The sequence below is a fragment of the Rattus norvegicus genome, chromosome 1, assembly GCF_036323735.1.
Source record: "Rattus norvegicus strain BN/NHsdMcwi chromosome 1, GRCr8, whole genome shotgun sequence".
NCBI lineage: Eukaryota > Metazoa > Chordata > Mammalia > Rodentia > Muridae > Rattus > Rattus norvegicus.
This window is the reverse complement of record NC_086019.1, coordinates 170,461,561-170,533,649: the sequence shown is the minus strand read 5'-3', so window position 1 is coordinate 170,533,649 and position 72,089 is coordinate 170,461,561. Positions and strand designations below refer to the sequence as shown.

General features: G+C 41.8%; 2 protein-coding genes and 1 long non-coding RNA gene across 3 annotated transcripts; 1 reads left to right on the top strand and 2 right to left on the bottom strand.

Moving 5' to 3' along the window:
• Window positions 1-3,598: 3,598 nt before the first annotated feature.
• On the bottom strand, window positions 3,599-5,080 carry Rbmxl2 (Rbmx like 2). Its single transcript, NM_001402566.1, has one exon. The coding sequence runs from the start codon at window positions 5,013-5,015 to the stop codon at window positions 3,855-3,857; it is 1,161 nt and encodes a 386-aa protein (NP_001389495.1). The 5' UTR covers window positions 5,016-5,080; the 3' UTR covers window positions 3,599-3,854.
• Window positions 5,081-32,687: 27,607 nt separating this feature from the next.
• Nlrp14 (NLR family, pyrin domain containing 14) lies at window positions 32,688-60,694 on the bottom strand. The gene is made up of 11 exons (XM_063280975.1): window positions 60,596-60,694; window positions 51,348-51,434; window positions 49,341-50,913; window positions 47,763-47,936; window positions 45,910-46,074; window positions 43,607-43,777; window positions 42,545-42,715; window positions 41,171-41,341; window positions 37,922-38,092; window positions 33,483-33,653; window positions 32,688-33,008 (listed from the first exon to the last, which is right to left on the bottom strand). Exons 2-11 carry the CDS (start codon window positions 51,418-51,420, stop codon window positions 32,876-32,878), a joined length of 2,973 nt encoding a protein of 990 aa, XP_063137045.1. The 5' UTR covers window positions 51,421-51,434; window positions 60,596-60,694; the 3' UTR covers window positions 32,688-32,875.
• Window positions 42,664-53,192, top strand: LOC120099903 (uncharacterized). Its single transcript, XR_005499361.2, has 3 exons — window positions 42,664-43,037; window positions 46,173-46,383; window positions 48,323-53,192. It is a non-coding gene; the product is annotated as an uncharacterized LOC120099903 (long non-coding RNA).
• Window positions 60,695-72,089: the final 11,395 nt, after the last annotated feature.

The following is a 72,089-nucleotide window of genomic DNA, read 5'->3' as shown; positions in this document are numbered from 1 at the left end:
AATAAGAGCAGAGTCACTGTCCCTGAAAAGGACTATTTTAAGAAAATGAAATCACGGGGTTGGGGATTTAGCTCAGCGGTAGAGCGCTTGCCTAGCGAGCGCAAGGCCCTGGGTTCGGTCCCCAGCTCCGAAAAAAAAAAAAAAAAAAAAAAAAAAAAAAAAAAAAAAAAAAAAAAAAAGAAAATGAAATCACATTGCTCTCAAAATATAAACTAAAAGGGAATTGGTGTGGAAAACACATATTTAAAGAAATATTATAGCAGCCTTAGTTGTAAATAGCTTCAACATTAAGATTACTACTCATGAAGTAATGTTAGTTGCAGAAGTTTTTCTTTGCTTCCCAAGTTAGTACGAATCTAGTGTGGAGAGAAATGCCTGCAGACTAAGCACCTGGGAGACAGTGACAGGCAGGATAAGGAATTCAGGATCTTCCTTGCCTACTTGTGACTTTAAGGCTAGAGGTCTAAAACTGTCTCAAAAAATCTGCAACTTCCTAAAATTTGGAATAAAGATATACAAATTATACCCAAGGTAGTAACCCAGTTCATGATAGGAAGGGTCTAGAAACTGAGTCAAATGTATCACCTGTACTCATGAGAACAAAAGAAAATTACAGTAAAAATAAGTGTTTCACTTTTTGGTTAAGCCATGTGCAAACCTTTAATTTTCATACTAAAATTTCTGTGAAATGTTTTAAATTTATAGATGTCAATGTGCAAACCACAGAAATGTTAATTGGGAAGTTTTTCATAAAATAGATTCTGACCATGATTGCCTGCCCCCTAACTTCTTACAGATCCTTTCCACCTCCCCATATATTGCAATTCTTTTTTTTTTTTTTCTTTTGGTTCTTTTTTTCGGAGCTGGGGACCGAACCCAGGGCCTTGCGCTTCCTAGGTAAGCGCTCTACCACTGAGCTAAATCCCCAGCCCCTATTGCAATTCTTAAAAAGGTATTTTTGAGATAAGACCTATGTAAAATTAGGGGGACTTCAACTCATAATCCTTTTTCCACCTCATGAGACACAAGTAAAATCCATCATTAAAAAAAAAGAGTAAAAAGCACAGGGCATTAGATTCAGCTAAAATCTCCTTTTTTCCCCCCAAATTAAATATCCTATTCAGTGTTATCACTCCAATGATGCTCTCTGGTTTTAGTATATTCATGCAATTTCCCCCTTCAACCATATTGTTTATACTTACCCATATTGATCACGTGGATCTGGTCAATTCACTTGAACTTTCTGGGTGGAACTTCATCCTCTGTTGAACCGTTCCTGATAGGCCGTTTACACCTTTTAAATACCCCAGAGGGCTCTAAATGACCAGTTTGTACATAACTCCATGTGTACTTGTACGTTACGTTTTTTAGGGCATTTTCTTGAAAGAAATTTCTGGATCATGAGTGTGCATAACTCCTTGTGTAGTTGTGCATATTTTAGGGCACTTTCTTGAAAGAAAATCTCTGGGTCATGAGATATATACCCTTCAGTTTTACTAGGCACTGCCAATTTACTTCCAAAGTGGCTGTATCCACTTCTACACTTAACCAGGAAAGCATGAGTCCTTTTGCTCATTTTTTCCTTGTCATTTTAAAAAATTGAATTGCAAAGCATTCTTTGGGAAGTTATTTCAATATAATAAAGTTCCAACTGATTTGACATTTCATTTTGTTAACAGTACCTTTATCACAAAATAAGAGTGTGGAAATTATATCAACATTTTCCTTTAGGTTTGGGCTTTTGTCTTTAAAAATGATTCTCTACCCAACTATGGTGAATGCAGTTTTCCTCTTCAGAATTGTTTTCAAACCATCTAGAATTTATTTCTGTGTATGATGTGAGTTAAAGAATCTGATTTTATCATTTGTAAATCAACAGTCATTTTTAAATTGTCCATTCGTTCACCATTGACTTTTAAAGCTACTTCTATCGTATGGCAGTGATTGTATCTGTAAGTGGGCCTGTTCCTAGGCTCATGATTTTGGTCTACTGGTCTATTCTTGTCTGTTGATAATATATATAGCTTAAATTGCTAGAGCTTTGTGATAAATCTTGGTAGCTGTAATAATACTTGGTATCTCCTAATACTTTCTCAATACTGTTTTGGCACTTCTTGCTCTTTATTCCATCATGTAAATTTTAGGATTAGCTATATCTTCCATTATCTTTAAAAAAAAACTTCTTTCATAATTTGTTGAGATAAAGCTAGTTTTGTTTTGGGTTTAGCTTACCAAATATTAACATTGCATTGCTGATCAACAATAAATGGTGTTATTAAGGAGGGAAGGGGAACTACGAGAAGAAATATGTTGTGACTTCACTTGAGTTGTACTGCTTTTTCAAATTAATTTGGTGAGACTGAGAAGTTATGGTAAGCCTTCTCAATCGTGAGCACACACAACTTTCCATTTGTTTAGTTCTTCTTTTGTCCTTTAATAAATATCTTTTCCCCATAAAGATCTTAGGAGTTTTGCTAGAGTAATAATTCCTGGATTTAAAATTTCTATTTGCTGTATTTCATCTTCTGGGCCACTATATGGTATATCCTTTAATTCATCTACTATATTGTTAAAAAAACACCCATGTTCTAGATCTGTGTGTGTTGCATTCAGAGCTCAAGACTTTTTTGTTGTTCAGGTGTCCATCAGTTTCCTTCATCAATATTACACTGAAAAATAAGTTCTATACCATTTTCTCACAAAAGCAGGGGGATTCCACAGGTATTTCTTGACCTAAGTTTGGGGTGGAAAGAACAGACATGTTTCTCCTGAAGTATCTTGAAAGAAGCCTTTCTGATTTTTCTCTGCCCAAACCTCCCTTTTCAGTGGGGAACACTCAAACCCTTTGCATTTTTCCGAAAGTTGACCCTGCCCCTTCACAGTAGTTTGAGATTCTCAGATGTTGAAATGCAATCTTTCAGGGATTCTCTGACCTTTCTTCCTGAGAAGCTTCACCCTGGGGAAGCAGCCCAATTTTCTCCACCAGAACCAGTATCTATATCTGGGTTAGGAATGGAAGTCATTATGATTCCCAAATCCACCATTGGCACATTTCTTAATAACTTATTAATGGCAAAAATAAATGCTATAAATAGGTAATTTTGGGTTGTTTTGTTTTTCAACTTTGTGGTTGGTCGGTCAAATTTTAAATTTAGTATTCCATCGCTGTTTCAATCATGTAAATGCTATCTTGGGGAAGGAAGAGACAGGAGATTCTGCAGATCTCCAAAGAAAAAAGCAAAATCGGCAAAGCAGTCAAAAAAAGTTAAGAGCCAGCATCCATTTGCTTTTGACTCATCGAGTGAATGGCACCTTCTTTACACAGCATCTGGTCTAAGTGGGTTTGGTTGCTCTTTGGCTGGTTTTTAGTACTGGAAACAGATTCAGTTTTGAAAGACACTTTGAAATCGAGTAGCAAACACCAATTCCCCCCAACTTTTTCTCCCCAATCCCCAGTTTGGTCTGAAGGGGCACAATCCTTTTTCTGCTTTAGGTGGGCAAGATTTCTGTGCAAAGACCTTAGAACCGTTTGCCTCATTTATCAGGCAAATTTGGAAAGGAACTACTTTGAACGATAAGGAAGACTACTACGCAGGTTCAAGTCATACTTTTAACACGAGCTTGTTGAAACGTTTAACAATTCCAAAATGAAATTAAACGAGTTTTAACTTTTTTTTTGCCTCTCAAATGCATAAAAATGCAGAGAAAGTTAACAAGGGGGAAAAAAATCTTAAAACGGTAAAAATAAGAAAAACAACTCTTCTTAGGACTAGTCCTTGGATGAGTTACCAGGAAACTGATTCTTCTTTTCTTGACTTCTCGGATGCCAGTCCTGAGGCTAGCGGCCAGCGGTCTCAGTACCTGCTCCGGCCTCCCCCTCGCTCCAGGCGGCTTCCCACGCGGCCTCCGCCCCTTGGGGGCGCCCGCCGGCCGGAGCGGCTGTAAGAATCGCGCGGTGTTGGGCAGCTTCGTTCTACAGACGGCGGCAGCCCGCGCTCCGGCCTACCCACGCGCTCGCGGCCACTCGAGTAGCGCTCGCTGCGGTAGCTGTCGCGGCCGCCGTAGCCGTCGGGAGAGCAGCCGCGGTACTCGTCGTAGCGGCCCCCACCATAAGATGGCGGCGGACCTCGGGCAGGGCCGGCGCCACGCGGGTCCCCGTAGCTGTCGAACGGGTCGCGGTAGGAGGCTCCGCTAGGATGCTCGGAGTAGTCGCGCTCGCGGCCCCCGTAGCCGTCGCGCTCGCAGTAGCCCCTGGAAGGGCATTCATCTCGCGCGCTCGAGTGGCCATAGTCGCGGTAGGTGTAGTCGCGGGGCGAGGGTGCAAAGTCGCGTGGGTCCCGGGCGCTCGGGTAGTCGCGGCTCGAGTAGCTCTCACGGGGCGAGTAGCCCTCGTCGCGCGGGCCCAGGTACGGGTCTCGGCGCGGCGGCGGCAGCTCACGGCGCGGCGGGCCCCCGTAGCCGTCTCGTCCCCGGGAACCCGCCGCTCGCCCGCGAATTCCCGCGCCGCTGCGCGCCGGGCCCGACGGCGCTGCTCTCTTGGGCGGAGGCCCGGCCCGGCGCGGCGGTGGTCCGCGCTTCAGTGGCATAGGGGCCCGCGAAGGTCGCAGGTCGAAATCCCCCGAGTAGCCGCCTTCGTCGGCCGACCCACCCCGGGAGGGAGGGCGCCTCGGGCCGCCGCCGCGGGTCCCGCGCAGGCCCCTCGGGCGGCCTCGGCTGCGGGGAGGCGGGGGCCCGCGCCGGCCGCTCTCGAACACCGGCTTGGTGGCCTGGGCCACCTTGATGGCCTTACCATCCAGGGACTTGCCGTTCATGTCTCGGGCGGCGGCCTTGGCGTCCGCGGGGTTCTCGAAGGTGACGAAGGCGAAGCCTCTGGACTTGGAGGTTTCCCGGTCCTTCATCAGGAGCACCTCGATGATGCGGCCATACTTGCCGAAAGCGGTTTCGAGGCCCTTCTCGTCGGTTTCGAGGTTGAGACCCCCGATGAAGAGCTTCCCTGGACGATCAGCTTCAACCATGTTGGCAGCAGCGACGGCAGCAGCGAGGACTGTGGTGGCGGAGAGCTGAGAGACGGCGCGACGCTGAACTCCCCTGCTGGTTGAGACCGCCTCCTACCGGTCGGGGGCGCTGTGCGCAGGCGGGAGGGCGGAAGGCAGGGCCGGGCGGCCCCTGAGCCACGGGCAACTCCTGGCTGTGATTGGTCGGCAGGTCCGCACCTCAAGCGGGTGTCTCGGGGAGGCGGAAACTGGTTTTGTGACTTCGGTGGTCTCCTCAGCCTCACTCAGCTGGCCCTGGCTTCAGGTGTGGGGCCGGTCCCAGAAGCGCCGCTGAGTTAAAAAGCCGTTAGGGGAAGGAGAAATAAAGTTCCATTGCTCTTAATGAAAAGAATTCCAAGACATTCCAAACCTAGTTACCCAAACGATTTTTAAAACAAACAAACAAACAAACAAACAACCCACCCTCTGGAAAATGAAATTAGTAGTCGTTTAAAAGATTTAGAACGGAGTTTGTATAAAGCTTAGTAATGAGATGCAAGGGTTTATCCCCCTCGCTCCCGCCAAGGGAAGGAGAAGGTGAAACAACAGTGAGAGTCTTATGGATTCATTCCTTTTATTTTTATTTTTATTTTTTGACCTTTTTCTGTTTGGTCTCTCATGTATACGAAAATGGTTTTCACATTTCTTCTGGCCAGTTTGTAAGGTTTAATAGTAACCATGATTATCTCATCTATTTTTCCTCCATTTTCTCACTACTCTTACAGATTGATGTGTCATATTTTTCCTCAGCTGTGGAAGAAGTTTCTTATTCTATGTTCTCTAAGTTTATAAATGTCTTTAATTTGATGCTAAATCTTGGATGTGTGTGTATCCATGTAACCATGACCCACACACATCAAGATGCCTAACATTCCCCTGGCTGGAACTCTCCCACTATATTTTCATCAGAATAGTGCCTTCCTTCCTCACAATTGAGGTCACTGTTTTCTCATCTACCACAAATGGAGTTTGCCTGTCCTTCAGCTTAATATAAATTTACTTTGATAATCATAATGAACTCTTGTGATTTTGCTGATTCACCCAGCATATTTTTGTGGTTCGTCTATGTGGCTAGTCAGATATTGTTAATATTTCTTAAATAGTTCTTTCACATCCTTTCCCCCTCTCTTTGGTGAACATTGGAACATTCATCACTCTGGAGAGTGCCTCTTTCCCAACCCAATCATTTAGGAAACCTGACCCCAAAATATATTTGGATTCCATCTAATTCCATTTGCATTGTTAACATCTCCATACAAGCTGCCACATCTCTGGCAAAAGACACAAACATAGTCTTTGCCTAGGCTTCTTGGTAAAGGGCTTCTAAAGCCCTTAGCATTTCAGGGAAAGAATGCCTTTTGTTATTTCTAGAGGATACTTGATGCCTAAAGATGATGTGATGGTTTGAATGAGAATGAGAATGGCCCTATAGAATGATATTTGAATGCTTACTCACCCGGGGATGGATACTGTTTGAGAAGGATTAGAAGGAGTGGCCTTGTTGGAGCAGTTGTGTCACTGGGTGTGGACTTTAAGGTTTTGAAAACTCAAGCCAGTCCCAGTGTCTTTCTCTCTTTGTCCACCTCCTCCTCCTTCTTCTCCTACCTCCCTCACCCTTTGGCGAAGGATCAGAATGTAGCTGTCACTACTCCAGTGCCATGCCTGTCTGCCTGCACTCTTCAACATTATGATAATGAACTAAACTTTGGAAGCTGTAATCAAATCCCAGTTAAATGCTTTCTTCTATAAGTTACCTTTGTTATAGTGTCTTTTCACAGTAAATGCTGTGTAAGTAAATCATGTAAATGCTGGTGGGGACCTAGATAACTAACCCAGTGATAAGAATCTGAGAACTCTTGTGCTCCTGAGGAGGAAGAAGGGACCAGGGATATACACATACATATATCATTAATGTGTTGCAGTAGAAATATGGACCTGAAAGAATACTTGTTTAGTAGGCTTACCAAGAAGTAAACTCTTTTCCCTTAGAAATAATTTTGGAATATTGTGAAATTATACTAGATTTATATTGTATTGATAGTGTCTTAGACACAGAACTCAACTGACCAATAAAGAGTTATATAGTTATGTTTAGGAGTTCTAAGGCTAGTGTTTTTCCTGCTTGGAAAACCACCACTGTACTTAAAAAGAGGAAAAAGAGCTCTGGGTGCTTGTGTGGAGGTTTGAATGAAAATGGCCCCCATAGATTCATAGGGAGTGGCAATATTGGGAGGTACGAACTTGTTGAAGTGTGTTTCTGAGAGTGGGCTTGGAAATTTTGAAGCTCCAGCCAGACCCAGTGACTCACACTCTCTCTTCCTGCTGCCTGCCCCTTCAGGTGTAAAACTGCAGCATCTCTGCCTATCTGCTACTGTGCTTCCCATAATGCTGACAGTGGACTAAACTCTTGAACTGCTAGCTAGCCCCCAATTAAATGCTTTCCTTTATAACAGTTGTGACCATGGTGTTTCATCACAACAATAAAACCCTAAGACAGGGAGTCTAAGTAAAATGCTGTTTTCCTAGCAGTTATGGAAGAATTTTAACAATGGTTACAGCTCTTATGTGTGGGTTGTTACTGACATCATGACACTCTAGCTAGTCAGTAGCCTAGGTATATGGTTAAGGAGAGGGATAATAAAAACCTGGCCTTTAAGGGGACACCTATATGAATATCTCTATGGGAATTTTGGAAAACTTCAGCACTAAAACAGAACATGTTGCTGTTCATAAGAGGAACTAATTTGGGAATAAGGTATAGTTGTACAGACCTGTGGTCTCTACTTGGGAGGTAGAGGCTGCAGAATTGTGTGTCCCTGGGCATCTGAAAGTGGTCTGGACAACCTTATTCCAAAGAAGGAAAATAAAAAAGGCAAAACTATTTGTAGCTTCAGAGGGTGGCTGGAATTTGCCAGTGGATAAAACTGTGTAGTTGTCCATCCAGTTTTTGAATTGACCCAAATGAGTTGAGGATTATGTTATAGGAAGCCTACTAGAGATGACCACATAGACACAGTTTATGGCCAATTGGAAGTCTTTATTCCAAGTGTCCAGGAATACACTCAGGTTATTTAGGACCTAAGTGTAGTCTTGAGCATTTAGAGCAAAGGCTTTTTAAAGACAAAAACTGCATTGTGGTATCTCACTCTTTGTTCCTGGGGGAGATTTGTGCAAACAGGCAGTTTAACAGAAGCTAAGATAAATTAGCTGGGGCATCATGAATTCAGGTTCCTGGAATAGAGTTTGGTAATTTTCCACTGGATTCTCCCTCAGGGAGATCAAATTGTAGTTAAACCTGAAAGGGTCTCATGTTTGTCTTGCCCTGTCACAATTACAGTAATGCCAAAAAAATGGAGAACACTATATCATTTGTATTGGCGAGATACAAACTACTGTTAAAGACAGTTCTGGGAGTAGAAGAGACAGATTGCCCATGGCTATATGCCATTCCCTGTTGCAGAACAGAGCTGGTAGATAGCACTGATTTGGATCAGAAGTGGTTTCCCCCGTTATTTTACTTATTTTCCTCATGTTTAAGGTTGAATCTAGAGCCTTGAGCATACTCAGAAAGCCCTCTACCACTCAACTATATTCCTGACCTCTACCAACTTGTCTTGACAGAAAGAGTGAACAGGGCTTTACTTACCCCATAATAGATGCAAATACTAAGAGTGCTAATAAAGAACTAGAATAGAAGACATTACAGCAATGAGGACTTCTAAATTGCATTTCTTCAAGCAAGGAACATTCTTGGATCCCACAGTTACAACAATGCACAGAAATGCTCCTTTAGGAGCAATACTTTCATAGAGATTAGAAACAGGCTCTTCAAAATATATATATATATTTATGCTTTAATGGCTTTATTGAGTCCTATCTCAGGAGTAGCAGGCAGTGTTTAGTAAGAGAAAGCTATATTTTTAAAGGAATTAAAAAACTAAATTTTTATTCCTTGTGTGTGTGTGTGTGTGTGTGTGTGTGTGTGTGTGTGTGTGTGTGTGTGTGTCCCTGAAGCTGGAGTTATTGGTGATTACAAGCCGCCTGATATGGGTGCTAGGAATTAAACTTGGTTCCCCTAGAGGAGCAGTATGTTCCCTTAACCACTGAGCCATTCTCCAGCCCACAGCTGTATTTATTGTGGGTAAAAATGGCCTGTGCTGCTTGCAGTGTGTAACCCTACTCTACTTTAACAGGGGTGGACTTGGACAGGGTGTTTGCTAGTCTAATATTCTGATTGAGATCTAGTCCTGCATAGGAGTTAAAAAGGGAGAGACTTTAGGTGTGACTAGTAGGATGAATAGTAAATAGGGATAAAGGAAGGAAGAAATGGATTCTGCATTTTTGATTGGGGCCTCCAGAAAAACTGAGATGGATTACTGGGCAGTGAGAACTTTATTAAAAGTCATTGAAGCCATGGACACACAGACAGAGAATACCCAGCCTACTGGGTGCTCTGATGAGACTTTAGGCCCAGTGCCAGAAATGGACACCATGACAGGGTCTCTGACGAGGATCAGGCTCCTGTGTCAGAAGAGAGAGCATCTTTTTATTTATACTCTTTAAGGATAGGGTAAGGGTTACAGTAGCAGCCTGCAGCCAAGTTCTACGGTTTCTATGCAGGATGAGGGTGGCATGATAATCGAACATCAATACCCTTAGGTGTTAACTCACGTCATGTTTGCAGTGTCTCAGTGGGATGCCTGCCCCTCAGTGAGCTGGGGAGAGCTGCTGTAAAGCAGACACTCACATTACTTTCTGTTAGGATTTAGGGTGGGGAAATCCTGTACCATCCTAACACCCTGAAAGAGGTGTGGAGCAAGATATTTCATCGAAAGACGACATGAAACCAGAGAGGAAGCCATGTGCTCTGGAGACCACGCACAGGGCCACATGTGAACTGGCAAACAGGAGTGGCTACAGATTTTCTAGACCTGTGAGCCTTATGGCTTTCTCTGTGCCCCAAGTTCACAGAGGATGAAGAGAGCAGCACTTCTTATGCTTGAAATTTAGTTCCGAAAGCCGTAAAACACCCACCACACAATTCTTCTTACCCATTTTAGGTATAAAGCCCAGTTGTGTTAAGTGCATCCACATTGTGTGTACTTTTGAGAACTCTACCTGACAAAACCAGTCTGTCAAACAACTTCTGACTCCTGACACCCCCTGCCTCTGGCAATTCCATTTTACTTTAATACATTTGACTACTGAGCACTAATTACTCGAACAATATAGAATAAAACTCTTTACATATTTCTCTTAGTCCACATATGTTTGGGTTCTATCAGGGAACAATACTCATTCAATGTTGAGATATCAAGTCTGCCTGCTTGTAGGGAAGTAGCTTACACCTTTTCCCTCCTTAATTTATTTATACATTTTACCTCCTCATCGAAGTCCTCCTCTTCCCAATCTTCCCCTCACAAACCTCTCCCCCATCCTCTCCTCTCCCTTTCTCCCCTGAGAAGGGAAACCCACATCCCAGGGGCCAACCAAGCCTGGCACATCAAGTCAGTGCAGGACTAGGCACATCCTCTCTAACTGAGGCCACACAAGGCAGCCCAGTAAGGGAAACAGGATCCACAGGCATGTAACAGAGCCAGCCCCTGCTCCAGTTGTTGGGAGACCTCTGTGAAGACCATATTTGTCTTCATGGCATATTTGTTACAGAGGGCCTGGGTCCAGCCCATATGCGCTCTTTGGTTAGTGGTTCATTCTCTGGGTGCCCAAAATGTCCATGTTAGTTGACTTTGTTGGTCTTCTTGTGGAGTTCCCATCCCCTTCAGGTCCCTCAGTTCCTCCCCTTACTTACTCTCCCACAAGAGTCCCTGAGCTCTTCTTATGTTTGACTTTGAGTCTCTGCATCCTTTCCTGTCAGCTTCTGGGTGGAGCCTCTCAAAGGACAGCTATGCTAGGCCCCTGTCTGCAAGCATAGCAGAGTATCATTGATAGTGTAAGGGTTTTGTTTTTGTAAGTAGGATGGGTCTCAAGTTGGGCCAACCATTGGTTAGCCATTCCCTCAGTCTCTGTTCTATCTTTGTCCCTGCATGTCTTGTAGGTGGACACATTTTGAGTCAAAAGTTTTGTAGGTGGGTTGCTGCCCTTATACCTCCACTGGGAGTCCTGCCTGGCTACAAGAGGTGGCTACTTCATACTCCATATCTTTCACTGCTAGGAGTCTCAGTGAGAAACTCCTTCATAGACTCCCTGGAGCACCCCTCCCGCCACAGCTGCTGCCAATTTCTGTTAACTAGGCCGGGCCTCTGTCCCTAGCTCTCCCTATGCCTGATCCCCCTTCCCCTCCTCATCCCCTCTCTTCTAGTTCCCTCCTTCCATCTGTCTGCAATGACCATTTTATTTCCCCGTTTGAGAGATTCAAGCCTTGGCCTCCTTGTTATGAGCATCTCTGTGAAGTGTAGCATGGGGTCCTGTACTTTATGAATATTATCCACTATAAACAAGTTCTACCATGCGTGTCCTTTTGGCCGGGTTACCTCACTCAGGCTGTTTTCTAGTTTCATCCACTTGTCTGCAAATTTCATGATGTTATTGATTTTAATAGCTGAATAGTATCCCATTGTGTAAATGAACCACATTTTCTTTTCCCCCCATTTTTATTGGTTATTTTACTTTTTGACATTTTAAATGTTATCCCCCTTCCCAGTTTCCCCTCCACAAACCTCCTATCCTCTCTCACTCCCCCTGCCTCTATGAGGGCGCTCCCCCACCTCCCACCCACTCCTGCTTCAGTGCCCTAGCATTCCCCTACTCTGGATCATCAAGCCCCCACAGGACCAAGGGCTCCCCTCCTCGTGATGCTCAGTAAGGCAATCCTCTGCTACATATCCAGCTGGAGCCATGGGTTCCCCCATGTGTACTCTTTGAACCACATTTTCTTTATTCAGTTGAGGGACATCTGGGTCGTTTCCAGTTTCTGGCTTCTATGAATAAAGCTGCTATGAACATAGTGGAGCAAGTATCCTTGTGGGATGATGGAGAGTATCTGTTGGGTATATGTTTAGAAGAGGTATAGGCGGGTTTTGAGACAGAACTATTCCCAGTTTTCTGAGAAGCCGGCAAATTGATTTCCAGAGTGGCTGTACAAGTTTGCATCCCCACCAGGAATGGGGAAGTGTTCTCCTTTAGTTATGATCTTAGCCACTCTCATGGGTAGAAGGCAGAATCTCAAGAGTTTTAATTTGCGTTTTCCTGATGAGTAAGGATGTTGAAACACTTAAATATTTCTCAGCGATTAGAGATTCCTTTGTTGAGAACAATTGGGTCATTTGGTTTGTTGGTGTCCACCTTCTTGAGTTCTTTATATATGTTGGATATTAGCCCTCTAGCAGATGTAGGGTTGTGGAAGAGCTTTTCCTATTCTGTAGGCTATTGTTTGGCCTATTGATGGTGGTTTCACACTTTTTTAAATTTTTTATTTTTTACAGTCTAGTAGTTACCCTCCTCCCAGTTCACCCTCCCACATTTCCTCATCCCATTCTTCCTCCCCCTGTCACCAAGAGGATATCCCACCCCTCCCACTCCTACCCTGCCAGGCCTCCCCACTGCCTGGGGTTAGGAACATTTTCTCTGAGGTCAGACTAGGCGGTCCTCTGTATATGTGTTGGGGGGATCGTACTGGCTGCTGGGTGCTACTTGTTTGGTGGCTCAGTGTCTGAGAGATAGATCTCAGGGGCCTGGGTTAATTAAGACTGCTGGTCTTCCTATGGGGTCACCCTCCTCCTCAGCTTCTTTCAGCCTTTCCGTAATTCAATCATAGGGGTCCCTAACTTCAGACCATTGGTTGGGTGTATCTATCTGCATCTGTCTTAGTCAGCTGCTTTGTTAGGCCTCTTGGACAGTCATGATAGGTTCCTGACTGTAAGTACATCATAGAATCTTCAATGGACTTCCTTTCCCTCAGGCTCTTCTCCATTTTTGTCCCTGCACTTCTTTTAGACAGGAACAATTCTGGGTCAGAGTTTTTGACTATGGGCAACCCCATCCTTCTACTTGATGCCCTGTTTTTTCTACTGGAGATGGACTCTGAATTCCCTCTCCCCATTGTTGGGCATTTCATCTAAGATCCTCTCCTTGGAGTCCTGAGAGTGTCTCACCTCCTAGGTCTCTGGTACATTTTAGAGGGTCTCTCCTCCCAACCCCCAAGGTTGCCTGTTTCCATTCTTCTGGCCCTCAGGGCTTCTCTCCTGTCCCTGGCCCTAATATCTGATTATGTTCCCCTTTTTCTCTCCCTCTCCCCTCTGGAAGCCAGGTCCTCTGCCTCCAGTGATTGTTTTCTTCTCCCTCCCAAGTGGGACTGAAGCATCCTCACTTCGGCCCTTTAGCTTTTGGGTCTGAGTTACTTCACTCAGGGTATTTTCTAGTTCCATAATTTGCCTGCAAAACTCATTATGTCCTTGTTCTTAATAGCTGAATAATATTCCATTGTGTAAATGAACCATGTTTTCTGTATCCATTCTTCTGTCATGGGACATCTGGGTTGTTTCCAGCTTCTGGAGATTCTAAGGCCACCATGAACACAGTGAAACATGTGCCCTTGTGGTATGGTGGAGCATCTTTTGAGTATATGCCCAGGAGTAGTATAGCTGTGTCTTCAGGTAGATCTATTTCCAGAGTGGTTGTAGCAGCTTGCAATCCTACCAGCAATGGAGGAGTGTTCCTCTTTCTCCATATTTCTGCCAAGTTTGATCTTAGCCATTCTGATTGGTGTAAAGTGGAACCTTAGGGTACTTCTGATTCACATTTTTTGCTCACTAAGGACTTTGAACAATTAAGTGCTTCCAGACCATTTGAGATTCCTGTTGTGAATTCTGTTTAACTCTATACCCCATTTTTAAAATTGGGTTGTTTGGTTTTTTTTTTTTTTGGAGGTTAGCTTCTATCCAACATATATGTCTCCAATATATATATATACCTCAGGATCTTTTTTCCCCATTTTTATTAAATTGAGTATTTTTTATTTACATTTCAAATGTTATTCCCTTTCCTAGTTTCCTGTCCATCAGCCCCCAGCCCCTCCCCCTCCCCTTCTGTATGGGAGTTCCCTTCCCCATCCACCCCCCATTACTGCCCCCCCCCCACAATCCCCTACACTGGGGGTTCAACCTTGGCAGGACAAAGGGCTTCCCCTTCCATTGGTGCCCCAACAAGGCCATTCACTGCTACATATGCAGTGGAGCCCAGGGTCAGTCCATGTATATAGTCTTTGGGTAGTGTTTTAGTCCCTGCAAGCTCTGATTGGTTGGCATTGTTGTTCTTGTGGGGTTGCAAACCCCTTCAGCTCTTTCAGTCCTTTCTCTAATTCTTCCAACGGGGGTCCTGTTCTCAGTTCAGTGGTTTGTTGCTAGCATTCACCTCTGTATTTGACATGGTCTGGCTGTGACTCTCAGGAGAGATCTACATCCGGTTCCTGTCAGCCTGCACTTCTTAGCTTCATCCATCTTATCTAGTTTGGGTGGCTGTATATGTATGGGCCCCATGTAGGGCAGGCTCTGAATGGGTTTTCCTTCAGTTTCTGCTCTAAACTTTGCCTCCCTATCCCCTACTATGGATATTTTTGTTCACCTTTTAAAGAAGGAGTAAAGCATCCGCATTTTGGTCATCCTTGAGTTTCATGTGGTCCGTGCATTGCATCTAGGGTAATTTGAGCATTTGGGCTAATATCCACTTATCAATGAGTGCATACCATGTGTGTTTTTCTGTGATTGGGTTACCACACTCAGGATGATATTTTCTAGTTCCATCCATTTGCCTATGAATTTCATGGGGTCATTGTTTTTAATAGCTGAGTAGTATTCCATTGTGTAGATGTACCACATTTTCTGTATCCATTCCTCTGTTGAAGGGCATCTAGGATCTTTCCAGCTTCTGACTATTATAAATAAAGCTGCTATGAACATAGTTCAGCATGTGTCTTTGTTGTATGTTAGAGCATCTTTTGGGTATATGCCCAGGAGAGGTATAGCTGGATCCTCAGGTAGTGCAATGTCCAATTTTTAAACCCAGGATCTTTTTTTTTTGTTTGTTTAAATTTTATTTCTTTTTATTGACACTCGCTCCACATTTTTAACACAGAGGTCATTTTGAAAGTCTATTCTATTTGGTAAATGGTTGTATATAGTCACATACCATTCAGCTGGATTACATTTGCTGATTGAGTCCATAATCTTAATTTTCTTTTTTAGTTAAAGTTAGCATCTAGAATAGTGGGTTTTCTTCATAGAAAACATCATACTTTTTCTCATTTCTTCCCCCCCTCAGAGGTGGTCTATCCCCCCCAAAGTAGACTTCCTTCCTTTTTTCACGTCACATGTATGTCCCCCTCCATTCTTCCCCTTGAGGTCTCTTCTGCCCTGTGTTGGCGTTTCCAGGCAGCTTAGCGTTAGCCAGAGTCACTTTGGAAGAGAGAACCTCTATTGAGAAAATGCCTCCTGGCCCCTCCAGAGTGGCCCTGTGGTTCATTTTCTTGATTGATGATTGATGTGGGAGAGTCTAGCTCACTGTGGGCAGTGCCAGTCCCTGACTGTAGTCCTGGGTATAAAAGAAAGCAGGCTGTGTAAGCCTGCAGGAGCAAAGCCATACACAGCACCCATTCATGACTTCTACATCAGTGCCTGCCTCCAGGGTCCTGCTCTACTTGATTTCCTGCCCTGACTTCCCTCAGTACTGAATGTCACCTGAGATTTGTAAGCTGAAATTTCTCATCTCATCTCACGTGTGCGTGCGCACACACACACACACAATTTTTATTTACTGTTTATTTATTAAACTTAGAAATTAGTAAATTTAGTATTTAGTATTTAGTTTTTACAGTTCTTCCTATAATCTAGATATTATTCCTCTCTCTGATATGTAGTTCATAAAACACTTTCTCTTACTCTGTGTTTTGTCTTTTTAGCCTGTTTCTTTGGCTGGTCAGAAGTTTTAAATTCCACTTGTCAATTCTTTGAGTTACTTCCTGTGCTACTGACATTTTTCAGGGTCTTCTCTCATGCTTATTTCTTGAAATATCTTTACCTATGTTTTCCTCTAGCAGTTTTAGAGTCATAGGTGTCATATTAACATCTTTGATCCATCGTGAATTTATGTTTTTGCAGGGTGTGTGTGTGTGTGTGTGTGTGTGTGTGTGTGTGTGAGAGAGAGAGAGAGAGAGAGAGAGAGAGAGAGAGAGAGAGAGAGAGAGATCTAGTTCCATTTTGTACGTGTGGAAAGTCACTTTTCTGAGTACCATTTGTTAAAGAGGTTGACTTTTCTCTAATGTAAGCATTTGACATCTTGGTTGACAAAGGTGACTTGAGCTGTGCAAGTCTACTTCTGGTCCTCCGCTGTGTTCCCTGGGTTTCTGTGTCTGCTTCTGTGCCGGTACAACGCTGCTGGTTTGTCTCTATTGCTCTGTAACTAACTTGAGCTCAGGCGCTGTGCTGCTTCCAGCTCTGCCTCTTCTGCTTTGGACAGCTTTGACTTTTCAGTGACTTCCGGATGAGTTCTCGGATTTTTTTTCTCGCTCTGTAAAGAATGCTATTGGTATTTTTATGGAGATTGCACCGAGCTTGTAGATCACTTTGGTAATTTCATCATTTTCACAATATTCTCTCTTCTCATCTGCGAGCATGGGAAGTCTTTTCTTTTTTTTTTTTTTATTAAATTAGGTATTTCTTATTTACATTTCGAGTGTTATTCCCTTTCCAGGTTTCCGGGCAAACATCCCCCTAATCCCTCCCCCTCCCCTTCTTTATGGGTGTTCCCCTCGCCATCATCCCCCCATTGCCGCCCTCCCCCCAACAGTCACGTTCACTGGGGGTTCAGTCTTAGCAGGACCAAGGGCTTCCCCTTCCCCTGGTGATCTTACTAGGATATTCATTGCTACCTATGGGGTCAGAGTCCAGGGTCAGTCCATGTATAATTAGTCCCTGGAAGTTCTGGTTGCTTGGCATTGTTGTTCATAAGAACCCCAGGATTTTTTTTTTTTGTACTCATTTCTTCTCAGATTTCCAACATTTTTTTTTTTATTAACTTGAGTATTTCTTATATACATTTCGAGTGTTATTCCCTTTCCCGGTTTCCGGGCAAACATCCCCCTCCCCCCTCCCCTTCTTTATGGGTGTTCCCCTCCCCATCCTCCCCCCCTTGCCACCCTCTCCCCAACAATCACGTTCACAGGGGGTTCAGTCTTAGCAGGACCCAGGGCTTCCCCTTCCACTGGTGCTCTTACTAGGATATTCATTGCTACCTATGAGGTCAGAGTCCAGGGTCAGTCCATGTATAGTCTTTGGGTAGTGGCTTAGTTCCTGGAAGCTCTGGTTGGTTGGCATTGTTGTTCATACAGGGTCTCGAGCCCCTTCAAGCTCTTCCAGTCCTTTCTCTGATTCCTTCAAGGGAGGGGTCCTATTCTCAGTTCAGTGAACCCCAGGATCTTTTTTTTTTTTAATGAATGAGAAATTTATTTCTTAATATATATACAGCAATGTTTTTATTTATGCATTGTAGATTTATTTATTTATTTTTATTTTTTTTATTTTTTTTATTAACTTGAGTATTTCTTATATACATTTCAAGTGTTATTCTCTTTCCCGGTTTCCAGGCAAACATCCCCCTCCCCCCTCCCCTTTCTTATGGGTGTTCCCCTCCCAACCCTCCCCCCATTGCCGCCCTCCCCCCATAGTCTAGTTCACTGGGGGTTCAGTCTTAGCAGGACCCAGGGCTTCCCCTTCCACTGGTGCTCTTACTAGGATATTCATTGCTACCTATGGGGTCAGAGTCCAGGGTCAGTCCATGTATAGTATTTAGGTAGTGGCTTAGTCCCTGGAAGCTCTGGTTGCTTGACATTGTTGTACTTTTGGGGTCTCGAGCCCCTTCAAGCTCTTCCAGTTCTTTCTCTGATTCCTTCAACGGGGGACCTATTCTCAGTTCAGTGGTTTGCTGCTGGCATTCGCCTCTGTATTTGCTGTATTCTGGCTGTGTCTCTCAGGAGCGATCTACATCCGGCTCCTGTCGGTCTGCACTTCTTTGCTTCATCCATCTTGTCTAATTGGGTGGCTGTATATGTATGGGCCACATGTGGGGCAGGCTCTGAATTGGTGTTCCTTCTGTGTCTGTTTTAATCTTTGCCTCTCCCTTCCCTGCCAAGGGTATTCTTTTTCCTCATTTAAAGAAGGAGTGAAGCATTCACATTTTGATCATCCGTCTTGAGTTTCGTTTGTTCTAGGGATCTAGGGTAATTCAAGCATTTGGGCTAAAAGCCACTTATCAATGAGTGCATACCATGTATGTCTTTCTGTGATTGGGTTAGCTCACTCAGGATGATATTTTCCAGTTCCAACCATTTGCCTACGAATTTCATAAAGACATTGTTTTTGATAGCTGAGTAATATTCCATTGTGTAGATGTACAACATTTTCTGTATCCATTCCTCTGTTGAAGGGCATCTGGGTTCTTTCCATTTTCTGGCTATTATAAATAAGGCTGCGATGAACATAGTGGAGCACGTGTCTCTTTTATATGTTGAGGCATCTTTTGGGTATATGTGCAAGAGAGGTATAGCTGGATCCTCAGGCAGTTCAATGTCCAATTTTCTGAGGAACCTCCAGACTGATTTCCAGAATGGTTTTACCAGTCTGCAATCCCACCAACAATGGAGGAGTGTTCCTCTTTCTCCACATCCTCGCCAGCATCTGCTGTCACCTGAGTTTTTGATCTTAGCCATTCTCACTGGTGTGAGGTGAAATCTCAGGGTTGTTTTGATTTGCATTTCCCTTATGACTAAAGATGTTGAACATTTCTTTAGATGTTTCTCAGCCATTCGGCATTCCTCAGCTGTGAATTCTTTGTTTAGCTCTGAGCCCCATTTTTTAATAGGGTTATTTGTCTCCCTGCGGTCTAACTTCTTGAGTTCTTTGTATATTTTGGATATAAGGCCTCTATCTGTTGTAGGATTGGTAAAGATCTTTTCCCAATCTGTTGGTTGCCGTTTTGTCCTAACCACCGTGTCCTTTGCCTTACAGAAGCTTTGCAGTTTTATGAGATCCCATTTGTCGATTCTTGATCTTAGCGCATAAGCCATTGGTGTTTTGTTCAGGAAATTTTTTCCAGTGCCCATGTGTTCCAGATGCTTCCCTAGTTTTTCTTCTATTAGTTTGAGTGTGTCTGGTTTGATGTGGAGGTCCTTGATCCACTTGGACTTAAGCTTTGTACAGGGTGATAAGGATGGATCGATCTGCATTCTTCTACATGTTGCCCTCCAGTTGAACCAGCACCATTTGCTGAAAATGCTATCTTTTTTCCATTGGATGGTTTTGGCTCCTTTGTCAAAAATCAAGTGACCATAGGTGTGTGGGTTCATTTCTGGGTCTTCAATTCTATTCCATTGGTCTATCTGTCTGTCTCTGTACCAATACCATGCAGTTTTTATCACTATTGCTCTGTAATACTGCTTGAGTTCAGGGATAGTGATTCCCCCTGAAGTACTTTTAGTGTTGAGGATAGCTTTGGCTATCCTGGGTTTTTTGTTATTCCAGATGAATTTGCAAATTGTTCTGTCTAACTCTTTGAAGAATTGGATTGGTATTTTGATGGGGATTGCATTGAATCTGTAGATTGCTTTTGGTAAAATGGCCATTTTTACTATATTAATCCTGCCAATCCATGAGCATGGGAGATCTTTCCATCTTCTGAGGTCTTCTTCAATTTCTTTCCTCAGTGTCTTGAAGTTCTTATTGTACAGATCTTTTACTTGCTTGGTTAAAGTCACACCGAGGTACTTTATATTATTTGGGTCTATTATGAAGGGTGTCGTTTCTCTAATTTCTTTCTCGGCTTGTTTCTCTTTTGTATAGAGGAAGGCAACTGATTTATTTGAGTTAATTTTATACCCAGCCACTTTGCTGAAGTTGTTTATCAGCTTTAGTAGTTCTCTGGTGGAACTTTTGGGATCACTTAAATATACTATCATATCATCTGCAAATAGTGATATTTTGACTTCTTCTTTTCCGATCTGTATCCCCTTGACCTCCTTTTGTTGTCTGATTGCTGTGGCTAGAACTTCAAGAACTATATTGAATAAGTAGGGAGAGAGTGGGCAGCCTTGTCTAGTCCCTGATTTTAGTGGGATTGCTTCAAGTTTCTCTCCCTTTAGTTTAATGTTAGCAACTGGTTTGCTGTATATGGCTTTTACTATGTTTAGGTATGGGCCTTGAATTCCTATTCTTTCCAGGACTTTTATCATGAAGGGGTGTTGAATTTTGTCAAATGTTTTCTCAGCATCTAATGAAATGATCATGTGGTTCTGTTCTTTCAGTTTGTTTATATAATGGATCACGTTGATGGTTTTCCGTATATTAAACCATCCCTGCATGCCTGGGATGAAGCCTACTTGATCATGGTGGATGATTGTTTTGATGTGCTCTTGAATTCGGTTTGCCAGAATTTTATTGAGTATTTTTGCGTCGATATTCATAAGGGAAATTGGTCTGAAGTTCTCTTTCTTTGTTGTGTCTTTGTGTGGTTTAGGTATAAGAGTAATTGTGGCTTCGAAGAAGGAATTCGGTAGGGCTCCATCTGTTTCAATTTTGTGGAATAGTTTGGATAATATTGGTATGAGGTCTTCTATGAAGGTTTGATAGAATTCTGCACTAAACCCGTCTGGACCTGGGCTCTTTTTGGTTGGGAGACCTTTAATGACTGCTTCTATTTCCTTAGGAGTTATGGGGTTGTTTAACTGGTTTATCTGTTCCTGATTTAACTTTGATACCTGGTATCTGTCTAGGAAATTGTCCATTTCCTGAAGATTTTCAAGTTTTGTTGAATATAGGTTTTTATAGTAAGATCTGATGATTTTTTGAATTTCCTCTGAATCTGTTGTTATGTCTCCCTTTTCATTTCTGATTTTGTTAATTTGGACGCACTCTCTGTGTCCTCTCGTTAGTCTGGCTAAGGGTTTATCTATCTTGTTGATTTTCTCAAAGAACCAACTTTTGGTTCTGTTGATTCTTTCTATGGTCCTTTTTGTTTCTACTTGGTTGATTTCAGCTCTGAGTTTGATTATTTCCTGCCTTCTACTCCTCCTGGGTGTATTTGCTTCTTTTTGTTCTAGAGCTTTTAGGTGTGCTGTCAAGCTGCTGACGTATGCTCTTTCCTGTTTCTTTCTGCAGGCACTTAGCGCTATAGTTTTCCTCTTAGCACAGCTTTCATTGTGTCCCATAAGTTTGGGTGTGTTGTACCTTCATTTTCATTAAATTCTAAAAAGTTTTTAATTTCTTTCTTTATTTCTTCCTTGACCAGGTTATCATTGAGTAGAGCATTGTTCAATTTCCACGTATATGTGGGCATTCTTCCCTTATTGTTATTGAAGACCAGTTTTAGGCCGTGGTGGTCCGATAGCACGCATGGGATTATTTCTATCTTTCTGTACCTGTTGAGGCCCGTTTTTTGACCAATTATATGGTCAATTTTGGAGAAACTACCATGAGGAGCTGAGAAGAAGGTATATCCTTTTGCTTTAGGATAGAATGTTCTATAAATATCCGTTAAGTCCATTTGGCTCATGACTTCTCTTAGTCTGTCGACATCACTGTTTAATTTCTGTTTCCATGATCTGTCCATTGATGAGAGTGGGGTGTTGAAATCTCCCACTATTATTGTGTGAGGTGCAATGTATGTTTTGAGCTTTAGTAAGGTTTCTTTTACGTATGTAGGTGCCCTTGTATTTGGGGCATAGATATTTAGGATTGAGACTTCATCTTGGTGGATTTTTCCTTTGATGAATATGAAGTGTCCTTCCTTATCTTTTTTGATGACTTTTAGTTGGAAATTGATTTTATTTGATATTAGAATGGCTACTCCAGCTTGCTTCTTCTGACCATTTGCTTGGAAAGTTGTTTTCCAGCCTTTCACTCTGAGGTAGTGTCTGTCTTTGTCTCTGAGGTGTGTTTCCTGTAGGCAGCAGAATGCAGGGTCCTCGTTGCGTATCCAGTTTGTTAATCTATGTCTTTTTATTGGGGAGTTGAGGCCATTGATATTGAGAGATATTAAGGAATAGTGATTATTGCTTCCCGTTATATTCATATTTGGATGTGAGGTTATGTTTGTGTGCTTTCATTCTCTTTGTTTTGTTGCCAAGACGATTAGTTTCTTGCTTCTTCTAGGGTATAGCTTGCCTCCTTATGTTGGGCTTTACCATTTATTATCCTTTGTAGTGGTGGATTTGTAGAAAGATATTGTGTAAATTTGGTTTTGTCATGGAATATCTTGGTTTCTCCATCAATGTTAATTGAGAGTTTTGCTGGATACAGTAACCTGGGCTGGCATTTGTGTTCTCTTAGGGTCTGTATGACATCAGTCCAGGATCTTCTGGCCTTCATAGTTTCTGGCGAGAAGTCTGGTGTGATTCTGATAGGTCTCCCTTTATATGTTACTTGACCTTTTTCCCTTACTGCTTTTAATATTCTTTCTTTATTTTGTGCGTTTGGTGTTTTGACAATTATGTGACAGGAGGTGTTTCTTTTCTGGTCCAATCTATTTGGAGTTCTGTAGGCTTCTTGTATGTCTATGGGTATCTCTTTTTTTAGGTTAGGGAAGTTTTCTTCTATGATTTTGTTGAAGATATTTACTGGTCCTTTGAGCTGGGAGTCTTCACTCTCTTCTATACCTATTATCCTTAGGTTTGATCTTCTCATTGAGTCCTGGATTTCCTGTATGTTTTGGACCAGTAGCTTTTTCCGCTTTACATTATCTTTGACAGTTGAGTCAATGATTTCTATGGAATCTTCTGCTCCTGAGATTCTCTCTTCCATCTCTTGTATTCTGTTGGTGAAGCTTGTATCTACAGCTCCTTGTCTCTTCTTTTGGTTTTCTATATCCAGGGTTGTTTCCATGTGTTCTTTCTTGATTGCTTCTATTTCCATTTTTAATTCCTTCAACTGTTTGATTGTGTCTTCCTGGAATTCTTTCAGGGATTTTTGTGTCTCCTCTCTATGGGCTTCTACTTGTTTATTTATGTTTTCCTGGAATTCTTTCAGGGATTTTTGTGTCTCCTCTCTATGGGCTTCTACTTGTTTATTTATGTTTTCCTTGAATTCTTTCAGGGATTTTTGCGATTCTTTCAGGCATTTTTGCGATTCCTCTCTGTAGGCTTCTACTTGTTCTCTAAGGGAGTTCTTCACGTCTTTTTTGAAGTCCTCCAGCATCATGATCAAAAATGATTTTGAAACTAGATCTTGCTTTTCTGGTGTGTTTGGCTATTCCATGTTTGTTTTGATGGGAGAATTGGGCTCCGATGGTGCCATGTAGTCTTGGTTTCTGTTGCTTGGGTTCCTGCGCTTGCCTCTCGCCATCAGATTATCTCTAGTGTTACTTTGTTCTGCTATTTCTGACAGTGGCTAGACTGTCCTATAAGCCTGTGTGTCAGGAGTGCTGTAGACCTGTTTTCCTCTCTTTCAGTCAGTTATGGGGACAGAGTGTTCTGCTTTCCGGCGTGTAGTTTTTCCTCTCTACAGGTCTTCAGCTGTTCCTGTGGGCCTGTGTCTTGAGTTCACCAGGCAGCTTTCTTGCAGCAGAAAAGTTAGTCTTACCTGTGGTCCCGAGGCTCAAGTTCGCTCGTGGGGTGCTGCTCACGGGCTCGCTGCAGTGGCAGCAACCAGGAAGACCTGTGCCGCCCCTTCCGGGAGCTTCAGTGCACCAGGGTTCCAGATGGTCTTTGGCTTTTTCCTCTGGCGTCCGAGATGTGCGTGCAGAGAGCAGTCTCTTCTGGTTTCCCAGGCTTGTCTGCCTCTCTGAAGGTTCAGCTCTCCCTCCCACGGGATTTGGGTGCAGAGAACTGTTTATCCGGTCTGTTTCCTTCAGGTTCTGGTGGTGTCTCAAGCAGGGGTCCTGCCGCTCCTGGGCCCTCCCCCACGGGAGCCCAGAGGCCTTATACAGTTTCCTCTTGGGCCAGGGATGTGGGCAGGGGTGAGCAGTGTTGGTGGTCTCTTCCGCTCTGCAGCCTCAGGAATGCCCACCTGACCAGGCGGTTGGGTCTCTCTCTCACAGGGTCTGGGGGCAGAGAGCTGCTGCGGGCCAGGATCCGGGGGTGTGGGACTTCCCGTAAACACAGAACGTGCCCGGTCCTAGAGGAATTCTGCTTCCCTGTTTCCCAAGCTCACCAGGCAGCTTTCTTGCAGCAGAAAAGTTGGTCTTACCTGTGGTCCCGGGGCTCAAGTTCGCTCGTGGGGTGCTGCCCACGGGCTCTCTGCAGCGGCAGCAACCAGGAAGACCTGTGCTGCCCCTTCCAGGAGCTTCAGTGCACCAGGGTTCCAGATGGTCTTTGGCTTTTTCCTCTGGCGTCCGAGATGTGTGTGCAGAGAGCAGTCTCTTCTGGTTTCCCAGGCTTGTCTGCCTCTCTGAAGGTTCAGCTCTCCCTCCCACGGGATTTGGGTGCAGAGAACTGTTTATCTGGTCCGTTTCCTTCAGGTTCTAATCCCAGGATCTTTAAATGGCAAGTTGCCCTTTAAAACTGAGGGAAACTACAAAAGTGCTGTCCAAGGTCCTGCTTGGTGGCAATGGAAACCTGGCTGGGGCTGCCTGCTCTGCTCCATTCTGAGTCTAGAGACTCAAGGCTGCAGCAAATCCATCAGTGGCTGGCTGTGCTCCTGTCTCAAGGAAGCAGTATGTGCCTCTTCCTCTGCAGACTTGCTCTTGGCTTCCTTCTGCTGTTTGCTCAAGGCTAACACTCTGTTCCCAGTACACTTACCACCTCCAACAGAGGTCCTGCCCCTCAGGTCTCAACCCTTCCCACTCGCTCTTAGTCACCCTGTCCCTACCCTTAACATCTCTCCTCCACTTCCATGAGTAGGCTTTCTTCTGAGTGCCCTCCCTGTAGCTACTCACTTCAATCTCATCCACAGAGCTTTGTTAGCACTCCTAGGGCAGAGCTTAATGTGTTCCAACTCACAGACACAGATGCCTTGCAGCACTTTAATATCAGGTTTCTAGCCATCCTCCCAACTGGCTTTCAGAGCATTCCCACTCAGTACCACCAATGAGCCACACATGATACCATGTAGAGGAAAATGCTTGGCTGAGCCCTTGCTGACTTCTCATTTGCCATATCAAGAATTAGTTTATTGAGTCACAGTCTCATGTAACATTGCTGGCCTGGAACTCACTCTGTAGATCAGGCTCAACTTGAACCCAGAGATTCCCATGCCCTTTCTTCCCAAGTGCTGAGTATTAAAGGCATGCACCCACCACACCTGGCTCCAAATCACTCCCCCCACCCCACCCCCCGCCACCACACAGTTCTGCAATGGTTTGTTCTACAGTTTTATTAAATAGCCCCTAACAATCTTTCACAGATAACTACTGTGCCATTCTATCAAATTAATCTTTTTAGTTTTATTTTCAAAATTCTATGTCCTCTTAAAATTAAGCAACTCTTTTGAACAGGAGGCTACAAAGTACTCATTGCAGAATAGTATTCTGACATCTACCTAAACCAGTGATTCTCAACTACTCAGAAGTTACTTAAAATCTCACTTATGGAGATTCACCCCATATTCTTGTTCATTGATTCTAGTATGGAGTCTATATAAATCTACATTTAAAGGCTCAAGTGACTTTGATGTTGGCAGTACTCAGCACACATATAGATGCCACTCTTTTTTGTTTGTTTTTTGTTTTGTTTGCTTTCTTTGCTGTGCTAAACACAGAAAACATGCCATCTGAGCTAACTGTATACGTCGATGAAGTCTCACTAATTTTATTCATTTAAAATGTGCAGCCATTGCCAAGATCCATTTCTAAAGCTCCCGAATCCCTATGAACTCCTCATTTCCCTGGCACTCAACCCTAGGATCCCAACCCTACTTTTTCTCTATGTATTTGCCTTATCTCACTTAAGTAGATACTTGTCCTTTATTCTTATTTTACTTAGGGTAATACTTCCATCCACATTATATGTCAGTTCTGTTCATTTAAATAAAATCACGAGTTGCACGAGTCACCCTTTTATCTGTTCATCCATTTATTGGCACTTGAGTTGCTCCCACCGTTTGTGGAATGTGCACTTTATGGTGAGTAATGCATTATGAGCATGGGCGAACAAGGAGCCTGTTTGAGTACCTGCTTTCAGTTGCTCTGAAAATATACTAAGCAAATAAACAAATACATACCTTTGCCACATGTGTGGGAATACAGCTTCATAAGATGGCCACCATCTGGGTAGTAACTGCCAGGTGACCTGGTACATCTTCCACCTTACAGGACTACGTTGTTAACATAGCTAAATGTGCTTTGCAGGCCTCTGATGCCCGGGCTGTTTCTTAATTGACATTGGATATATTATTGTTTTTTTTAGAAAGCCAAAGTATATTCTGGTTGGTCATGGCCCACCTTCATCTCAGTTATTTGCCTTGGGAAACGGGGATATAGCAATATCACTGTTGCTTAAAATCAATTTGCCTATGTGACCTCAGTAAGCTGTGTTTTGTACAATCCTGCCGGTTTGCCTCCTTTCTTTTTTGATCTCATAATACCTCCTACCGTTTGGTCCATTCTCATACACTGGAACTTGGCTTTTCTGAAACAATGTGGTGGTTCTGTGTATAACTTTTTCCCCCCATCTTTATTAACTTCGGTATTATTTATTTACATTTCAAATGTTATTCCCTTTCCTGGTTTCCAGGCCAATATCCCCCTAACCGCCCCCCTTCTATGTGGGTGTTCCCCTCACCATCCTCCCCACATTACCGCCCTTCCCCCAATAATCTCATTCACTGGGGGTCCAGCCTTGACAGGGCCAAGGGCTTCCCATTCCACTGGTGCCCCTACTAGTCTATTCATTGCTACCTATGAATTTGGAGCCCAGGGTCAGTCCATGTATAGACTTCGGGTATTGGATTAGTCCCTGGAACCTCTGGTTGCTTGGCCTTGTTGTTCACATGGGGTCTCAAGCCCCTTCAGCTCTTTCAGTCCTTTCTCTGATTCCTTCAACGGGGGTCCCATTCTCAGTTCAGTGGTTTGCTGCTGGCATTCGCCTATGTATTTGCTGTACTCTGGCTATGTCTCTCAGGAGAGATCTACATCCGGTTCCTGTCAGCCTGTACTTCTTTGCTTCATCCATCCTATCTAGTTTGATGGCTGTATATGTATGGACCACATGTGGGGCAGACTCTGAATGGGTGTTCCTTCTGCCTCTGTTCTAAACTTTGCCTCCCTATCCCCTGCTAAGGGTATTCTTGTTCCTCTTTTAAAGGAATGAAACATTTGCATTTTCATCATCCTTGAGTTTCATGTGTTCTGTGCATCTTGGGTAATTCGAGCATTTGGGCTAATATCCACTTATCAACGAGTGCATACCATGTGTGTTTCTCTGTGATTGGGTTAAGTCACTCAGGATGATATTTTCCAGTTCCATTCATTTGCCTATGAATCATTTGCCTATGAATTTCATAAAGTCATTATTTTTGATAGCTGAGTAGTATTCCATTGTGTAGATGTACCACATTTTCTGTATCCATTCCTCTGTTGAAGGGCATCTGGGTTCTTTCCAGCTTCTGGCTATTATAAATAAGGCTGCTATGAACATAGTGGAGCATGTGTCTTTGTTATATGTTGGAGCATCTTTTGGGTATATGCTCAAGAGAGGTATAGCTGGTCCTCAGGTAATGCAATGTCCAATTTTCTGAGGAACCTCCAGACTAATTTCCAGAATGGTTGTACCAGTCTGCAATCCCACCAACAATGGAGAGGTGTCCTCTTTCTCCACATCCTCGCCAGCATCTGCAGTTGCTGAAGTTTTTGATCTTAGCCATTCTGACTGGTGTGAAGTGGAATCTCAGGGTTGTTTTGATTTGCATTTCCCTTATGACTAAAGATGTTGAACATCTCTTTAGGTATTTCTCAGCCATTTGGCATTCCTCAGCTGTGAATTCTTTGTTTAGCTCTGAACCCCATTTTTTAATAGGGTTATTTGTCTCCCTGCAGTCTAACTTCGTGACTTTATATATTTTGGATATAAGCCCTCTATCAGTTATAGGATTGGTAAAGATCTTTTCCCAATCTGTTGGTTGCTGTTTTGTCCTTACAAGAGTGTCCTTTGCCTTACAGAAGCTTTGTAGTTTTATGAGATCCCATTTGTCGATTCTTGATCTTAGAGGATAAGCCATTAGTGTTTTGTTCAGGAAGTTTTCTCCAGTGCCCATGTGTTCGAGATTCTTCCCCACTTTTTCTTCTATTAGGTTGAGTGTATCTGGTTTGATGTGGAGGTCTTTGATCCACTTGCACTTAAGCTTTGTACAGGGTGATAAGCATGGATCGATCTGCATTCTTCTACATGCTGATCTCCAACTGAACCAGCACCATTTGCTGAAAATGTTATATTTTTTCCATTGGATGGTTGTGGCTCCTTTGTCAAAATCAAGTGACCACAGGTGTGTGGGTTCATTTCTGGGTCTTCAATTCTATTTCATTGGTCTATCTGCCTGTCTCTGTACCAATACCATACAGTTATTATCACTATTGCTCTGTAATATTCCTTGAGTTCAGGGATAGTGATTCCCCCGGAAGTCCTTTTATTGTTGAGAATAGTTTTAGCTATCCTGGGTTTTTTGTTATTCCAGATGAATTTGCAAATTGTTCTAACTCTCTGAAGATTTGGATTGAAATTTTGATGGGGATTGCATTGAATCTGTAGATTGCTTTTGGTAAAATGACCATTTTTACTATATTAATCCTGCCAATCCACGAGCACGGGAGATCTTTCCATCTTCTGAGATCTTCAATTTCTTTCTTCAGGGGCTTGAAGTTCTAATCATACAGATCTTTCATGTGCTTGGTTAAAGTCACACCAAGGTATTTTATATCGTTTGGGACTATTATGAAGGGTGTCGTTTCCCTCATTTCTTTCTCAGCTTGTTTCTCTTTTGTTTAATGTTAATGTTTAGTTTAATGTTAGCGACTGGTTTGCTGTATAATGGCTTTTATTATGTTTAGGTATGGGCCTTGAATTCCTGTTCTCTCCAGGAGTTTTATCATGAAGTGGTGTTGAATTTTGTCAAATGCTTTCTCAGCATCTAATGAAATGATCATGTGGTTGTTATCTTTTAGTTTATACAGTGGATTACATTGATGGGTTTCTATATATTAAACCATCCCTGCATACCTGGGATGAAGCCTACTTGATCATCATTGTTTTGAGGTGTTCTTGAATTTGGTTTGCAAGAATTTTATTATTTTTGCATCACTATTCATAAGGGAAATTGGTCTGAAGTTTTCTTTGTTGGGTCTTTGTGTGGTTTAGGTGTAAGAGTAATTGTGGCTTCATAGAAGGAATTTGGTAGCTCTGTTTCAATTTTGTGGAATACTTTGGATAGTATTGGTAGGTCTTCTAGGAAGGTGTGAAAGAGTTCTGCACTGAACCCATCTGGACCTGGGCTCTTTTTGGTTGGGAGACTTTTAATGACTGCTTCTATTTCTTTGGGAGTTATGGGTTTTTTTTTATTAACTTGAGTATTTCTTATATACATTTCGAGTGTTATTCCCTTTCCCGGTTTCCGGGCAGACATCCCCCTAATCCCTCCCCCTCCCCTTCTTTATGGGTGTTCCCCTCCCCATCCTCCCCCCATTGCCGCCCTCCCCCCAACAATCTAGTTCACTGGGGGTTCAGTCTTAGCAGAACCCAGGGCTTCCCCTTCCACTGGTGCTCTTAAGAGGATATTCATTGCTACCTATGAGGTCAGAGTCCAGGGTCAGTCCATGTATAGTCTTTAGGTAGTGGCTTTGTCCCTGGAAGCTCTGTTTGCTTGGCATTGTTGTACATATGGGGTCTCGAGCCCCTTCAAGCTCTTCCAGTCCTTTCTCTGATTCCTTCAACAGGGCTCCTATTCTCAGTTCAGTGGTTTGCTGCTGGCATTCGCCTCTGTATTTGCTGTATTCTGGCTGTGTCTCTCAGGAGCGATCTACATCCGGCTCCTGTCGGCCTGCACTTCTTTGCTTCATCCATCTTGTCTAATTGGATGGCTGTATATGTATGGGCCACATGTGGGGCAGGCTCTGAATGGGTGTTCCTTCTGTGTCTGTTTTAATCTTTGCCTCTCCCTTCCCTGCCAAGGGTATTCTTGTTCCCCTTTTAAAGAAGGAGTGAAGCATTCACATTTTGATCATCCGTCTTGAGTTTCATTTGTTCTAGGCATCTAGGGTAATTCAAGCATTTGGGCTAATAGCCACTTACAAATGAGTGCATACCATGTGTGTTTTTCTGTGATTGGGTTACCTCACTCAGGATGATATTTTCCAGTTCCAACCATTTGCCTACGAATTTCATAAAGACATTGTTTTTGATAGCTGAGTAATATTCCATTGTGTAGATGTACAACATTTTCTGTATCCATTCCTCTGTTGAAGGGCATCTGGGTTCTTTCCAGCTTCTGGCTATTATAAATAAGGCTGCGATGAACATAGTGGAGCATGTGTCTTTTTTATATGTTGGGGCATCTTGTGGGTATATGCCTAAGAGAGGTATAGCTGGATCCTCAGGCAGTTCAATGTCCAATTTTCTGAGGAACCTCCAGACTAATTTCCAGAATGGTTGTACCAGTCTGCAATCCCACCAACAATGGAGGAGTGTTCCTCTTTCTCCGCATCCTCGCCAGCATCTGCTGTCCCCTGAGTTTTTGATCTTAGCCATTCTCACTGGTGTGAGGTGAAATCTCAGGGTTGTTTTGATTTGCATTTCCCTTATGACTAAAGATGTTGAACATTTCTTTAGGTGTTTCTCAGCCATTCGGCATTCCTCAGCTGTGAATTCTTTGTTTAGCTCTGAACCCCATTTTTTAATAGGGTTATTTGTCTCCCTGCGGTCTAACTTCTTGAGTTCTTTGTATATTTTGGATATAAGGCCTCTATCTGTTGTAGGATTGGTAAAGATCTTTTCCCAATCTGTTGGTTGCCGTTTTGTCCTAACCACAGTGTCCTTTGCCTTACAGAAGCTTTGCAGTTTTAGGAGATCCCATTTGTCGATTCTTGTTCTTAGAGCATAAGCCATTGGTGATTTGTTCAGGAAATTTTTTCCACTGCCCATGTGTTCCAGATGCTTCCCTAGTTTTTCTTCTATTAGTTTGAGTGTATTTGGTTTGATGTGGAGGTGCTTGATCCACTTGGACTTAAGCTTTGTACAGGGTGATAAGCATGGATTATGGGGTTGTTTAAATGGCTTATCTGTACCTGATTTAACTTCGGTACCTGGTATTTGTCAAGGAAATTGTCCATTTCCTCCAGATTTACAAGTTTTGTTGAATATAGGTTTTTGTAGTAGGATCTGGTGATTTTTTTGAATTTCTTCTGATTCTGTTGTCTGCCTTTTCATTTCTGATTTTGTTAATTTGGACACACTGTGTCCTCTGGTTAGTCTGGCTAAGGGTTTATCTATCTTGATTTTCTCAAAGAACCAGGTTTTGGCTCTGTTGATTCTTTGTATATAGTCCTTTTCATTTCTACTTGGTTGATTTCAGCTCTGAGTTTGATTATTTCCTGCCTTCTACTCCTCCTGGGTGTATTTGCTTCTTTTTGTTCTAGAGCTTTTACGTGTGCTGTCAAGCTGCTGACATATGCTTTGTTTCTTTCAGAGCTATGAATTTTCCTATTAGCACAGCTTTCATTGTGTCCCATATGTTTGGGTATTATTGTACCTTCTTTTTCATTAAATTCTAAGAAGTCTTTAATTTCTTTATTTCTTCCTTGACCAGGTTGTCATTGAGTAGAGCATTGTTTAACTTCCATGTTTATGTGGGCGTTCTTTCCTTATTGTTATTGAAGACCAGCTTTAGCCCTTGGTGGTCTGATAGCACGCGTGGGATTATTTCTACCTTTCTGTACCTGTTGAGGCCTGTTTTTTTGCCAGATTATATGATCAATTTTGGAGAAAGTACCATGAGGTGGTGAGAAGGTATATCTTTTCTTTTAGGATAGAATGTTCTATAAATATCTGTTAAGTCCATTTGGTTCATAACTTGTGTTTGTCTACGTCTCTGTTTAATTTCTGTTTCCATGATCTGTCTATTGATGCGAGTGGGGTGTTGAAATCTCCTACTATTATTGTGTGAGGTGCAATGTGTGCTTTGAACCTTAATAAGGTTTCTTTTATCTATGTAGGTCCCCTTGTTTTTGGAATGGATGCCACTCTTAATAAACTAGAGCATAGTTATGAACTTAGACAGGGCTGTGGGAAACCAAGACTCATGAACATTTAGTCTTGACCCCCATCCTCAATCAAGAAAATGCCTCCTTAAGACCCAGCTATATGGCATTTTCTCAGTACTTGATGCGGGAGTGCTCAGCCTATTGTGGTACCATACCTGGACTGGTGGCCCTAGGTTCTATTAGAAAGCTGAGCAAGCCATGTTCAGCCAAGTCAGTAAGGAGTACTCCCTTATGGCCTCTGCATCTGCTGCCTCCAGGTTCCTGCCCGGTGTGAGGTCCTTCTCCTCTCTGCTTTGATGACGAACCATTACATGGAAATGAGAAAAGAAAACCCTTCCCCAACAAGATGCTTCTGGATGTGGTGGTATTTCATTAGAGCAATAGTAACCCTAACTGAGTCAAGTCCCACATCCAGTTCATTTCTTTATTTCCCAGGGTTTTAAGCTTCATAGTCAATAAAAACGTGACACAGTATTTTATGTGTTTTGCTTTACTTTCTCAACCTCTGTGTGAAACCCAACAAACATTTTACAGAGACGTGTGTACTCTATCCCTACTGGAATGCAGTTCAGTGCTTCTTGATATAAACAGTATTTCTCACAAGTTAAAGACTGCCACTTGAAAGATAGGTTTTTAAAGTTTTTAAAGGCACATCACGTTCTTCAGAAATACTGCCACCAGCACCCACTTTCTGTATTAGGACACTGTGGCCTAATGACCAAATGTGGATTATTAATTCTTACATCGACTAGAAATTTCTTGATTTTCTTCTTGAATAAATCCTTTTTGTCCAACCTGAGAAAATAAATGAACATCTTTTCTACCTTCTAAAACTTCAGGAGAGGAAACAAGGCTTTGGTAACATAAGGGATTTAACATTGATGGGGAGTGGGAATTGGAGATGCTGCAACGAGAATTGGCATATAGAGTACAATTAACAAGGACTTGTGGGATCCTCTTCTCAGGAGGAAAACAACCAATACATTCTGGTTAATTATACTGGACACTGTCAGTCTCAAGTCTTATAGATCCTTGGAATAGCCTCGAGGACAGATTTTTACCATTTATCCACTTTACAGGTCAGTTTGAGATACCAGTAAATACCCCAAGTTAACCAGGGGTCGGGCCAGAACTCAAACAGAGGTAGTCTGGTTCCAGACCAATCTATCAAAGTGCAGCATGTTGATTCTGAGGGCATCAATGAAAGAATGGGTACCTAAATCTCTCAACATAGGACATAGAGCATCCAAGAAGCAATTCAAGACTTACGCTAGAAATTCCATTTTGCATGTTGGAGACCTCAAGACTTTACATAAATTCCTAATTGCTTCATAATCAAGGGAATTCTTCATTAAGTTCATTTGTATCACACTTTGGTTGTTAGATAAGAGATCTAAGAGATCCTGACAGCAACCAGGGGTTAAACCACAGTTTTCCAATCTATAGGGAAAGAGACAAAAGGACAAATGACTTTATTTTATGGCATCAACAAGCACTTAAAGATATCTGTGATCTTTGGAAGATATTAGAATTTAAAAAGATATGAATATAGCTAGAGTGAATACACGAACTACAGGAACTCACATAATTAGAAATTTATGGGTTAAACATATCCCCTTCTGACATTAATTACAATGCATAATTACAAGTCCATGAAATTATGCAAGCATAATACTATAAAATACTTAAGAGGTATGTGTGTGTGTGCGCATGTCTGTCTGTCGGCATATGTGCTATTGAATACATTGTGAGGTCAGAGGGCATCTTTGTGAAATCCATTTTCTACCTCTAAAGCCTTTTGAGGGATTACAGGGATCAAATTCTATTTGCACAATGAGATGAGCCCCTTTACTTACTGAACTATCTCAGCAGCCCCAAACAGTTGAAATCTTCATCTATGGATAAACTAAAATATATAAATAGAAAATTTTTAATAAAGCTTGGTACTGAGTCCTTAAAAGGCAAGAAATAACAAGGCTTCAAGCATAGTGTCATTTATGTAAGCATACATCCAGGGGCTAGGGGAGATTGTTCAGTAGGTGCCTTCATCAGGGTTCAAATTGCTGTGATAAAACATGATAACCAAAAGCAATTTGAGGATGAAAGGGATTTTTTTGTCTTAAACTTCCACATCACACTGGAGGAAATCAGGGCAGAAACTCAAGGCAGGAATCTGAGAGCAGGGACTGAATGAAGCAGAAGCCATGGAAGAATGCAGCTTACTGGCTTGCTCTCCATAGCTTCCTTGCTTTTCTATACAAGTCAGGGTTACTTGCCCAGGGGTAATATTATCCACAATAAGTTGGGCCTTCCCACATAAATCATTAATCAAGATGAATAAGATTCGGTGCTTAAAAGCACTGCCTGGGGGCTGGGGATTTAGCTCAGTGGGAGAGCGCTTACCTAGGAAGCGCAAGGCCTTGGGTTCGGTCCCCAGCTCCAGAAAAAAAGAACCAAAAAAAAAAAAAAAAGGTGTGCAATACCACACCCAGATTATAATTAAAAAAAAAAAAAAGCACTGCCTGATCTTCTAAGGATACCTGGGGTTCAATTGCCAGCACCCACATGGCAGCTCACAGCTGTCTGTAACTGCAGTTCCAGGGGACACAACACCCTCACACAGAAAACATGCAGGCAAGACACCACATGCACAATAAAAACAAATACATTACATGTAATAAGAAAATGCTTGACAAAACTTGACTATAGGTCTATCTGATGGAAACTTTCTCAATTGAAGTTCTTTTCAGGTAACTCTAGCTTGTGCCAAGTTGACAAAATATACAAATGAAAACACCAGACAGGATGATGGTAATCTTGCTATGCAAACATAAGAACTACATTTCCAATCCCAGAACTCACATAAAAAGTCAGGGCTGAATGTGTACATCTGTAACCCTAGGACTGTAGAGGGCAGAGACAGGAGGATTTCTAAGGCTGCTGCTAGTTTCAAACCTAGCTTCAGCATCGTGAGGGACTATCTCCAGTAGAGTGGGGCACATGATGTCCTTAAGCCTCTAAGCACATATAACACACACACACACACACACACACACACACACACACACACACCGAGAGAGAGAGAGAGGTGGGGGGAAGGAGGGGGGAGAGAAAGAACACTTTTTTTGAAAGGATAGTGATAATTCTTTTATAATATATTTTATCATACATTTCAAACTCACTTGCCTCCAGGTCAGAATGAAGACATAATTAACCATCTGATTAAGAGCCCTTGATCAAGCCATTAATAATGTCAGAGACAACAAAATAATTTAAACATTTTTTTGTACACAATGTTTTCTCAACCAACTAATTTGAATTCAATTTTCACCTCTACCTCCTGTTTATTTCAAGAATTCCATGTACATATATATGCTGAGGATATTAAACTTTCAACATTGCTGCCCACATGGAAATGGCATATGTGAATGCAATGTCCATGCAAATGAGTTGCCTATGTGACTATGATTACACTAAAAGCAAAATGCAGTGTGGAAAAGGAGACAGTCTCATTGATTACGACACAAGGTAGAGGAACCACAGCCAAACACACTTTAAGACAGAAAGCACTGTGAGATAAAAAGCTATCAGTAATCCACTGAGTAATAGTCACTTTAAAATTTGCAGTCCTGTCAGGCTGGTGGTCCACAATACTAGGGAGGTAATAGCAGATGAGTCATCATGAGTTCCAGACCTGCTAGGACCACTTAGTGAGAGACTGTTTCAAAAGAAAAACCCCACTGTGTATAAAATAATTGTGCAGGACAAGGCTAATGCAAGGATTTGAGGGGACACTGTAGCCTTACATATATGTGATACCAAAGAAAAGTGAAATGTATGATTAGCAACCCAAAGAATTTTGAAAATAGTAAAATAAGCCTATGGAAAAGTAGAGTAGATCTAAAGACTGATGGACAAAGGAAAGCATTTCTGACAGGCAAGCAAGGATGAGAGAAAATGAAATCCTTCTTGAGCAAAAGGATCTGCATAAGCTACCTGAGGACCCAGCTATACCTCTCTTGGGCATATACCCACAAGATGCCCCAACATATAACAAAGACACGTGCTCCACTTTGTTCATAGCAGCCTTATTTATAATAGCCAGAAGCTGGAAAGAACCCAGATTCCCTTCAACAGAGGAATGGATACAGAAAATGTTGTACATCTACACAATGGAATACTACTCAGCTGTCAAAAACAATGACTTTATGAAATTCATAGGCAAATGGATGGAACTGGAAAATATCATCCTGAGTGAGGTAACCCAATCACAGAAAAACACACATGGTATGCACTCATTGATAAGTGGCTATTAGTCCAAATGCTTGAATTACCCTAGATGCACAGAACACATGAAACTCAAGAAGGATGACCAAAATGCGAATGCTTCACTCCTCCTTTAAAAGGGGAACAAGAATACCCTTGGGAGGGAATAGGGAGGCAAAGTTTAGAACAGAGGCAGAAGGAACACCCATTCAGAACCTGCCCCACATGTGGCCCATACATATACAGCCACCAAACTAGATAAGATGGATGAAGCAAAGAAGTGCAGGCCGTCAGGAACCGGATGTAGATCTCTCCTGAGAGACACACCCAGAATACAGCAAATACATAGGCGAATGCCAGCAGCAAACCACTGAAGTGAGAATGGGACCCCCGTTGAAGGAATCAGAGAAAGGACTGGAAGAGCTTGAAGGGGTTTGAGACCCCATATGAACAACAATGCCAACCAACCAGAGCTTCCAGGGACTAAGACACTACCCAAAGACTATGCATCAACTGACCCTGGACTCTGACCTCATAAGTAGCAATGAATAGCCTAGTAAGATCACCAGTGGAAGGGGAAGCCCTTGGTCCTGCCAAGACTGAACACCTAGTGAACGTGATTGTTGGGGGGAGGGTGGTAATGGGGGGAGGGTGGGGAGGGGAAGCCCATATAGAAGGGGAGAGGTTAGGGGGATGTTGGTCCGGAAACCGGGAAGGGGAATAGCAATTGAAATGTAAATAAATACTCAAGTTAATAAAGATAACAAAACAAAACAAAACAACAACAACAAAAAAACCCAACCAACCAACCAATCAAGAGCCTTGAGAAGATTAGCTTAAGAGGGGGAGAGTTTGGGGCACTTGCTCGCGCATGCACACACACACACACACACACACACAAAACCCACTAGGATTGGATCTTACTGTGAACCATTATTTTAAATGTGGAGCTGTGTGCATGCATGGAGGTATGGGCATGCCACAGTTGTCAGACCATGTGTGATTGTCAGAGGAAAGTTTTCAAGAATTGTTTCACTCCTACACTTTTGGTTCTGTAGATTCTGAGGATCTAAAGCTGAATGAACATGAACATATAGAAAGGGCAGGAGATTACAAAGTCCAGAGAACTTGGCATTCTACAGAAACACGATTGGTAAAGTCTTCTATCTCATATGAAAAATTAATTCAAGGATAACTGGAATATCTGAACAATGGCAGTGCATGGAGGACCCCAATAGAATAATATTTATGTACTAAAGAAGGTGAAGATTCTATAGCAAAAGGCGTACAAAATACAGGCCCATATATTTGGAATTTCAATTCTTATTTCTCAAAGTACCTTATCTTCTATAGCACTATTTGCTTTTTATCCACATACAAAATTACCTCTTCAACCAGTCCTTTTTTTTTTTTTTTTTTTGGTAACAGAAAACTGAACTCACCCTAGCCTCCGAATTTGGCAGTTTGGATTCCTTAAAGCCTCACACAGAATATTCAGACCAGCATCATCCAAGATGTTGTTCCCAAGATCTAGGTTCCACAAGTTTGAGTTGTTCACAAGAACAGAAGCCAGATCCCCACAAGCCTCACTCGTGAGAACACAGCCCATCAACCTATGGAGAACACATGAGGGGAAGAGCGAGCTCTTTAGTAGCAAAACTGAGCTAAGTTCTTCCAGGGTGTTGCCCAGTCAGTTAAACCTCTTTTTCTATGTATTAGTACACAACCCAGGACATACCTAAGATGGCTTAACTATCAATAGAAACAGATGGAATTTCTTAATAAGCAAAGAAACCAATTTGTGAACAGTTGTCTCCCATAAACAAAGTTGAGTGCATATTATGTTTTTTTTAAAGCTTTTTCTATTCCCCCCTAGGTATTTAAAAGTTTATTTTATATGTATAAGTGTTTTGCCTGGATATACTTGCACAACATGCACTCCCAGTATTCAGGGAAGTCAGAAAACCATGCTGGAGTACAGACAATTGTGAACCACCACCACGTGGGTGCTGGTCCTTTGTCAGAGTGGCCAGTGTTCTTAACCTCTGAGACATCTCTCCAGGCATTAATAATTCTTTTAAAAATGGGTATACTCGACTCATGCTGCTGGGCATTGGTGGTGCATGCCTTTAAACCCAACAATTGGGAGGCAGAGGCAGAGGCAGAGATCTCTCTGAGTTTGAGGCCAGCCTGACCTACAAAGAGTTCCAGGACAGCCAGGCTGTTACTCAGAAACAAAATGGATGCAAACCTCTCCAAGGAACCTTTAGGTCTATAGGATTTCACATTTTTGTTGTTCTCTTTATATGTTTTTGAAGTAAGTTTGGAGGTCTTGGGGTATAGGTCAATTGTAAAAGCCCCAGTATCAATCTACTATACACAGAGGCACACAGAGGCAGACACAGACACAGAGACGAGGCAGACACAGAGACACAGAGACGAGGCAGACACAGAGACACAGAGACGAGGCAGACACAGAGACACAGAGACGAGGCAGACACAGAGACACAGAGACGAGGCAGACACAGAGACACAGAGACGAGGCAGACACAGAGACACAGAGACGAGGCAGACACAGAGACACAGACAGACACACGGACACAGAGACACAGACAGACACAGACAGACAGACACAGACAGACAGACACAGACAGACAGACACAGACAGACAGACACAGACAGACAGACACAGACAGACAGACACAGACAGACAGACACAGACAGACAGAGACAGACAGACAGACACAGACAGAGACAGACAGACAGACACAGACAGAGACAGACACAGAGACAGACACAGACACAGACACAGACACAGACACAGACAGACACAGAGACAGACACAGAGACAGACACAGAGACAGACACAGAGACAGACACAGAGACAGACACAGAGACAGACACAGAGACAGACACAGAGACAGACACAGAGACAGACACAGAGACAGACACAGACACAGACACAGACAGAGACACAGACACAGACACAGACACCGACACAGAGACCGACACAGAGACCGACACAGAGACCGACACAGAGACCGACACAGAGACCGACACAGAGACCGACACAGAGACCGACACAGAGACCGACACAGAGACAGACACAGAGACAGACACAGAGACAGACACAGAGACAGACAGACACAGACACAGAGACAGACAGACACAGACACAGAGACAGACAGACACAGACACAGAGACAGACAGACACAGACACAGAGACAGACACAGACACAGAGACAGACAGACACAGACACAGAGACAGACAGACACAGACACAGAGACAGACAGACACAGACACAGAGACAGACACAGACACAGACACAGAGACAGACAGACACACACACAATCTTGTCCTGAAGATGTGGATGGGTGCTTAGATGTTATAGATGCTATAATAAACTCATTTGGGAGTTGTTACCAAATACCTAAAATAAGGCACTTCAAGTGTCCAAAGTGAGGCAGAGCATTATGGTAGAAGGGTGTGGTAGGTAATATTCCACTTCATGTCAGGCTAAGAAGCAGGAAAGGGAAGGAAAGTACAGGTGGGGGGAAAGTGACAGCCCTCACAGTAACTGGCTTTCTCCAAGCAGGCTCCATGTGGGTGATGTTTCTTTCCATCACAACTCCAGAGAAGCTCTGGATAATGAAGGTTTTCAAATCTAAACTTTTTGGGGAACCTTCCAAATTCAAACTGTAACAGCTTTCATGACTCAGTCCAGTCAGGACAACACTTCTGGGTATGCTAAGAAGCTGAAGGGAAGTTTAAATGCTGGCATTATAGGGCTGGAAAAATGGCTCAGTGGTTAAGAATATTGTCTGTTCTTCCAGAGGACCTAGGTTCAATTCTAGTACCCACGTGGATACTCAGAGTTGTCTATAACTTCAGTTGCAGGGCTCAAGTCTCTTGTCTTCCATGGATACCAGACATACATGTGGTGCACAGACATACATGCAGGCAAAACTTTCCATAACCATAAAATAAAAATAAATCTATATGCAGGGTTTATATCTCTAAGGACTCAATCATGAAAAGATCTAGCTGCAAAGTAGACGGAGACTACTGACACCTCAGTCTTATTTCACTTTGGTAATTTATTTACCAGATATTAACCTGGAAATGGAAAGATGGTTCAGTGGTTACGAGTACTGTCTCTTCTAGAGGGCCCAGCTTAATTACCAGCACTTGCATGGAGGCTCACAACTGTCTATGTCTCCAGCACTAGAATCTTCTAGCCTTCATGGGCACCAGGCATGCACATGGTACATAGGCATCCATTCAGGAAAAACACCCATACACATAAAATAAAATAAAAAATACCTTTTGGAAAAATGAATACACTCGAAAGGAAAACTAGTAGAGAAATTTCGACCTGTGGATGTAGCTGATAGACAACAGATTTACTAGGGCACAATCAACAACAAAAATAGCTGCTTGTTCACCCTGATGCCTCTGGACTCTGAGGGAAGCAGATTATGATGGCCATAATAATTGTGGGCTTTGGTTTTGTTTTAAACCAAGCAGGCTTCTTTAGCTTGTCTCCAACAGAATGAGAGAAGAGTCAGGTCTATTAGAAGTATCAGTCTTGTTCCGATACTCATTTCTCAGTTCTTCCTTTCGTCTCCCCTGCCCTCTAAAGACAGTCCATGGCTCAAAGTACACAACACTAGAGTCACAGAAAACCTACTCCAACTCCTGAAGGTTGCAGTTTGGCTGCTGAAGGGTTTGACACAGAAGCTTTACTCCACTATCCGCCAGCTTGTTAAATCCCAGGTCCAGATGGATCAAGCTCTTGTTGTTCTGAAGAGCAGTGGAGAGATGCTCACTGCCAATCGGAGTGAAATAGCAGCACCTAAGCCTACAGGGAAGCACGGTGTGAGGAAAGGTGGAGTCAGCCTCTACTGACCAGTGAAAACTCTGTCTGCTCAATTGCCAGCCTGTCCCCCTCATGAGACATGTTCATGTCCAACCGTTAAAAACTAAACTCACATTCTTCAGACCCAATCCCAATCGTCTGTCCCCACTTCCAATTTTCTAAAACAGGGTCTCACTTTGCAACACGGATTGGACTACTCAGGATGGGTTGAAATGCAATGCTTCTCCTGCCACAGTCTCCCTAGTTCTAGAATTACAGGCATTAACCACCACACCTGGCTCAGCTTTTTATACTATAAATCAAATGGTAATCTTTTATTGTCATATATATATGAAAATATATATATGAATATATATATATATATATATATACATATATATATATATTCCACTCTTGCAGAAGTAGCTACATGGCATAGAGAAACAGGCATGAATACTATAATAGGAATAAGCAAAGTCAGCATCTTTGTATATGAGAATGGCATTTTAAATCAGTAATTTAATAATTTTGGTACAATATGCCTTATATATGGGGAGAAATAAGTATAATCCTTATAAAAATTAACTTGGAAAAACTAAATATGTAAACGTTAAATTCTGGATAAATTTGGGGTAATGTATGTTAAATGCATTAAAAATTATGAAATGACAAAATTAATTTAAAAAAGATTTCTAGAAATAATAAATTTTAGGAGTCATAAGGCAGAATGACTTACAAAATGTAAACATCTGGGATAGGTATGTAGTACATGCCTGTAACCCAAGCGTTTGGAAGGTTGAAGCAGTGGAATTTCCAATTCTGGACTAGCCTAGGCTACATACATAGCAAGTTCAAAGCTAGCCCAAGCAACACAAGATCATATCTTAAATTAGTTCAAAATTTCATAATATGAAGCAATCATACAGAAGTTAGAAATAAAGCAACAGGATAGAAAAATTATCTGTAGTATATAAAAGTAGGCATGATATAATCATGTATGACTTTTATAACAGAAAACATCCAGAAGAAACTGGAGCCTTTGAGGAAGCAATTCCTAGCATATGAAAACCCCTAAATATCTGAAAACAGTCTCAACAAAAGTCATTCAAAAGTTGTGGTTTTTAAAAGATTTTATAGTGTGTATACATATATATGTGCATTCATTCTAAGCTATGTTATATTGGGAAGATGAGAGCAGAGACTCACACAAGGCTTTGTAGAGTACACCGTGGATGCCTCAAGGTATAGCTGAGCAGCTCTATCCCTTCATCTTCCAAGACGTTGTGTGCCAAGCATAAATGTGTCAACCTCTTAGTTTTGGTGAGAGCCGAGGAAAGAACTTCACAACCAACTTTTGTGAGGCCACAGCTTGCTAACCTGAAGTGGAAACAGATAAAAAAAAGGACCCACTCATCTGTTTCTAAATGTCCTGCCTTACTCCTTGAGGAAGTTATCTGATACTTATATATTGGCCAATTTTCCTGTAGAATTAACCTCAACAGACATTTAACTTGTGAATTCCATTGCATTTAGGTACACGAGAGAATGAAACAAAATGGGAGAGTCTAGAAAGTATGAAAAAAGAAAAAAGTATAAAGCCAAACACAAGAAGATAGGACTGGGGAAATAGCTCAGTTGGTAGGCTCTTGCCATACAAGTACTAGTTTCCCCATTTTGATCACCAGCACTATGTAACAAGGTGAGTAAATTAGCTTATATTATAAACCCAGTTCTAGGAGGGTGGACACAGGCAGATCATTAGGGTTCATGGTGGTCAGCCAGCTTAGCCTATTTAGTGAATTCCAGGCCAATGAAAGACTGTCTTGCAAAGTAAGGTGGATGATTCCTGAGGAACAATACTCATGGTTGACCAGAGACAGACAGAGAGGAGAAAGAGACACTGAGACCACCCTCCCAGACACATACCCCAACCCACCCCCACCCACTGACACACCCAGACTCCCACAAAAACTCCCACACAGAGACCCCCCACAAATCCCCCACAGATAGTGATAGAGGCACATATACACAGGGCAGAGCTAGATAGACAGACTCATGTGTGTGCATGCACACACACAGCCACAGAGCCACAAAGACAAACTTGAAGAACTGGTCATAGAGCTTAGTGTTATTGCCTCCTTACCATGTTCAAGGTTCTAGGCTTAACCCCAGGACAAAAAAATAGGAGTACAGAAGAACCCTGAACTAGCCATGTTAACCCACACTATATTCTTATCCAGTTAATAAGTTATAAGCAAATTGACTCACGCTAGTCTCTCTAGAGGACAGTTTGGATTTTCTAAGACCTCACACAACGACTTTACTCCATCATTTGATAGACTGTTGGTGGACAGATTCAGAAATACCAGGCTCCTGTTACTCTGGAGAGCCTTGGATAGATTTTGACAATGGGTTACATTCAGGTCGCAGGATTCCAACCTGAAAAGCAACACAGGAAAGGGGAAATGGCACATTTCAGAGAACTGGAACCTCTCTTTACTCAGCCACTGGGGGGAACAGTCTCCCACTTTTGGAGATCTGGACTGAAAATTCAGCTTCCCTTCATAAAACAAAACATTTAATAGCTAAAGCATATGGCCCTGATAGAAGTTTCCTCCGTAGTCCCACTTAGCACTCTATATCAGGTTGGAAAATCCCAATGCCTCTCAAAAATATGAATGAATACAGTTTTAAATCCACTAAATGGTATCTTTTTCATAACAAGGAAAGGAGTTACCTCTATCTACAACTGATAAGATGGATAGAAGGAAGCTATGATGTTGACCTTGTACACTGATTTGTAGAGCAAAGATGTACCACGAGTCAGGTGCCAAAGCTGGGAGTCAATTCATTTTCTAAAGAACCTAATTTTGCTTTAATATTGAAAATGTTTATTGTTAAAGAACTTGTAAATTAGAAACATTACCCAATGAGGGTAGTCAGACCCAAAGTCTATACATCCCTAAGCGAGCCTTTACAGAGTTAGAATAGGACTTGATTTTTAAGAGTGAAAATAGGGGGCATTGCTTAGTTGGCAGAGTCCTACAGTTTTCTAACACTTTCACAACTATTATCATGTAAAACCAGAAAGTAAAATATCAGAATGCCCCTCTGAGGAGTTCAGCTCAGCCATGATCTATGCATGAACCAGATTAATAAGGACATTAATACTGTCCAACTCTAGTGAGATCTAAAGCAAATAGGAAATTGGATATTGTTCCATATGAAGTATTTAGGATGCTTACAAGACTAGAGTGTATAATACCCATGTATTTAGAGAACAACATTTAGAGAACAACCACACATTTAGAGAACAACCAGTCTTCCATAATGTAGTATTACTGCAAACTTGACAACTTCTGACAGAGCAGTCATTGCCAGCTCTACTAAGTCGAGTCACATCCAGAGTCTCCTGCCCAGCAGCCTACTATAAAATCTACGTTGAGCATCTTCAGTAGAAGGCAATATTCAAATCTCAACAGAAAAGGGGTCTTATTAAACCCTGCAACTTCCAGTATTCAAAGCTTTTGTTTTAGATCCATAGACAACAATGTAAGAGAACATCTTCCCTACCACGCAACAGTATGGATTTTCTTTGTTTAGCTATTGGTATTTTATTTTTAAGTCATAAGAACAAGTGACATATGTCTCACTTGACTTCCAGATAATACAGGTTTAATCCTAAGTCTACTTGCCTGCTAGTTAATTTTCTGTCTCAACCAGACTCAAGACTTGCCCCTCAACTCTGAGATGTTATGTGTTAAGTGCATTTCATTTTAAAAAACCTGGTTAAGACTTAAAAACATTTCCCCAGTGGTCACAGAATTCACCTTCCTATTTTCAAAAGGTTTTGCTACTTTTCAAGTACCTGGACTATAAGTTTTATTTGTGAGAAATAACTTACCTTGACCCTTCATTCATTAAGATTCAACTCACAGAACTGTCCTCAGGGATTATAAAAATTTCTAAGATGAATCTATTTTTCTGGTTTTATGTGTGAGAAAAACTGACAACTTTAACTAGAAAAGTAAGTTTTCTTAAAGGATGTCATCCAATGTGCAAACTAAGTATGATGGCTAAGGCTCTCCTTATTACTTAAAAGCCTCAACTGGAGGGCCAGCAGTAAGAGGAACAGTACATGACAGTGAGTGTCCACCTTGACAGTTGACAGTTGCCACACTGTTCTTTCTCAGCCTTCCAGGGTTGGCTCTGAGCCACAGTTGAAGATGGTAGGGATTTATTATCAATAAACAAGTACAATGGAGCTTTCTCTAGCACTGGTTCCTATCATCATTAGTCAAAGACACAATATATACCAGAACTGAAATCAGAAAAATGTTAAACGTTCATCAATTCTTGGTCTATTCCCTTTCTTCATTTGAAAAATAAAAGACACAGATATACAATGAAAAGTGTTTCATGGGTAATGACAGGAGTGAGTAGTCTTCCTGGGGTGGGGGATGAACTAGAAAAATAGGCTTCCACTATACAGCCCTGTGAACACCAAGTCCAGACTTCAAGTGTCTCCAGGGCAGACACAAGTCCAAGTTGTAATGAAAACTCAAGCTTACCTCAGCACCCGTAATTTACATCCTTGATACTTCAAGGCTTCACATAAGGTCTTTACTCCATTGTCTCCTAAGTCAGTATCTTTCAGGTCAAGATGTGTCACGGTGTTGTTGAAAGCCAGGAAACTAAAATCGTAACAGCTATTCAGGAAACAGACAGCTCTGAACCTTCAGGAGAAATATATGCAGAATGATTATATAATCATCTTCACCCATAGTTTCCTCACCTCCTTCCACTTCTTACTGTCATCTCTTATATACTCCAGAGTAAAGCTCCAAACCAGAGTTTCAGAGAACTGCTATAACAGCAACAGCAGAACAGCAGCAGCAGCAGCAGCAGCAGCAGCAGCAGCAGCAGCAGCAGCAGCAGCAGCAGCAGCAGCAACAACAACAATAAAAGGGCTACCATATAGCTTTGGATTTGTCATTTGACAACTGGCATTCTCAACTAATTTGACATTACAGGAAATGAAAATGGTAATTATCAGGAAAGATGGAAGCCTCTGAACTATTAGGAATGACTACCACAGTTATGATGGGCACTCCAAATACTGCAATGAGAACATCAACTTACAACACATAAGTCCTTTCTATAATCAAAAGTAAATACACAAAAGCATCACATGTCTATGATTAGCAATGTATACTGTTGCAGATATGCCATCATTCTGTGGGCTTCAGTAAGTATATCAGGGTAGCACAGATAGCAAACAAAAGGGCTCATCTTCTGATTTTTCTCTACTTCTTCCTAAGTGCATTTTTATTTAATATACTTGATTTTTCTGCAGTGCCTCTTCTGGACCAGAATTCCATCTGTCCATACTGCACCTTAACTAGCAACCACCTGGAAACCACTTCCCTTCCTTCCAGCTCATTACCCAGCAGTCTTCCTCCATTCCCTCTCTCCCTAGCTAAGAGCCCACAAGAAAGTACTTTTGCCTATTCACACAGCTAACCATCCTAAGTCACACTGTAAGTATAATTAGAAGCAATTTTTTTCAGGGGAAAACGACTTACCACCAAGAAGCCTAATTGAGAATAGTCGTTATGGTATCATTCTTTAGAGGGACCCTCCCATTTTAAAAGGAACTAGCCAAAAGGTAGCATTGATTATTAATATTTACACCAGTGACATCTGGGAAAAGACAATGTGAGAGAGATGCTCAGAGATGAGTAAGAAGGACTCATACATCCAATGGCCTTTCTTTATCTGTAGGTTTATATATGTTTAAAATATGACACCAGTGCTCACAAACAATGAGATTCTAGGAGAAAATATTTGGTAGGAAGCTAGAAAATTCTTAAAGGAGCCTCAAAACCACATGCCAACTGGTACTACAACCACTGCATCTTTCCCAGAACAAGTGAACTCATATTCCCACATCCTCAGGCATCTCCATTTTTCCTGTTAGAATATTTTCCACAATGATTGTAAGTACAGTCCCACATCACTTAATGAAGAAAAATTTTTTAGAATGTTTCATGATTTTGGCCTTGTGAGAACAGTTATACTTACATGGATCTAAGTCATTAGGCAACAAGAGTTACGGAACCATTACCATCCTTCATTGACCAAAAAGCCTTTGTGTGTCATATGACAGTTTTTATTTGCTACTGTTTTTCCCTAACAATAAGAGTAGAAGGTAAGGCAAAGAAAAACAATGGAGAAACCCCCATTAGAATTTCTCATGTGTCAGGCAGAGGTGAGGCATGCCTTTAATTGCCCCACTCTGGAGGCAGAAGTAGGTAGTCTCTCCAGTTTGCGGCCAGTCTGATTTACAGAATGAGTTCCAGGGCTATACAGAGAAATCTTGTCTCAAAATCCCCACCTGCACACTCCACCATGCAAGACTTACATTACTTTTTGTAGGTTACACTTTGGGTGACTGAATTCTTCATTCAAAATTTTCATCAATGATTCATCAAGTCTGCTTTCATACAGATCCATTTCTAACAGGGATTCATTTGTATGAAGCACAGAAAACAGATCTTGCCAGTAGTGGATGATTCTAACAGCAGCATCCTCAAGGCTGCATAATTGAAAAAAGGACCAGTCACTTTTGCCTTAGAAGATGCTATTGGATAAAAAGGTGCTATGAAAGAACATTAGGTACATCTTTGCTATTGACAGTCCACCAGACATCTTCTCTGGCTGCCCCTAAACTTTATTTACCCATCCCCGCAACCTCATCCATTCCCACCCATTTCCCTCAACACATATGAAATAAAAACTACAGAGACTTCACTTGGTAGCAAGAAACTCAGTGGGGAAGAAGTCTGACCTACATTATTTCTGTGTATGTTGGAACTTGGTATGTAGACCAACCTGACCTCAAACTAACAGACCTGCTTCTGCAGTGCTGAGATTAAAGGTGTGCTTAACCACATCCAAGCTTATGTATCTGCTTTCCTCCAGGTATATGTGCCAGTGTATGTACTCATGTGGACGCCAGAAGACAATGTCAGGTATTGTTCCTTGAGTGTAGTATTTTGTTTTTTTAGACAAGATTTCCTCGTGGCCTGGAAATTGCCAAATAAGGTAGGCTAGCTGGCTAATGAGTTCCAGGAATCTGCTGGAGTCTGTCTGTCCTGGCATTGTGATTACACATGCATGTCACTCTGCAATGAGGGTTTAGGTGTTGAAAATGTCTTCATGTTTAAGGCAGGTGCTTTATCAACTGATCGGTCTCTAAAAAGTCCTTTGTGTTGTAATGAAATCGAAATGAGGCTGGGTGTTGTTTAATGGTATTTTTATCTAGTATGTTTTAAGATGTTGGGGTTTTGAGTCCCAACTCTGGGGAAGGGAAATTTAATAAATGAAACTGCATAGTGGTGGGCTATGGAGACCTTAATTTGTGGAAACCATTCAAGAGCTTCCTATTTACAAACAACTTAGACAAATGGTGAGTCAGACAGAGATAATGCTCATTAAACTGGTCACATCTAATAAGCTGTGACAACTGGCAACCATATGAGCAGCACTCAGTGCATGATAGCTATTGTATGATGTATATTTGAATCAATTATCATTTTCTAGACAAACACCTCTGTGTCTCAGTTTTGAATTTTAGGAATTGTAACATCACACCTATGTTCACAATTCTCTTGCCATCAGAATTAAACTGGATATAATGTTAAGCATCTTGTTTACCATATAATTGTATGCCACATAGTAAGTTTTTACTTTTAGTTAAATATAGAAACTTTATAGTTCATATCTTCTCACAGAAAAGCCAACTTCATGAAAGGGAAAGAGTAAATTCATACGTAGAACAGAAGAGTTAAGGGGGATAGAGGACAGGTAGATGACCTGTGCATACCAGCCTCAGCAAGAGATTTCTAGATGGATTATCTAAAAATAACTTCGTATGTTAGCTAAGCAATGTTCTTTCTGTAAATCTACTTCCTTCGTTACCAGTAAACTCAACACTTACCAAATTTCAGCTGTGGGGTCCAACATATTTCTCAAGTCTGCCCTTGCTGTCAGTCTCACAGTCTGTAGAGAGTGGCAGTGCTTAAGACAGTATGAATATATGAGCAATTTGGATTCTTCATCAACCTTTACCATAATCTTTTGAAAATACGTCAGTGCCTGAGTGATGAATTCTTCATCTTGAGTTTCATATATACAGTGAAGCAAGTCTTGAATTCTCAGCTGTGATAGAGGAGAGTCATCCTTTTCTAGTGCTTCCAGACACACAAGTAACTCTTCCCTTACCGCCCTGGATATTGTAAGGTTGAAAGTTTCCTCCAGTTGTTGTACTCTGTCTTTATTCAGTAGACCAAACAAAAAGCATTTCATCTGTTCCAAATGAGGGTCATGAAAATGGTTGCTTTCAAGCAACAGATGCACGTTTTCGAAAGGTTCTAAGGGATGGTCTTTTTCTTCTGGATTCTCTCTCAGCAAGTAAAACAGAGCTGCAAAATACTCCTGAACTTGGAGGTGAGTGAATGTGTAGCAGTTTTCACACTCAGTGTCCTGCTGAAGAACATTTGCCTCTAGGAAAAGTGAGAGGTCCTCTCTGGTTAGCTCATGCTTTCGGAGATTTTGCTGGTAGAGCACATGCTTCATAGTCCAAATGCCTTCAACAGCGGCCTGGCATAGGCTCCTTAGTAGTGTTTCATTGGGCAGAGTAACAGAGCTCCCAGCTATGCGTGGAAATAAGCTGCAGATATAATATGTGAACAGAGCTGTACTGGTCTGGCAGGTCATTTCAACATTGCCACCTTTCTCCACTTGCTCCTTCAGGAAAGTACAGATCATCTGGCACACATGGCATACATGGCACATGTTGAAAAGCTTTGCATTCATTCTTATTGAACAAACTGCATTCATAGCCCATGTCTTATCTTTTAACAAGTGATGAATATAGTCAATCCTTGAACTCCTAGACAGTCCTGGTAGCTTTACGCGATGAGGTTTCTGCAACAAAGGCACTAGTCGTTTCCAGGCTGTTGTTCTTGTTGTTACTAATAAGTAGGACTCAGGAAGCATCACTTTCCTCAGCAAACTACTAATGAGAAAAGACACTGGGTGCTTCTGGGTCCAATCTCTACACAGTGCGAACTCTGGCTCTTCAAAGGAGAAATCCAGCTCATCAAAACTATCAAGTATAAAAAGGAGACTGCTGGGTTTGCACAGGATCTGTTCAATGGGGCCCTCGCTACTAGGCCAGTGCTTTGATATTAGCTGAGCAAAGTTTTTCTCCTTCTCTTGGCTAATTTCTCTCCCACTGAGATAAAAAACATGGGTAAACTGCTGATAGAGATTGCCATCTGCCCATTCTAAGACTGCCTTTTTCAACAACGTTGTCTTCCCAATTCCAGCAGCTCCATAAAGGACTACCGTTTGTGGAGACTTGGAAGTTTGGATATTCACATCAAATATATGCTCCAACAGCTTTTGGTCTTTGTGAGTAGTTACACAATTTAAAGTTGCAGATTCTCCAAGCAAAGAAGTCTTATCCCATATAATAAAAAAATTTTCCTTTATTATAGTTCTGTAGTCTATTCCATAATTTAAGTCAGTTAGAATGGAAAAAAAACCAAAGACACACATGATCAAAACTTTCTTTAATTTCACTGTTAAGATTCTCACTGACCACCCATCCCCTTCTTTCTGTCCACCCTTCCCTCTTTCTCCCAGCCATATAGGTATTAGGAATCAAACCCAGATCCTTCTGTAAGAACAATAAGTGCTCTTAACTACTTACTCTTTCTTTAGACCTCTAGGTTAACTTTTGACTAGACATTTCTAAATATTGTATTCTTGACATCTCAAGTTAATATGGTTGTGGGTTTGACTTTGGCCATAACTCCAGTTTTATTGACTTGGAAGGACTGATAACAGTGGTACATTGAAAGTAAACTGTTCAACTGAATAATGGTTCTTAGGAACTAACCCTGCCATCATAAAGTTATAAAAATACATAAAAACTGACCAAATTCTTTATCCTCAGACACTATTTCCTCTTTAGAAAGTTGGTCTTCCATCTCCTCATCCTCTGTCTTCATGGTCTTTGTTGGTCCTGAAATAGGTTCCAAGAGGATCATGAGATTTACCAGAAATGGAGCTTTAGGAATGGTTAGAATGGAGAATTGTGCTGTGTTGTGATTCTATGACTATCTGGGTGTAGTGGTGAAATAGGTAAATTGCTTTGGCTCCTGGCTGGTTGCATTCACCCAAGAGCTCTGGATTTATGAATGAAGGACACACACACACACACACACACACACACACACACACACACACACTCACACTCTTACACTTTGATATGACTTGATTAACTCGATGGCTGGCAACTTCTAAACTTCCCTGGATAGCACACAATCCCCTCCAGTATTCCCGAGTTAACATCTTAAAATCTATAGTTCATCTCTGCTACCCCAGACCCAATGGAGGAATGGTCCCCAGGGCCACTTTCCCAGAACCTTATATGTTGTCTATTCTCCTTGTTCCCCTGTCACTTCCTCTTCCTTTCTCTCTCTGTCCCTTGACTACGGAATCTAAACATCCCACGTCTATCTTCCTGCCCAGCCCAGAATTATTGTACAGCCATTCTTTATCATCAATTGAAGTCCACTGTGGGCAGTGGACCTTCAGTGTTTGGAACCACTGCTTTTGGTAAGAAATTAAGACAAAGCACTAGAACCAATTCTGAACATCTGCGTTTAGTTAAACTAGAGCCAAGAGCTTCAAATTCTGCACCAGGTTAGCTGAGGAAGAATGTGCTACAAACACTAGGTTGAACTTTTGCCTTCTTTATGCTCTAACAGCAGGCACAAAACCACCTTGTGAAATAGAATCAAAGAAAATTCAAACTGAGGGAAACCTGGAAGTGAAAAATTTAGGAACTTAAAACAGAGACATTAGAGGAAAGCCTCACCAACAGAATAAGAGTTGGAAGACATACTCAGGCATTCAAGACATGACAGAAGAAATGAATAGTTTGGTCAAAGGAAATGCTAAATCTAAAAAATTCTGGTATGCTATCCTGAACTCTTGGACACTGTGAAAACACCAAGTCTAAGGATAATAGAAATAGAAGGAGAAGGAACCCAAGTCAAAGACACAGAAAATTTTAAAAAGTCAAATCCTATAGAATAAAAATTTACTAATATTCTATCAAAATACAAGAAGCATATAGGACACTATAAAAAGACCACTCAGCACATTAAAATGTTAAGTGTACAGAATAAAGGATATTAAAAACTTTAAGGGAAAAAGACCAAGTAACATAAAGGCAGGCCTGACTTCTCAATGGAGACCTTAAAAGCTGTAAGTGCCTGAACACATGTTCCAGACTCTAAGAGACCAAAGATGCCAGACACAGACAGATACCTCTACACACACACACACACACACACACACACACACACACACACACACACACAGAGAGAGAGAGAGAGAGAGAGAGAGAGAGAGAGAAGAGAGAGAAGAGACCCACCCCAGACAGAGAGACCTATACTCTGAAAGAGACAGAGACCCACCCCCTACACAGAGACAGAGATCCATTCCCCATAACAGATGGACAGAGGCTCAACAACAGACAGATCCACCCTCTACCACGATGAACAGAAACTCGCTCCTCTATGACAGATGGACAGAGACCCAACTCTGACAGACAGATGGAAACCTAACCCCCCACGACAGACGAACACACACACACACCCTCACACGGCAGACACCTCCTACCCCCACATAACACGGCAGACACCCCCACATACATGGCACCCCCCCACAGGGCAGTTACCCCTCTCCCCATGGCAGACACCCCCTACACACACAGCAGACAACCCCCCATACATGGGACACCCCCCACACACATGTCACACATACCCCCCACCCACAGCAGACCCCCTCCCCCCAAGCAGACATTCCCTCCCCACATGGCAAACATCCTCTCTGACACAGGACAGACACTCCCTTCTCCCCATACACATACACACACACACTCCCCCCGCCACCCCCCCCCCACGACAGACAGGGCAGACAACAAAACAGGAACCAACAAACTCTTCTCACTAATATCTCTTTACATCATTTGTCTCATTTTCCCAATAAAAAGACTAAAAGAATGGATTAAAAAAAACAAACAACCAAACAAATCATGATCCAGCCTTTTATTGCATCCAAGAAACACACCTTAACATGAAGGATAGAGATCACCTCAGGGTAAAGGATGGAAAAAGATATTCTAAGCAAATGGCTCCCAAAAGCAAACTCATGTAGCTATTTTATTATTTGACAAATAGACTTCAAAACTAATTAGAAGAGATAGGGAAGGGTAGTACATATACAAAGGAATAATTCACCAAGAGGACACTGCTATTTTAAACATCTATCTCCAAGACATAAGGCCATCCAAGTTTGTAAAAGAAACACTACTAAGCTTAAATCACATATTGAACCTCACACACTCAGAGACTTCGATTCCCCCACTATTGCCAATAGACAGGTTATGTTCACAAAAACCAAACAGGAATGCTGGAGCTAACATTATAAACCAAATGAACCTAACAGATATCTCAGAACATCTCACCTAACCACAAAAGAATGTATCTTTTTAGCACCTCATGAAACCTTCTCCTAAACTGGCTGTAAACTAAAGACACAAAGCAAGTCTCAGCAGATACAAGAAATTTGAAATAACACCCTGGGTCCTATCTGACAACCACAGATTAAAGCTAAATTTCAATAGAAACAGGAAAGAAAGGTTCCAAACTAAACAACTCACTACTGAAAGAAGAATGGGTCAAAACAGAAAGAAATGAGAGACTTTCTAGAATTGAATGAAAATGAATATACAACATATCCAAACTTATGAGACACAATGATGGCTGTTCTAAGAGGCAAGTTCATAGCATTAAGTTCTTACATAAAACATCTGGAGATATCTCAAACTAGAAACAGCATACCTGAAACCTCTAGGACAAACTAGTAACAGCATACGTAAAAGCTCTAGGACAAAAAGGAATCACACCCCAAAGGAGTAGATGGCAAGAAATAATGAAAACCAGAGTTGAAATCAATAAAATAGGAACAAAAAGCAAGACAAAGAATCAATGAAACAGAGTTTTTTGAGAAAAATCATAATTTGACAAGCCCTTATAAAAATTAAAAGGCAAAGAGAATATCCAAAACTAACTGAATTAGAGATAAAAAGGCAACTATTAACAACATACACCAAGGAAATAGAGTCACAAGGTCATACTTTAAAAAGCAGTACCTCACAAAATTTGAAAATCTAAAAGAAATGGATAATATTTGATACACAGCACCTATCAAGGTAAATCTGGATCAGACAATTTAAATAGATCTTTAATCCCTAGTAAAACAAAAGCAGTCATGAAAATTCTACCAAAAAAATCAAAACAAAACAAAAACTCAGGACCAGATGGTTTTAGCTTGGAATTCTACCAGACTTTCAAAGAAGAGCTAATGCCAGTGCTCATCAAATTATTCCACAAAATGAGAACAGAAGCAACATTGCCTGTGGAGAAGTGGACTGTGAGAGGCAGCTTGGTCCTCAGTTGAGCTAAAGGCTTTGAATCCCCAGAGACCCTGAAGGGATGGTAGGAACTTCACCTGCTCTCAGGCACCAGGCCCCTGACACTTAGCCACAGCCGTACCCCAATAGATTTGTGGTCATCAGCCATGTAAGGGCAACACTCCAAGCCCTTTGACATGTAGATGAGGCATCCCTAACATCTCAGACCAAGACAACAGGAAGAGAGATGTGCATGACCTTTGGTCACATAGGCTTAAGACAGATCTCCGTGCTAATGAGGTACCTAGGGGCCTTGAGGGCTTAGCCAATACACTTTCCTTTCCAGACATTCCTCAATGCAAAAGGTATTTAATCTCAGGCCAGCCCTGAGAAGTGGGCTATGTTTTTATACACCTACTTTCTACCATGGCAATAAACAAATCAGAACCATGGACTTCCTCTTTTCATTGGGATCTGCCATGGGGAGCCATGGAGAAGGTTTTTGCCTATAGAGCTGCTGTCCAATCTCAGTAGATGGCCTCTCTGTACTCTCAGCCACAATCGCCACCAAACCAGCCATCAAGCCAAGGCCAATCACCGTAGGACCGGTGATCCTATAAATTTCATTGGAAGCTCCTACAGCTAATGAACAATTTCAGCAAAGTACCCAGATACAAAACTAACTCACAGATCGGTAGCCTTCCTATACTAAGATGACAAGCAGTGACTGAGGAAGAAATCGGAGAGACATCTTTGATAACACAAATACAAAATAACTTGCAGTGAATCTAACCAAGTAAATAAAAGACTTAAGATAAAACTTCAAGTCTTTGAAGAAAGAAATTGAAGATCTCAGAAGATGGAAAGATCGTCCATGCTCATGGATCAGCAAGATTAACATAGTAAAAACAGCCATTCTACCGAAAGCAATCTACAAATTCAGTGCAATCCCAAGCAAAATTCTGACATAATTCTTCACAGGTTTTAAAAGGATAATTTTCATTTTCATATGGAAACAAACACCAACCAACAATAACAAAACCCCAAACCCCTGGGTGGCTGAAAAATAAAGACTGCTACATATTCATCCCTGATTTCAAGTTGTGTTATAGAACTATAGTAATAAGAATAGCATGAAATTGGCACAAAAACAGACATGCTGACTAGTGGAATCAGACCCTCATAAATCCACACACCAAGGGACATCTGATTTTTGACAAAGATGCCATAAATACACCCTGGAAAAAAGACATCACCTTTAACAAATAATGCTAGTCAAACTAGATGTCTATATGGAGAAGAATGCAAATTGATCCACACATCACTCTGCACAAGACTCAACTCCAAATGGATCAAAGACCTCAACATAAAATCAGATACTGTCATACAGGTCTTTCACTTGATTGGTTGAGTTATACAAAGATATTTTATATTTGTGGCTATTGTGAAGGCTATTTCCCCTAATTTCTTTCTCAGCTAGTTAATCATTTGTGCAAGGAGGGCTACTGATTTGAGTTAATTTTGTATCCATCCACTTTACTGAATGTGTTTATCAGCTGTATAAATTCTCTGGTAGAATTTTGGGGGTCATTTATGTATACTATCATATCATCTGCAAACGGAGATACTCTAACTTTTTTCTTTCCAATTTGTGTCCCCTTGATCTCCTTTAGTCCTCTTATTGCTCTAGCTAGTATTATATTAAATAGATATGGAGAGATTGGGAACCTTCTCTTGTCCCTGATTTTATTAAAATTGCTTTAAGTTTCTCTCCATTTAATTTGAGGTTGGCTATCAGCTTGCTATATATTGCCTTTATTGTATTTTGGGCATAACTTTCATCTGAGACGCTACATCCAGCAGCTGATTTAAACAGATGCAGGACTCACAGCCAACATTAGGCAGATCTCAGGAAGAGTCAGAAGTAGGTCAAGAACACTACAAGAAGACCTACAGAATCAACTAACCTGGCCCATGGGGACTCACAGAGACTGAACCACCAAACCACCAACCAAAGAACATACATAGACTGGACCAATGGTCCCTACACACACACACACACACACACACACACACACACACACACACACACACACACATCTTAGAGTGTTGTCTGTCTCTGAATCAGACTGTCACCTGCCTTTGGATTTCTTTCCTCTAGCTGGGCTGCCTTTTCTGGCCTCAGTGGAAGAGGATTTGTTTAGTCCTGATTCACCTTGATGTGTCAGGGTGGGTTGGTGGAAGTGGTGGCTTCCCTTCTCTGAAAATGGGAATTGGGAAATGAGGAGGGGTGTGAGAGGGTGTGACAGGAGGATAGGAAGTGGGGTTGTGAATACAAAGTGAATAAATTAATTAAAAAGAAAACCCCAGATACACTGAACCTGATAGAAGAGAAAGTGAGGAATAGCCTTGACACCCAGGAGAAGACTTTCTGAACTGAACATCAGTAGCATAAATAGTAAGATCAACAATAAGTGTGACCTCAGGAAATGGAAACACTTTTGCAAGAAAAAGAATTTTTTTTACCAACTGGACATCCAAAAGAGGACTAATATTCAAAATATATGAAGAACTCAACCAGATATAAAGAAAACAAATAACCCAACTAGAAAATGGGGTATAGATCTAAAAGAATTTAATAGAAGAAGTGCAAATAGCTGAGGAACACTTAAAAAATTCAACATCTGCAGGGAATCTTGAATTCAAATCATCTACCAATAAGCAGGAACAAAAGAAGCTATCATTGTAAAATGATAGTACCTAGATGAGCTCCCAAATGAACATATATTAGATTAAATTCAAAATTAGAAGATAACAGCTACAAGCCTATATTGGTATAAATGATTATATTACATATTGGTATAAACGTGCAAAGGAAACAAATCTCTGCTCAGAAGAGAAACTTCCACATCCTTTATGTAACTACCTCCCTCGCCAAGGAGGGAGATATTAACCCCATCTGATCTATGCACATTTTGACCATGTTTTAGCTGTCTCCCCCATCAAGGAGCCTATGTGTGTGAGCTGAGGAAGTGCAGAGTGAGAAGTTTCAAGTCAGTGTCAGTCATAAATCAATGAGGATAACAGAGTACTACACTACTGGCTTACAGAACAACTTGTTATGCTCTATTCATTTGATATGGGAAGCTCCCTTGTGCATGTGCTCTCTAGAAACCAAAGATGAGTGATTTCTGAGGAGGGGGGTGGGCTGGGAAGAATAGAAGGAGGAGATCTGTAGGGAGAAGGTTGCAATGTAATAGAGAAAAGAAAAAAAGAAGCACTGTGATAGTCTTCCTATATCCCTTAACCCCAACCTAACTATGGGGAAAATACCATATACATCCAAATTTTATGACATGCTACATAATAACTTTTTCAAAACTGCCAACACCATTAGAATATAGGAAAGACTAAGATTCCACTGCAGACTAGGAGAGACTAAGACCAAGTCATTGTCATCTGGTGTCTTTGTCAGATTCTGGAGATAGGAAAACTAACGATAGGAAAAGGTCAGGGAAACCCAAATTAAGTGCACCTCAGTTGTTGTGCCAAACCTCCTTATGACAGATACACCACAGGAATGAAAAGGTGCAAGAACAGGGAACTGAGTGAAAAGAATACCAGAACTCTCTGTAATTAAAAAGACAATCTAAAGTAAAACTTTAGTTATAGACATGTATCCTCAGAAAAAAGTTAAGTATGCAAGAACAATAATACACATGAATAGCAGTACCATGTAATTTCTAAATTCTGGATAAACATCCAAGAAAATGCATTTATGATAGAATTAATCAGTTGTGAAAAGTACTCAAAACCAAACCAAACCAAAATCCCAGTACTTATTGAAACTAGGCCCTTTAAATGGTAGGCCAAGTGCCTAGCCTCTGGGCTATACCCAAAGTCATGATTTAAAAGTAATACACACACACACACACACACACACACACACACACACACACACACACATATGTATGTATAGTTATATCCTATTAACTAATCAAAGTATAGGACTTGCAACAAGCCATCAAGATGAAACTCATAACGAGTAAAAGCAGTCAAATCCAACAGGATTAAACAGGGCATATGCCATTTTAAAACATCAACACAAAGAAAATCGTACCAGCCTGCGCAGATCTAAAATGCATTATATTTTAAAAGGGCTAGTGGTGAGTCAGTCTGTGAGGCCTGTGGGAAGCTGGGGGAGGGCACACAGATGGCTCGATGCAGTTCTCAGGTGCTGACACTTTATTCTTTTACTTGGTCATGACTTACAGGAGTTAATTGTTAATCAGCCAGCAAATGACACACGTTCCATAAGTACTTCTGTAATTTCTACTACACTGAATTATCACCTTAAAAAATCTATAGAACTAGAAAGACTTGAAACTAGTCAGGGTATCCGGAAAACAAATTTATTTTGAACAAGGGAGAAAGAGCTGTCGTACACAAGCAGGTGACTGATTGACAAGTCTGGCAAGCATTCCAGAAAATGTTCAAACTCTAAAATCCCAGCAGATGCCAAAACCAATGCAAACCAGTAGGTTCCAATTCTCAATTATCAAAATGGTTTTAGAAAAAAATTCCTAGAAACAATAGCATGTGATAAGAAATGGTGAAGCAGATAATCTGATATAAATGTTATTAATTGCCATAATCTCGGAAAGATGAGTCCCCACACTACTGACAACTTTTAAAATGTGACTTTTCAATAAATAACATTTCTTAGGAATTTATTCAATGCAATGAACTCTACATATAGAAAGCTTTTTAAAAATAAAATAAATGCATAAAATACATATAGATATAGGCTTACTGGATTTTTGGTTTTGGTTGTTTTGTTTGTATTTTGGGACAGGGTTTGTGTTGCCTTGGTTGTCCTGGAACTAGCTTTGTATACCTGGCTAATGGCCTTAATGGATTCACCTATTTCTGTTTCCCAAATGTTGGGATTAAAGGTGCGTGTCACCACCAATCTGCTACTTTTTTTAAAAAATTAAATTATTGAAACGGCAGACATTAAACCAAGCAGCAGTGCGGTAAAAAAGGGCAATGCCTGTTGGTCAAGTCCCAAAGGATGTGTGCCTTAATAAACCTGTGAGGAGCATAATCATTGGTAACCCCTGAAGCAAGAGCAATTCTGGTCACTGTTGGTATTGGTGTGGGCGTGAGTACCAAAGCCTTGACTCATGGCTTTCTATAATTTTGATAGAGAGACATTTTGTCAGCGTGTAGCATCAAGACCAATTTTTGAAGAGGCTATTTTGCTAACAGCAAGGAAAATCGGGAGGCATTAATCTAAAGGACTATACCTGCACCTGGTCCAGGAACAGGGGTGGCAGGGGTCCCCCAGGACTGCTGAAGACTATATACCATTTTAATTCAGGGCCTCAGACTAGAAGTTACTATTGATGCCAGTTAGGCCTCAGTGCACAGACCACTAAGTAGGAGCAAACCCCAGTTCTAGACTCCCATCCCACTTTAACCCCAATTGCCAGCAGACCCTCACGCAGCAGCTGCATATTCCTGCAGGGTCATCACCCTCACTAAAGCTGTAGGTGTTATGCTTTTCTCCATCCTGGGGTGCAGGCCAAGTCCCTTTCCTAGTTAGCAAGTACAACGTGGGCATCAAAAGGATTCCCACTGAACCCTTGCTAGTCTAAGAGCTGGCAAAATACATATCCAAGAAGCTCCTTCCATACCTGTGGTCTGAGTCGGCCTTCGTGATGAAAGTTAAGTCCTTGTGTTGAGAAACGAGTTAAACAACGAAGGGAACACCTGGCTGAGAAGCCTCTGCAGGTTCACTGAGAAAGGGGCTCACTCTTCAGTCCTTAAGACCTCTCTGCTGTTGCCGCCTTGGGGCGGGGCTGTCTTTCCAGCAGGGATTGGTGGGTTGGCTCAGTTGGGCTTCACCACTGGTCCAGTGAGTCTCTCTTCTGATTGGCTGTCTGGGTAAGCTCTCTGCTTCTGGATGTCTAGGCCTTCCAACTCTTGTCAGATGCAGCTCCTACCCAGGAAGATAATTTCTGTGCTCAACACACGTGTAGGACCACAAGTATGTACTTGACTACAAAATTTGAATTACATTACTAGGAAATAGTTTTCATTCTTGCTTTGTCACCGAACAATTTTACCTTTCGACTATTGATGTTCTCTTCCCAAATTGGTACCATGTGTCTTTCCTCAGTATATAAGATCCAATAACTTTCTGCAGCTCTTAAGTTAATCTTCAGTTAGCTGCAATTTCTGATATTTGCCTATGATTGCTTTGTTAAAGCAACTTCACAAGTGTTCCTTTGTTGTTATTATTTTTAAAAGTAATTATTTATTTATACACATATGAAATGTTGCCCCTCCTCCTGGGCCCCCTTCCTGATACCTGCACCCCATCACCTCTCCCTTCACTTTTGAGAGGGTGCCCCCTACCACGTACAAGTGTTTCCTATAAGCAAAAAAACGGAATTTGCTGCCTCGCCCACTGTTCCTGTCCTTAACTAGAAAAATTCCTTAATTTCATAATCAACAGAGTTTGTTATATTCTTGACATGTTACATTAGGGTTTTTATTTTACCTTGTGGCTTTCTGTTCTGTGGGGTGGCTTTCCCGTTCTTTTTGGGGGTGGAATATGTGTTTTGGGCTTGTTGTTTGAGTACAGTCCTTTCTAGATTTGTTCTCTACAGTTAGAAAACTTGACTGATGTGGACTGATTTCCTACAGGTTTTCAAATCGTTCCATCATCATGACAGGTGCTTACTTTTGGCTGATGGACTGCGACAGGTTTATCTTGACAGCCTGTTCTGTTGAACAGAGTTTTAGCTTTTCCCATTACAAACAGGAAACCAAACGTCTTTCCCCCCATTTTATTTAACTTACTCTTTTTGCCTAAAAGCTTGTTTTCCCTTTACCCTTAGAATGTAGACATTATAATTGATATATCAGGTGCACCTTTACTCATTAATCTGGACAAGAATCCAGTAAGTTCCTTAGGTCTTCAGAAATTTTAAATTTCAATTAAAAAAAATTCAAGCAAGAGAAAGTTCTGTGTTTCTTTTTTTTTTAAATGGAAGGTACACATTTATTACCAGAGAAGAGAAAACACACACAAAGCCTGGATCCTTTCTCCTCATGCACTAGTTTTCTATGCAGTCCAAAACCAACTGGGAAGCTATTTACAAGGACAAACTTCCTAACATGGTCCTGGACTGTGGGGTGGGCTGCTTCTTTTTTTTTTTTTATTTTTTATTTTTTTTTTTATTATCTTGAGTATTTCTTATATACATTTCAAGTGTTATTCCCTTTCCCGGTTTCCGGACAGACATCACCCTCCCCCCTCCCCTTCCTTGTGGGTGTTCCCCTCCCAAACCTCCCCCCATTGCCACCCTCCCCGCATAGTCTAGTTCACTGGGGGTTCAGTCTTAGCAGGACCCAGGGCTTCCCCTTCCACTGGTGCTCTTACTAGGATATTCATTGCTACCTATGGGGACAGAGTCCAGGGTCAGTCCATGTATAGTCTTTAGGTAGTGGCTTAGTCCCTGGAAGCTCTGGTTGCTTGACATTGTTGTACTTTTGGGGTCTCGAGCACCTTCAAGCTCTTCCAGTTCTTTCTCTGATTCCTTCAACGGGGGACCTATTCTCAGTTCAGTGGTTTGCTGCTGGCATTCGCCTCTGTATTTGCTGTATTCTGGCTGTGTCTCTCAGGAGCGATCTACATCCGGCTCCTGTCGGTCTGCACTTCTTTGCTTCATCCATCTTGTCTAATTGGGTGGCTGTATATGTATGGGCCACCTGTGGGGCAGGCTCTGAATGGGTGTTCCTTCAGTCTCTGTTTTAATCTTTGCCTCTCCCTTCCCTGCCAAGGGAATTCTTTTTCCTCATTTAAAGAAGGAGTGAAGCATTCACATTTTGATCATCCGTCTTGAGTTTCCTTTGTTCTAGGGATCTAGGGTAATTCAAGCATTTGGGCTAATAGCCACTTATCAATGAGTGCATACCATGTATGTCTTTCTGTGATTGGGTTAGCTCACTCAGGATGATATTTTCCAGTTCCAACCATTTGCCTACGAATTTCATAAACTCGTTGTTTTTGATAGCTGAGTAATATTCCATTGTGTAGATGTACCACATTTTCTGTATCCATTCCTCTGTTGAAGGGCATCTGGGTTCTTTCCAGTTTCTGGCTATTATAAATAAGGCTGCGATGAACATAGTGGAGCACGTGTCTCTTTTATATGTTGAGGCATCTTTTGGGTATATGCCCAAGAGAGGTATGGCTGGATCCTCAGGCAGTTCAATGTCCAATTTTCTGAGGAACCTCCAGACTGATTTCCAGAATGGTTTTACCAGTCTGCAATCGGGTGGGCTGCTTCTTATAGAAGCCATATACTACAAACTAAATATATTCTTAAGAGTTTACAAGAAGCTTTAGAGCAAGTTCTGTGTTTCTTCATCCCTCCCATCAGCCCGCTTTTCTCCTGTGGAATTGGAGTTTTTGTAGCTGCACACCAGACCTCCAACCCACTCTTCTAGCAATTTCTCCCTCTCTCTTTTTCTTCCACACCTATCTTTTCTCTTTCTACACTTTGAAATGTGATTTAAACTTTATTTTTTTCATTTACTTTTTACGAATGTGTTTGTGCCACAGTGCACATGTGGAGATCGGTGGCGAGTCAGTTGTCTATGTGAACTCTGGAGCTCAGTCAGGTCTTCAGGTTTGGCAGCAGATGCTTTTACCCCGCAAAGCTTCTTACCAGCCCTAGAGTGTTATCTAAATAGTGTTACTTATCTTTGGGGTCAAAACTAATCACCTTTTCCAACCTGACTACTTAAAATGATCAGGAATACATAGAATTTCTTTAACTCCCAAAACCTTCGTCTACTCAGTGCTTCATTAGTTTCATTTTGTCCTCTCCCCTTTAGCGGTTTTGTTGCCTCATCTTCACATTCTATTTGTTTCTCTGACAAAGGGCTCTTCTCAGGTATTATTTTTGCTAGTTAGTTGAGGTTCAGGCCTGGTTAACTAAATATTTTAAGCACCAGCAGTTCTATACCTGGGGAAACACACAGCAAAGTCTCATTCGCTTTGGCTATTGAATGGGAGTGTGGTGCCCACCCCGGTTCTACAAGGACACCTGGGGAAAGCCTCTTTATTCTCTTCTTAAATTGCTCAGATTGAGCATGACCCGAGTTCTTCTACACTTTTCAGCTGCTTCTTCATCTTGTGTGATTGAAGGAATCAAGTAAATTTTTACAGGTCTCCCGCAGACTCAAGGGCTAGGCATTTTCTTTTTGTATTTTTTTATTTTTGACACCCAGGCTCTCTTCTGCTCCTCCACATATTCTCTAACTTGGTGCTCCGAGCCCAAGGCTGATCTCCATTTCTTCGGTTTCCTGGTTTAGATGCTAACATTTACAATTAGGGAGTGCAGGAGCTCACTTAAGTAGCTCTTTCCTAGGCTGTCCTTCACATTATGCACATATCTTTAAAGCCTCTGGCTTTTTGGTAACTGATCTTGTGAGATAGACCTATTCACTCTTGTTTTAAAGGTGAAGAAGCTCTGTTCACCCCCTAGTTTTTACCAACTTTGGTGTGGGGAAGACACAGGTGGGTCTTACAGGTGGGTGTCCTTAATTAGCGATCCACTCTTTGAAGCAAAACTCCAGGTCCTCTCAAAATGAATTTAAAATGCTCAAAAACCATATCACCTAACACAAAGCATATATCCTTAACAAGTGAGAATGTAGTCATAGAATGTTGCTGACAGTATTTGATGTTTCTCTTGGACAAGCCAAGAATGATGAAGATTGTTTACACATGCTATGTACCTTGATTCTTTAAAAATCATGTCTAGCGGGGGCTGGGGATTTAGCTCAGTGGTAGAGCACTTACCTAGGAAGCGCAAGGCCCTGGGTTCGGTCCCCAGCTCCAAAAAAAAAAAAAATCATGTCTAGCATTTTGCAGATTGGAAGCAGGGCAGTACAACAGCCTAACTCAGTGTTTATTACTGAGCTATGGCTTATGTCACCACATTTAGGGATGAAATGATTTATACACAAATCACCATATCAGAGATGAGAACAATAAGGTGAGAGGTTAAATTGTATCACCAAAATTGTGATGTTATTTCTGTCTTACAATAATAAGTGAGATGCCATGTTTATTTTGTCCCTGAATGTGTCTCAGGGAGAGGTCCCACACAGAGATTGCCAGATATGACCTTTGGTGTCTAAGAGATTCAGACATCCAGAATTTGCTGGGATATAGCTGATCATTTGCCATGCTCTACGCTTGTCTAGATAACATATAATATCTATGTGCAAGGGACAAGTTTAAGCATTTTAATTGCACAAACTATTATTATTATTATCATTGTTGCATGTATGTGTGTAGTGTGTCAGAGGGCGACTTGGTAGGAATCAGTTCTCTCCATCTATCCCGTGGGTACCCCAACCAGAACTCAGATCATCAGGCACTCTTACCCAAGCAGCCATCTTGCAAGCCCCTAACTAATCTTTTAATTCTAACAAGCCTGTGAATTTGGTACTGTTAGCATGGATGTTAGTGTTGTGGCTATTCAGCTGGCACAAAAAGCTTAAGTGAATCAGCCAAGGTCACATCACTAATAGGATTCAGATTCCAGATATCAGTGTCTTTTACTGACTACCCTAACCAAAGCTCCTTTGCCTACTAAAACGTTTGGTTACTGCTGATTGTGCTCCAGGTTCCAGGTGGATCATTGACAGAATAGAAAACATTTTATGACTACATTTTCACCTGTGGAAATAAGCAAAAGACACTTATTTTAAGTATCACCATTTCATTTTCAGACTTCATTTAATCATGGGGAGATACTAAATTCAAGGTCCCAGGCCTAGGGGATCTGGGGACTTCCAATAACTGAACAGCCTCTACTGTAAGGAAACAGTTGTCTGAGTACAGATATCTCAAGGACAATTTCTCCACATTGCTGCCAGGGTCAAACTAAGTTCAGTTTCTCTAGGAACCCATTCCTAACCTTATTGGTAAAAACTTCCTTGCTGAACCCCTTGTGTCAAAATTGATCAGGCAACACTATATAGCCACCCTGCTCCCCCTCGTTTGGTGGTCTCATCTTTTAAATATGTTCTACAATTTCTCTTCAGGGTCTTAGTTCAGCTCCTGATTCTGTTCTGCAGCCCTGATGGATCAGCAGCAGCTTGAATACAATACATTTTTGTCATCTGCCTTGTTTATGTTGTATTTAAGTGGGCCCTTAAAGTCTTTTTGGGACCCCAGACAGGTTCTTTCCACCAAGCTGAAGATCAGTTCAGGAACTAGCTACTAGCAAAGGTCCAGGAGAGGAGCCAAAGGTGGGATCACCCTGACCACCTGAAGGTGACTCAGAAAGTATCTTCCTTGACTCCAAACCTGCAAGATGTGTGTCTAGGAAAACACAGCATCTAAGGCTAATTTTAGAACTGCTCTCCACCATCCTTGATTCTCCACCTTCACAGAGTTCCACCCTCCAGCAGTGTGTTGGGTGGAGGTGCAGGGTGGTGAGGGGGTGTTGTTGAAAGAAGCTGAGGCCAGAGTGGTGGTGGTGGTGGCTGAGTCATGTTCTTTCTGGCCAATCAGGAGGCACGTCATCTCTGATCTCTGCACTCTGCCTAGCCTTCCTGTATCCATGGGAATGCCCTGGGTTTCTAAGCCAAGGCCAGAACTTCTGTTTGGGCACCAACTGAGGCTATTACTCTGAAAAGTGTTTGGACCAATCTTGGTGCCTCCCGTTGACCATGCAAAGTCTTGGAAGAGGCAGAAGCAAAGGGCCAGAAGAGTAGTTGCTGAAGCAGCGAGCGAGTGGGAGGGAAGCAAGAGGAGTGTGATGAGTGTGGCAAAGGGCTTCCTTCAGTCAAAGCTCAAAACTTCGGATTCATCAATTAGTCCACACTAGAGAGAAATCTTATGTGATGGCTGTGGCAAGGACAGCTCTGATCTTCAAATTCACCAGAGGGGCCACACAGGGGAGACATCCTGTACGTGTCATGAATGTGGGAAGGGCTTTAGCAAGAGCTCAAAGCTAATCCCTCACCTAAGGGTGAGGGTATGGTGAGGGATTCAGTCGATGTTCACATCTATCCCTCAGAAGAGAGAAATCTTACAAATGTGGCATTTGTGGGATAGCCGTTAGTCACAGTTCTGATCTTCACATTCATAAGAGGGTTCACACAGGAGGAAAGGGTTACTTACCTATGTGCATGCAAGGTACAATAAGGGTTTCATCCATAGCTCAACTCTTCAAGTTCATCTGAGTCCACGTGGAAAAGAAAATGTATAAGCCACAGGTACTGTATTCCATCAGAATTCACTTCTCCCCAATAATTACAGGAGAAGCTTTTATGTCTTGTTTATTTACTCAAAATCATAAGCAAACATAAGCTTTAAATGTAATATAAGTGGCTGGAAAAGAAATCCTATAGATATGAGTAGTAATGATGAGCAACAGAGTTCTCCTAACTCTCTAAGAATAACATAATCCTAGTAGGGGGTGTCCTGTAGGAGGAGGAAAACTGTGGTTGGTTCTTTCTATATATGCTGTATATATTCTATACATCCATAGTCTGACCAGGGGAACTTGACAGTGTGAGAAGCCCTTGCTATTCCTATGGGTTTGAGGCACTGGGGCCCTTGACATGGCTATGCTGATGACAGTAGGCACTCACTCAGGACTTTATCAGCTCACCACACTATATATTTAAAATAAAAGATTTTTTATTATAAATACTACTTTTATTAGAGGAGATTTAGTACAATATAAACATGGAGTTACTAAGGATATGTAAGTCCTTTGTTTCGGTTACTTCCCAAGAAGAGAAAAAAGTTAAATGGACCCATTTTGAGCAGTGAAAGATTGTTAATTTCAAAGAATGAAATGTCATCTGGAAGTTCAGAAACATGTAGAATTAGGGTAAAGAAAAGGGAAGGTACCTTCAGCAGCATAACAGAAAATCGAGGGGGAACTGCAGTATAAGTCAGCAAAGTTCAGAAGGTCCTCTGAGGTCAAAAGAGAAGCAAAGGCAGTTAGAAAGGATTTAAGTCTGAATTTTAGGTTGTTAATTAGTTCATAGAGACAATTTTCATTGAATTTGAAGAAGGAAAAACTTGTAAGTTAAAAATTAGAACTCTTTTCAGTGGGAAGTAACTGATACTGGACTGCTGAGTTGCTCTGGATACTTCCAGCAGAGACAGAAAACAAAACAACAGGACAGACAGACAGATGGCAGACCAGCCAGGGAGGCCCTCTCAGTGGGCTGGCTTCCCCTAGGCACCTGTGTCCAGGAGGGACCTGAAATGACCAGGATCAGGAAGGAGATTCTAGTAGACCAAGCAGGGATGGACTGTGATTTGCAGCTCCTATCACTCAATGTTTTTGATCCAGAAAAAAGCCTGGTGTGTGTGTGTGTGTGTGTGTGTGTGTGTGTGTGTGTGTGTGTGTCAGGAATCAGGATAGCTAAGGGTGTTGGGCTTATAAGGTGGCAAAAGCTAGTAACCATGGTTTGTCTATGTCCATGTTGCTCACAGCCAGGGATAGTCAGTCGGTCATGTGCGCCTCTTTAACATTGAATAGAGGAAGGGTACTGATTTGTTTGAGTTAATTTTATTTTATTTTTTTAATTTTTTTTATTAACGAGTATTTCTTATATACATTTCGAGTGTTATTCCCTTTCCCGGTTTCCGGGCAAACATCCCCCTAATCCCTCCCCCTCCCCTTCTTTATGGGTGTTCCCCTCTTCATCCTCCCCCCATTGCCGCCCTCCCCCCATAGTCTAGTTCACTGGGGGTTCAGTGTTAGCAGGACCCAGGGCTTCCCCTTCCACTGGTGCTCTTACTAGGATATTCATTGCTACCTATGAGGTCAGAGTCTAGGGTCAGTCCATGTATAGTCTTTAGGTAGTGGCTTAGTCCCTGGAAGCTCTGGTTGCTTGGCATTGTTGTTCATAAGGGGTCTCGAGCCCCTTCAAGCTCTTCCAGTTCTTTCTCTGATTCCTTCAACGGGGGTCCTATTCTCAGTTCAGTGGTTTGCTGCTGGCATTCGCCTCTGTATTTGCTGTATTCTGGCTGTGTCTCTCAGGAGCGATCTACATCCGGCTCCTGTCGGCCTGCACTTCTTTGCTTCATCCATCTTGTCTAATTGGGTGGCTGTATATGTATGGGCCACATGTGGGGCAGGCTCTGAATGGGTGTTCCTTTGTCTCTGTTTTAATCTTTGCCTCTCTATTCCCTGCCAAGGGTATTCTTGTTCCCCCCCGCCCTTTTTTTTTCTTCTTCAAGCAGTTTTTTTATCTGTATATATATATTTATATTTATATAAAAAGACCAATAATAGCAGTGTGTTATGCATCAACAGCAGCAACAGCTTTTCCAGGTTCTGCAGTCATCTGAACAAAACTGTAGAGACATCCAGCACACTCCATTAAAAAAAAAAGTAAAAAAACAAAACCCGAGAAAACAGCACAGTTCTGTTACTCTTGTGGTACCTGGCACCATTTTTTTTTTAAATTAGCTTCTCAATCATCATCTGGAAAGAAAACATTCTGAGCAACATCATTAAAAACAGCTCTGATAAAGCACGGTCACTACTACGTATCATAAAGCAGGTACAATCTATTTTACATCCACAGAGGTATGATACAGTACTGTCCTACATCTATAATACTAGAGGATACAATTTAAAAGGCATTATTTGAGACTTGATTCTACTTTTCCAGCAGAGGGCCCAAAGGACGCTTTGTAAGGAAACATACTCTAGACAGGATTTCCTTTCACTAGTGGCACAGTTCTAAGGATTCATTCTCTCCATGAATGTCCGCTAAAACCGTTATTAAAAAAATGAAATATCCCTAGAACAAAACCGTATAACCACCGGATTCACATGAAGATGACCTAGTGGAGACAAGCTGGACCTCACCTTACCAACAAGCTATCAAATCTGTTATGTTTAAACAGTGAGACCTCCAAGGAAGGAGATGCCAAGTGGTGCTTCAAAGCTTCAGACCACAATCAAACACAGCATCCTTTTCAACAGAAGCAGAAGCTCATCTGAATATGCTCAAGGATGCTGACATCAACATTTAATCATCTCCTCACTCATCCAGGAAGAAGGGGAGATCAGTTACTACTGTACTTTATTGTGTTCAACCAAATCACCATGTTACAAAAATAGCAAGCTGCCATAATAAAAAATAAGGCTCCTCTATCCAGCACCAGATAGCATCATTTTACTTTCAAGCCTAGAAATTGCACACTTGTATATAAACCAACCGAAGATAAGAATTGAGAGTTCATCTTGGTGGATTTTTCCTTTGATGAATATGAAGTGTCCTTTCTTATCTTTTTTGATGACTTTTAATTGAAAATTGATTTTATTTGATATTAGAATGGCTACTCCAGCTTGCTTCTTCAGACCATTTGCTTGGAAAGTTGTTTTCCAGCCTTTCACTCTGAGGTAGTGTCTGTCTTTGTCTCTGAGGTGTGTTTCCTGTAGGCAGCAGAATGCAGGGTCCTCGTTGCGTATCCAGTTTGTTAATCTATGTCTTTTTATTGGGGAGTTGAGGCCATTGATGTTGAGAGATATTAAGGAATAGTGATTATTGCTTCCTGTTATATTCATATTTGGATGTGAGGTTATGTTTGTGTGCTTTTCTTCTCTTTGTTTTGTTGCCAAGATGATTAGTTTCTTGCTTCTTCTAGGGTATAGCTTGCCTCCTTATGTTGGGCTTTACCCTTTATTATCTTTTGTAGTGCTGGATTTGTAGAAAGATATTGTGTAAATTTGGTTTTGTCATGGAATATCTTGGTTTCTCCATCTATGTTAATTGAGAGTTTTGCAGGATACAGTAACCTGGGCTGGCATTTGTGTTCTCTTAGGGTCTGTATGACATCTGTCCAGGATCTTCTGGCCTTCATAGTTTCTGGCGAGAAGTCTGGTGTGATTCTGATAGGTCTGCCTTTATATGTTACTTGACCTTTTTCCCTTACTGCTTTTAATATTCTTTCTTTATTTTGTGCGTTTGGTGTTTTGACTATTATGTGACGGGAGGTGTTTCTTTTCTGGTTCAATCTATTTGGAGTTCTGTAGGCTTCTTGTATGCCTATGGGTATCTCTTTTTTTAGGTTAGGGAAGTTTACTTCTATGATTTTGTTGAAGATAGTTACTGGTCCTTTGAGCTGGGAGTCTTCACTCTCTTCTATACCTATTATCCTTAGGTTTGATCTTCTCATTGAGTCCTGGATTTCCTGTATGTTTTGGACCAGTAGCTTTTTCTGCTTTACATTATGTTTGACAGTTGAGTCAATGATTTCTATGGAATCTTCTGCTCCCGAGATTCTCTCTTCCATCTCTTGTATTCTGTTGGTGAAGCTTGTATCTACAGCTCCTTGTCTTTTCTTTTGATTTTCTATGTCCAGGGTTGTTTCCATGTGTTCTTTCTTGATTGCTTCTATTTCCATTTTTAATTCCTTCAACTGTTTGATTGTGTTTTCCTGGAATTCTTTCAGGCATTTTTGCGATTCCTCTCTGTAGGCTTCTACTTGTTCTCTAAGGGAGTTCTTTATGTCTTTCTTGAAGTCCTCCAGCATCATGATCAAATATGATTTTGAAACTAGATCTTGCTTTTCTGGTGTGTTTGGATATTCCGTGTTTGCTTTGGTGGGAGAATTGGGGTCCGATGATGCCATGTAGTCTTGGTTTCTGTTGCTTGGGTTCCTGCGCTTGCCTCTTTCCATCAGATTATCTCTAGTGTTACTTTGTTCTGCTATTTCTGACCGTGGCTAGACTGTCCTATAAGCCTGAGTGCTGTAGACCTGTTTTCCTGTTTTCTTTCAGCCAGTTATGGGGACAGAGTGTTCTGCTTTCGGGCGTGTAGTTTTTCCTCTCTACAGGTCTTCAGCTGTTCCTGTGGGCCTGTGTCTTGAGTTCACCAGGCAGGTTTCTTGCAGGGGAAAAGTTGGTCCTACCTGTGGTTCCAAGGCTCAAGTTTGCTCGTGGGGTACTGCCTAAGTCCTCTCCGCGGCGGCAGCAACCGGGAAGATCTGCGCCGCTCTTTCTGGGAGCCTCCGTGCACCAGGGTTCCAGATGACGTTTGGTGTTTTCCTCTGGTGTCTGGATGTGCACAGAGTGCAGTCTCTTCTGGTTTCCCAGGCGTGTCCGCCTCTCTGAAGGT

Excerpts from the sequence above, each read along its gene's own strand:
- Rbmxl2 (NM_001402566.1), bottom strand. The coding sequence starts at position 5,015 with ATGGTTGAAGCTGATCGTCCAGGGAAGCTCTTCATCGGGGGTCTCAAC.
- Nlrp14 (XM_063280975.1), bottom strand. The coding sequence starts at position 51,420 with ATGAAGACAGAGGATGAGGAGATGGAAGACCAACTTTCTAAAGAGGAA. Across the intron at positions 43,778-45,909 it reads TGTAAATTACGGGTGCTGAG|GTTGGAATCCTGCGACCTGA; the intron begins GTAAGCTTGAGT and ends GTTGCTTTTCAG. Across the intron at positions 38,093-41,170 it reads TGCAACCTTCAGGAGTTGGA|GTTGATGGGCTGTGTTCTCA; the intron begins GTAGGTTTTCTG and ends TGTTCTCCATAG.